The sequence below is a fragment of the Pelodiscus sinensis genome, chromosome 1 (genome assembly GCF_052426305.1).
Source record: "Pelodiscus sinensis isolate ZL-2025 chromosome 1, ASM5242630v1, whole genome shotgun sequence".
Lineage (NCBI taxonomy): Eukaryota > Metazoa > Chordata > Testudines > Trionychidae > Pelodiscus > Pelodiscus sinensis.
Genome location: NC_143052.1, coordinates 310,702,648 through 310,774,736, shown reverse-complemented (window position 1 = coordinate 310,774,736; position 72,089 = coordinate 310,702,648). Strand labels below are relative to the sequence as shown.

General features: G+C 45.9%; 1 protein-coding gene across 1 annotated transcript; it reads right to left on the bottom strand.

Moving 5' to 3' along the window:
* Window positions 1-58,841: 58,841 nt before the first annotated feature.
* On the bottom strand, window positions 58,842-64,919 carry LOC149525818 (protein maestro-like). The gene is made up of 4 exons (XM_089775566.1): window positions 64,579-64,919; window positions 63,397-63,579; window positions 61,190-62,512; window positions 58,842-58,979 (listed from the first exon to the last, which is right to left on the bottom strand). The coding sequence occupies exons 1-3, from the start codon at window positions 64,765-64,767 to the stop codon at window positions 62,336-62,338; spliced, it is 549 nt and encodes a 182-aa protein (XP_089631692.1). The 5' UTR covers window positions 64,768-64,919; the 3' UTR covers window positions 58,842-58,979; window positions 61,190-62,335.
* Window positions 64,920-72,089: the final 7,170 nt, after the last annotated feature.

Sequence of the window (72,089 nt, the reverse complement as noted above, 5' to 3'; positions counted from 1 at the left end):
TAGACTACAATACGCGGATCGAAAAATCGATCCGCTTTTTCGAAAAAGAGCATCCAGACTGCTGGACGCTCTTTCGAAATTGAAAGCCACCCGGAACTGCTTCTGCCAGGGCATGGGGGCAGCATTTCCTTCCGGGTGCTGCCTGCCTGCCCTTTGCAGAGACGCGTGGTGAGAGGGACACTCCTGAACACCCGTTGCTCTGCTCCTGCAGCTGCCTTTGCTGTCCCTCGAGAAAGTAAGCAAGGCATTGCAGTGCTGGTTTGGAGTGCTCAGCTTCCTGGGACACCCTAGCAGCTTTTTTCTTTTGAGGTTTTTCGCTTTGAAACCCTTTTTTTTGGCATGGAGCCAGAGCTGCCCCTGGGCAGGCGATGGCCCCACACCACCATACTGCAGCTGTTGCTGCATCTGCATGACACTGTCATGAGGCTACTTCCCGAGCTGGACCCAGACCAGAGGTACGAGGGGCTCCTCCGTCAAGCAGCCGCACTGCCTTTGCCTCCAAACTTTTTCGTGGACAGGCGTGTTTGGAGGTTTGACACCAGCTCTGACTGGTGGGACCGGCTCGTGATGGAGATCTGGAATGACCAAGACTGGCTACGCAACTTCCGGATGCGAAAGACCACTTTCCAAGAGCTGTGTACCTGGCTCGCCCCTGCTCTGCAACGGCAAGACACCCACCTGCGGCCCGCCATCCCCCTGGAAAAGAGGGTCGCCATTGCCCTCTGGAAGCTGGCAACCCCTGACAGCTACCGCTCTGTGGGACACCAATTTGGCGTGGGCAGGTCTACCGTAGGATCCATCCTGATGGAGGTAAGTCATTGTCTGGGGACAGTCACAGTTTGGGGTGGGGGGAAGGGAGACTGTCAGGAAGGGCCAAGTGGAGTGGGAGTGGGAGGGAGCTCCTCCACTCACCCTGAATTGTTGGGGGGGGGGTTCTGAGGAGGGGATTCCCGGGGTGTTTGAGAGGGAAGGTGGGCGGTGGGTTCTCCTCCTAAGAGATAAGGCACCCCTTCTAACATTTTGTTGTCTGTCTCGTTCTGCAGGTGGTGAGGGTCATCAATTCAGAGCTGCTCAACAGGCTCGTCTGTCTACCAGATCTGGACAGCGTCATGGCCGGCTTTGCTGCCCTCGGCTTCCCGAATTGCGGAGGAGCACTCGATGGGACACACATTGCAATCCGTGCACCGCCCCATCGAGCAGCCCAATTCATCAACAGAAAGGGCTACTTTTCTATGGTCCTCCAGGCCCTGGTCGACCATCGTGGCCAGTTTTCGGACATTTGTGTTGGGTGGTCAGGGCGGGCACACGATGCCCGGATCTTCAGGAACTCGTACCTCTACCGGAGGCTTCAGGCAGGAACATTTTTCCCGCATCGTGAGTTTGCGGTTGGGGATGTGCACATGCCAGTGTGCATAGTGGCTGATGCCGCCTATCCCCTGATGCCGTGGCTGATGAAGCCCTACACCGGCCACCTGGATGCGAGCAAGGAGCAGTTTAATGCTCACCTTAACCGGGTTCGCAACCAGGTGGAATGTGCGTTCGGACGTTTAAAAGGCAGATTCCGGTGCTTGCTCACACGCCTCGACATGGGGGAGAGCAACATCCCTGAGGTGGTGGCCGTGTGTTGCGTTCTCCATAACCTGGTGGAGAGGAAAGGGGATGCCTTCCTACCAGGGTGGGGTAGAGGTGCTGATGGCCAGGAGAGGCACTTTGCCCAGCCCCGGACAGCTGCCATCCTCCAGGCTCACCGGTCTGCTGTTGGCATCCGGGAGGCCCTCCGGGAGCAATTCTCCAGTGGAGGCCACTGACTCTACTGAGGGGCTTCTGCCTGGGGACTGGGCCCTGGCCCAATAGAAGCTTCCCTCCACAACCCATCTCCTGACCCTGTTTGGACACATCAGTAACACCAAGGTGTGTTGCAAAATAAAATGTTATGTTTAATTTTTGTACATATTCTCAAACAATAGTATAAATGTAGCAAACATAACAAATTTATTTTTCATTTTTGTTGTTGAAAACACTATTTACAATAAAGAAACATTTTGTTGAACCCTTTGTTTGTGCTTTAACTGGGGTGATGGGGGTACTTGAAACCTGGAGGGGGGAAGGGGACTGGAAACCTGGAGGGGGGAAGGGGATCAGGTTGCACGTTGCTTGCCAGATTTCCCTCTCCTGCCTGGGCCTCGTGTTTGGGGTGCTCCACGGCTACGGGATCGGGTGGTGCACCTGTCGGTTGGCTGGCTGGGGTGCTCTTGGGACGTGGAAGCCTGGGGGAGAGGAGGGCCAGGGGGAGAGAGGGGCTGGGGAACTGGGGGGGCTGGGGGAGAGGAAGGTCCAAGGAGGGAAAGGGATGCTGTTGTGAAAGGGGGGTTTGGTGGGGTGGGGTCATGGGGTGCTGGAGGAGCAGGACCAGGCACAGGAGCAGGCAAGCCGCAGACCTCCCTGAGAGTGGCACACAGGGACGTGCGCTGCAGGACCAGCTCGTCCATGAGCCGGTCACGCCAGCGATCCTCTGCCTCCGCCCTCTCTCTGAGGATGGAGTTCAGCTCCTGCACAGCCTCCACGTGCTGCCTGAGGATGTCCGCATAGACACGCCTGTGTCTGCGACTCCCATGTCCCCGAGATGGAGATGCAGGTGGGGCTGGGGTGCTGCGGCCCTCTTCCACGGCTGGTCCGGCTGTGGAGGAAAAGAAGAACACACAATCAGTCCTAAAAACTGGACTCTGTAGCACTTAAAATACTAACAGGATGGTTTATTAGGGGATGAGCTTTCCTGGGCCAGACCCACTTCCTCAGATCAGAGTAACACGGCTACATTTCTATCACAATCAGTCATGTGTGCAACAGCTGTCCAAAAGGGCATGCCCTCTCCCTTGAGACAGGGGAATCAGACATTCTGAAGGTTACACTGTGTGTGTGTGACCTGGGCATCAGCCTGAGCATGACAGGTTTCCCTTGTGCATCACCCAATGTGCACCCACCTACCTCCCTCCCCCCCCCCCGGGTGTTACACAACCTCACTGCACTCACCTGCTGCTTCCTCTCCTGCTCCAGATGATGCCTGGAAGGCCTCTGGGGTCTGGGTGACTGGCTCCAGGGTGAGGGTCGCCGTCTCCTCACTGTCCTCCTCCTCTGGGACTATGTCCCCGTCTCCAGACTGCTCTGGGTCCTGCTCGGGAGCGTCCACCATGGGGTCTGCCAATCCAGACTGTACGAACCGCCGTGGTGTGCGTGCTTCTCCACTGCCACCCAGGATCTGGTTCAGCTCGGGGTAGTAGGGGCAGTAGTGGGGGGCTGCCCCAGAACGGGAGCTCTCCTCCCTGGCTTTGACGTACCCCTGGCGCAGCTCTTTTACTTTGGACCGCACCTGGTCCTGGGTGCGGGGGTAGTGGCCCGTCTGGGCCAGGGCTTCAGCCATGCGGCCATAAATATCTGCGTTTCGCCGCCGGCTTTTAGGGCCTGTAAGGCCTCCTCCTCTCCCCAGAGCTCCAGCAGGCTCTTGATCTCTGCGCCAGACCAGGATGGTGCCCAGCGTTTGGAGCCCTTGGCTGGGTCCCCAGAAGGCTCTCTGGAAGGGCCAGGACGGTCTTGGGGCTGGGAAATGCTGCAGCAAAGTAGCCGTGTGCTCTGGCTCCTTCTCTGCAACAAGTGGCTGTGAGGGTGCCTGTCCCTTTAAGGAATGGCTGCAGCCAGGAACCACAGACATGCAACCCATGGCCCAGATTGTCCACCAGGGCTTCTTCCTGGAGGCCAATACTTTCGAAAAAAAGGGCTCCCCCCGTCCACACTCACTTACTTTCGACGGATCTCCCTCGAAAAAGGCGTTCTTCCTCGTAGAATTAGGTGTACCGCCGTCGAAAGAAAAGCCGCATTCTTTCGATTTACTTTCGAAAGAACGCGGCTTGAGTCTGGACGCAGGGGAAGTTCTTTCGAAAAAAGGCTACTTTTTTCGAAAAAACCCCTGAGTCTGGACACAGCTCTTGTGAAGAGCTATTGGCGAGTGCTGGACTGTGATGGGACTTTGAAATAAAGCCCTGAGGTAAGGGCAAAAATGCTGTATTTTGGTGGGGTAGCTCTGGGGACACCACTCTCTTTGAGTGGGGAACAAACTTGAAAGGACATAAGAGAGCTAACCAAGATAGGCTCCGATTAGATGTGTACCCTGGAAGGGGTTTTGATGAGCACACACAATGAGTGAGACTCGGCCAGAGACTGTGTCACCGAAGTCAGACAAGAGAGTGCAGGCACATGTGCTTAGCCAGAAGGGGTACTCAAGAGAGGTGAATGCTGCTCTGTTCCAGAGAGCAGTCCAATATTGTCATTAATTCCTGTTCATGGCTTGTTCCTTCATTAAAACCAGTTGTGTCTCTGCATATGATGTCCTCTGTGGACCCCGGGTGAGGTGAAGGGACAGGGCTTCGCGCATAAGGGGTGTGGCACTTCCTCCCTCCGAGCTACCCAAAGTGTGTGGTGCTCCAGCAGCAATTTATAGGGTCTTGGGCTCTGGCTGCTGCTGCATTAGCAGCAGCCCTTATTGGAAAACTTGAGAGCCCCAAGCCCTCTCTATCCCTTCCCCCAAATCCCACTCCTGCTTCACCCCACTGGGTACTGAGACTAGGGCCAGGACACTCTGCTTCCCGGCCACCACCATAGTGAAGTAGAGCAACCCAGCTGGGAGATGGTGGAGCACAGTAGGCTGTTGGTTGTTCCAGGTCCCACCACTGTGGCGTGTGCTTGGGGGCATGACCCCCTCTGACTGCCCTGTGCTAGATTTTCCCAGATAATTCCCTGGGCACCATGGGTCCCATCCATCAGATGGTTGAGGCATCCACTGTGGGGCCTGGACAGCTCGGAGAGGCCTATATAACCGTGTCTCTCATGGGCCAATACAAACTGCCTCCTGTGTTGCATCATTTAATGAAGCATCTCTTGTACACAGGCAAGACTAGGAAGAGCCGACATACCTGTGCCCATCAAGAATGGCTTCTTTGTCGGCGCGGCGCGTCCAGACTGCCCCGATCTGCCGACAAACAGCTGATCGGCAGAGCTGGGCAGCCATTTAAATTTAAATGAAGCCGTGATTATTTTAATCACGGCTTCATTTCCCTCTGCCGATCTGGCTAATCTACATGCCTCCGTCGACGGAGGCATGTAGTTTAGACGTACCCTTAGTGTCATCAACTTCCACAGATGTCAGTGGGAGCTCCAGATACTGAGAGCTTCTCAGCACAATATGATTATCTATGTGTGTGGCCAACTTTAGCAGGATTTTGTTTGGTTAGTTTTGTTTTTCCTCCAAGCCCTAGCTCTTGGATTCATGATTATGTACAACTCAGTTTTTGCCTTCAAAAAGTAAGTTTCTATCCGTCATGATTACAGAGAAGTTTAAAATATGACATGAGTTCACCCAAATGACTCAAAATCCAGAAAACAGTCCAAAAATAATATTTTTAAAAAAATCCCTCATGATTTTTAAGCCAAATGAATGACTTTTTTCAGGCCTGACCTGAGATATTTGTTATGCTTGGGTTTAGAAATATTAATAACACGTTAGAAGCAATTTATATGCTGGGCTCTTGCAGTGCATTAGAAAGCCTGATGAGTGCTATCCCACGAGAAGTACTGTTTTCCAACTGAACAGGGGAGAGGATCTGTGGGATCACGTGAGGGTTACTTGTATTCCCTCCCTCTGGGGTATCTGGTGTTGGCCACTGTTGGCAGACAAGATACTGGGTTAGATGCACCTTTGCTCTGACCCAGTCTGGCCATTCTTATGTTCGTATCAAGCTCCCATGCTGAGTGAGAATGTGAATGGAGCAGACAGGGTATGTCTACTAGGGATGTTAAAAGTTGATTAAATAGGTAACTATGTGACCACTGAAAATCTCATGGGCAACATGCTGCATGCTCTTAAATAAGCATTATATTGCTGAGCCCACAGCGATGCCTCCCTGAGAGCAGGCCTGTCAGCCCCTGCTGGCCTGGCTCCCAGGGAAGTGGTTTCCCTGCAACAGTGAAGCTACATCCCTGGGAACTGCCTAAGTTTAACCGACAAGCGTCAACTTATCCGTTAAACGGTTAGCTGGTTACACTCTAACATCCCTAATGTCTTCACCAGTGGCCACCAACCTTTTTATGCACAAGAACATTTTTTAAGTATTAGGGCAACTCGGGATTTACCCACCCTACCCCTGAGGCTCCACAGACTTCATTCCCTGCTCTCTCCATCACTTGCTCTCCCCACACACACACTTTCATTAGGCTGGGACAGGGGGTGCAGGCTCCAGGCTGGAACCAAGAGTTCTGGGAGCAGGAGGGGGTAAGAGATGCAAGCTCTGGGAGGGAAACTGGGTGCAGGAAAGGGGCGCTAGGCTGGAGCACAGTGTTAGGGTGCAGGTGAGGTATAGGGTACTGAGCAAACACCCAGGCCAAGGAGAAAGTCTCGGAGGGTATGTCTACACTAAGCCTAGTTCGAACTTACTAGTTCGAATTAAGGGGTATGTAGCTCCTTAATTCGAACTAGTGGGAGGCTAGCCCTTCCCAGGTTTCCCTGGTGGCCACTCTGGCCAACACCAGGGAAACTCGTCTGCCCCCCTCCCGGCCCCGCACCCCTTAAAGGGGCACGGGCTGGCTACAGTGCCCGTGCCAGGTGCAAGCCTGCCAGCACCCAGCCAGCAGACCCTGCACCTGGCACGGCTCGAGCCACTCACCCGATGCCCCCAGCCCTCCGCCTCTTCCCGGGAACAGGCTGGCGGCTCCTGGGAGCTTGCCCGGGACCGCAAGAGGCGGGCACCCACCTGGGCTAGTGCGGACATCGTGGACCTCATCCATGACCTCCACACTAGGCACAGGAAAGTGGCCGTCTAGGGCACGAGAGCTGCCAGCCTGGCCACCCGGGAGCAGGTGTGCATAAAAATCGAGGTGGTCCACAGAGACCCCCGACCCTGAGCCCTGAGCTTACAATGGCCGTACTGGCTCAGACCAAAGGTCCATCTAGCCCAGTAGCCTGTCTGCCGACAGTGGCCAACCCTAGGGACCCTGGAGGGGATGGACCGAAGACAGTGATCAAGCCATTTGTCTCGTGCCATCCCTCTCCAGCCATCCACAAACTTGGGGCAGGGACACCACTTCTACCCCCTGGCTAAAAGCACTCCATGGACCCAACCTCCATCACTTTATCTCACTTTTCTTTAAACTCTGTTCTAGGTCTAGCCTTCACAGCCTCCTGCAGCAAGGAGTTCCACAGGTTGACTCTTTGCTTTGTGAAGAACAACTTTCTGTTACTAGTTTGAAGCCTGCTACCCATTCCTTTCCTTTGGTGTCCTCTAGTCCTTCTAGTATGGGAACTAATGAAGAACTTTTCTGTATGCACCCTCTCCACCCCACTCCTGCTTTTAGAGACCTCTATCCTGTCCCCCCTCCGTCTCCTCTTTTCTAAGCTGAAAAGTCCCAGTCTCTTTAGCCTCTCTTCATATGGGACCTGTTCCGAACCCCTGATCATTTTAGTTGCCCTCCCCTCTTCCACCCTCTCTCTTTCCCTCTCCCACCTCCTTTTCCCAGTCTCCCCCAGTTTTGTTCAATAAAGACAGATTCCATTTTGGAAGACACTTGTCCTTTATTTTGTACATCAAGAAGAGGGGCTAAGGAGGGATAAGTGGAAGGAGGTGAGGGAGGAATGGGGTACGAGCCCCCGATGGGGAGGACTGGGCTGACTCTGCGGGCTTCTGGGGGTGGAAGCTCTCCTGCAGCCCCCCAATTGCCCCCTCTCCCCAGATGGCAGCCTGCGGCAAGTGCAGCCGGGCTGATGGCCGAGTGGTGTGATGTGCCCAGTGTGGGTACTCCGGGCAATCCAAGCCAGGACTGCTCTGCAAGCGGGGAACCCCTGAGAACTGTCTGTCCGGGGTGCGGGTCGGGACCCTTTAAGCACAGCCCTCGGCTAGCCTGAGAAAGCGTCTCTATGCTCTAAGTTCTTCTCTGATGCCCTGCCGGCACTGCTTCCGGCCATCCTTAACCCCGGTTTAGGGTCCACTTAATGTGGACATGCTAGTTTGAATTAGCAAAATGCTAATTCGAACTAGTTTTTTTGTCTGGATGCGTTAGTTCGAATTAGCTTAGTTCGAATTAACTTTGTAGTGTAGACGTACCCTAAGAGTGTAAAATGGGACAGTTGTAATGGGTTGGATCACAGGGGTCCACTTGGGATTGTAACATGGTGAGCTGAACTAGCCACTGATGCCCACCTCTGGAGTCCCCACCACCTTGTCCCGCAGGATCATCAGCTCTGGTCTCCCCCAGCCAGGCATAGACTTGGAGTTACTGTACCCCTGCAGAGCAACACAGATGCTGAACCAGTTTAGTTCTGAAAGGATTCAGCTATAACACTGTTGACAGCACCTAGGGACTCAACCCACAAGGGACCAAAACCCCAAATAAATCGATCTTACTCTGTAAAACATTTTCATAAAAAAAGGTCATAAAGATATTCCTCCCCTTAATCAATGAAAGAAAGATGAACGTTGATTGCTCTGCCCAGTTAACAGTTATTTACAGTAGGCTCATTGAGAAACAAAAGTGCTTTTTGCTAAGTATTAAAAGTAGTTGCAAGTGAAAAAGAAAGGTCAAAGTAAGTTACTAAGGTAAAATAAATAAAACATGTCACCTAATTCAAATAGAATAAGAAACTTGTTCCATGCAAATTCTTACCCTATACAGCTGTTCTTATCTCAAGCCAAAGTTGATCTTTTTCTGACCTTGGCCTAGCAGCTTTGTTTTTACCCTTTTGCTACAGTTCTTTGTTTCCAGGTTTCTTCATGTGTATCCTCTTAGGATGGGGAGGCAGTTTTCAAGCCACTGAAGACAAATGCCTGATTGTTTTTCATTCCTTCCATAGACTTTTCCCTGCGGCAGGGACCCTTTATTCAGTCTCCCCATCCCTATTAAAAAGTACCAAATTCAAAATGGATTCTAGTGCCAGGTCTTTCTAGGACCAATCACAGTTTGGGCTTCCATGACAAACATGACCATTCACAAGTCATTGGTTTGAGTTCCTACAGTATCGCTAATGGCGCTCATTAGCACATTTAGAATTAAAAACAGATCCACATACAATAATGATACATACACAAAAATAGGATATACAGACCCAGCAGGTTATGAATTTAAAAATGATATGTTACATGACCTGTTTCACATAAAACATCTGTGAATTATGCATATTCATGTTCATAAGTCAATTTTCATACACCATGGGGTGTGATAGGGGGAATACCAGGAGAGATACTCCTAGAAATAAGGTTCAGATAAATTGGGCAATGTATGCAGCTGCATAAAATTTCATGGCATTTTATTCATAGGACCACTAGGTGGCACAATATACATCATTCTAATCTAAGCAATCCTGAAGAAATCAAAAGAAGTCACTGAAATGGAGATATGCAGTATTCTGCAAACTTGTAAAACAATTAGTGCTATACAATGCAATAGGTGATGGTGAACTCTTCAATGGGGAGCGGAATAACAAAGTTGACTCTGCAATAGAATACACTGTAGCAAAAATTAAATGTGATCCTTTAAATTCTAACGTGAGCTTTATTATAATAGGAATTTTCAAGAGAGGTGCTATTCATTCTTTTGCTTTTGGGCAGAGCCTCAGTTCACAAACTGCGATGTTTTTAGCATGTACTGACAGCTTTTTAAGATTATTCCATGATGTTTGACAATTCTGACATCACTCACCCATGACTTCCAAGTTTTCATGACAATCCTCCAGCTTTCATGACAACCCTATAGCTATTACACACTGGAGCCAGTAGATGCCAGCAACCACACGCTGAAAGAGGTTCCAAAGACAAGGTGATTAAATACAAGTGTTGATTGCAAGTATAGACAGGATAAGCAGTAAGCAGTTAGCAGATGAGTTAGATTTAATACGCAAAAAGTCATGTGGACTCATAAAAGAAAATTTCATACAAATGAAAGTCAAGAATTTATAGTGTGATTGTTTATCTTTTCTGAAAAATTTCACCAACATGATCCATTAACCCATGTAAGATCTTTGGGTCAAGGACCATCTCTTTTGTTCTATGTTAGTAGAGTATCTAATACAAGACTGTCAAGTCCATGACTAGGGCTCCTTGTCTCTATGCCAATACAAATAATAAAAAAAAATAGATGGATGTTACCCTAAGAAAAGATAAAATACGAGTAAACGCCATTTAAAAGAAATTTAAAAGCTTGAAACCTTGCCTCTTTCCCTAGCAGGTAAATCCAGTAAAAGATATTACGTCCTTCAACTTGTCTCTCATTTAAAAGACATGTAATTTGACCAAATCTGACTCCCTATATTGCCAAACGTGTAAATAATTTTTTTTTTAAACAGGGCAAATAGCCACATACTCTCAGCCTAACATTCACAACAAACAATGTAGAGCTGGGACTGAGTCATAAATATTTTCATAGAATTATAGAATACTAGGACCGTAAGGGACCTCGACAGGTCATCGAGTCTAGTCCCCTGCCCTCATGGCAGGACCAAATACTGTCTAGACCATCCCTGATAGACGTTTATCTAACCTACTCTTAAATATCTCCACAGATGGGAATTCCACAATCTCCCTGGGCAATTTATTCCAGTGTTTGACTACCCTGACATTTTGCTACATTTACATTGAAGTGTTATGGCAAATTAAAAAAAAAATAGTACTAAGAATATGCAATGTCATACAGGGCATCCCCGTTATACATCCATGATATGTTAAAAAAAAAAGCGGGCATATAGTGAAAGGACATAACGTAGGGAATTTTTTTCCTATATCTGACTTCTAATTCCTTAAATTGGTCTTTTTTTTTTTGCAATGGAAGAGCGGAAAATGGGGAGACTTAAAACAGAACAGTTCCCACAAGCGTCTACGACACTAGTGCAGAACCAACATACACCAGGGCAATTTGTAGTAGGGGTGCTCTGTACCACTGTTATTATTGTGGAATATTCATATTGGTGTTTCACATCTTTTTATGAGTTTATCTATGCAAACTTGCTGCTGTATGGAAAGATTTTTTAATATAAATATCTTAGTTTAGCAAACAAAATAAGTTGTCCATGCTTAATAATGCTGACATTAGTATGGTACAAAAAGTTTATGGCTTATTGTGGTGATTTGGGTGGGGAAAAATTGAGTTCTCACCAACTCAGGCTATTGTTTGGCTGAAATAAATATATGGTGAGACTGGATAAACAGGGTAGCAGTACACAGATTTACAAAGTGAAGCTGTATCTTTTAAATGGAAAAATGGAAAGTTTGCTTTTAAATTCTTGACCTTTTTCTCGGTGAACAGTACAGCCCCACGCAGTCATTCCAACTTTATTACTCCTATGATGTAGCAAATTACACATCCAGTCTTAGTCATGCAGACCTCTATCAAGCAGTAAAGATGGGGTTAAAAGCATTGAGTAATGAAGCCCCATTAAAATTCATCAGAACAAGCACAGGGGAAACAGATCTGATCTGAAAGTGGAGATAAATATTCAAATCAGAACCACCATAAATAAGATCAAACATGTCTCTGTAATATTGTTAAAGGATAACACCTCTTACACCTTGAGATAAAATGGGCAAAACTGTGAAAATTAGTTGTTTGCTCAGAAAGTACAAAATATTTTATTTTGCACTAGACCCATAACGTAATCCTATTTTCTGACACCGTTTTAACTCTTATACTGTGTAGTCTAGGTGAACCTGTAGCTATGCATAGTATTGCATTGAAGGGGGGTTGAGAAATGTTCCTAGTCTGGATGAGTTCATTCTCCTACCTGCATGCAGCTAATTCATCCCCATGGACCCACATCACTCCAAGCCTAATCCGGGTCAACCTATTTTAAGGACAATGAAGCCATCAAAAGCAGATGGAAGGAGAGTTTTGAAGAGTCTCAGAGGGATAGCCATGTTAGTCTGTAACTTTAAAAACAATGAGTAGTCCTGTGGCACCGTAGGCTAAGACTACACTGCAGCACTATTTCGGGATACCTCTGATATCCCAAAATAGCTATTCCACATCTTTTGACCGTGCCTGTTATTTCAAAATATCCTGACAATGCACAGTTACAATGCACAAAACCTCATTCCACAAGGAGTAAGGGATGTGATTTATTTTGAAATAAGCTCTGCCTGGACAGCACTAAATTTGAAAATAAGCTATTTCAAAATTGACTTGAAATAAGCTACTCAAAAATAGTAGCATCCTGAGCTTTTGTGGGCAAAACCCACTTCTTCAGATGAGTTTGAGTGGAGGAAAAAAGGGGGACCCTCAGACCGAACCTTGAGTCAACTTTTTCTGGTGCCACTATTGAATTGATACTTCAACTATGTGAAAGAATCTCTTGCTGACATCCCCCTGCTTAAAGAAGTAACAAGTCATTATGAAACGAGAGCCACAAGGCATCAGGCCAGATAGCACGCCAGCTGAAGTCTGCAAGAATTGGTTAGGAAGTTCCACGCACTTTTTCCTTCATGTCTGGATAATGAGATGATTACAGAAGACCTGAGTAATGTTAACATTGTTATAGTCTTTAAGAAAGAAGATAAGTCTGAGTGCAAAAACTATCAAAGCATTTCTGTGCTATCTATAGCAGAAAATTTTTTGCCTATATCCTCTTAAATTGATTATTTTCCCTGCCAGAGGAAATATTGCCAGAAGCCTGTACATGGCCTTCATCGATTTGAGAAAAGCCTTTGATTCTGTCAATAGTGAAGCCCTGTGGAAGGTGCTGGCCAGATTTGTCTACCCTCCAACATTTATTAAGGTCTTAAGTCTTTTCCATGATCATATAACTGCCACACTTCTCTGCAATGGCCTTGAAACAGAACTTTTCGACATCAGAAATTGGGTTAAGCAAAGATGAGTTATTGCCCCAACCCCGTTCTCCTTTTATCACTCTATTTAGTAGTCTTTTTGGTCCTTGTTAATGCTGCTGATCTCTGACATTCAATTCAGAATGGATGGGTCACTCTTTAATCTTCAACATTTTTGCTCAACATCTAAAGTCTTAAGGTTGTCCATTATTGATCTCCAGTATGCCGATGACTGTGTCCTCAGGCACAATAAGCACGACATCCATACTGGATTTTCTTGCACAAGCTTACCAAAGACTAGGACTCTTTCTCAATATTGATAAGACTAAAGTGCACTATTATTGTGCTTCAGGACTTGGACATGACTCATCAAAGAAGCACCTTTGAGGGTCAGACTTGGAGACAATTGAGACTTTTTGCTACCTCAATAGCCAGCTTTCTCAAAATGCAAAAATGGACAGATCACAGTACACAAGTGCTTCCTTTGTGGTGGTCAAAAGAATTGCTACAAAGACACACTTAAGAATACTGACATGGACATCATAAACTGGAAAGAACAAGCTACCAACTGACCCCAATGGCACCACATCCTCCAGCTTCAAGGAGAAGCACTTTGCCCTGAAGCTGAAAAAAGAGAGAAGGAAGAGGTACTTTCTCCCAGAAGGCAGCTGGCCCACCATAAATGTCTGTGCCTACAGCAGGCAGATTTGTGGGTCAAGGTTTGGACTCCCGAGTCATCTCAAATCCATGCTAGAGATCATCCTCTAATAAAGGGATCACCAATTAATGAATTTGTCCCCATTCAAAGATGTCTTTTAGTCCTTGTTCATACATGTACTTGTACAAAGGGACATTCTGTCCTTGAAATGGCCCTTTAGTAGATATAAGATGGGAGATTTGTTTTGAGTTTTCATTTCCCGAGGAAAGGTACCAGCTTACAGTGATTTTCTTTCCTTGTGTGCAATTTTTTTCATTTGGGCAATGGTTATGAGATTTACGTGGACATAGGACTGGGAGGGATCTTCTTCATCACTGAATCCAGTTCCTTGCTATCACAAACAATCCCATCACATAACCCTGTTCATAAATGGATCAACACACACACACACACACACACACACACACACACACACACACACACACACACACACACACTATTTATTTTGGAAGGTTGTTCCACAATATCAGTCCTCTGATAGCTAGAATTCTTCATCCAAAAACCACCTTTAATTTCTTTGTGTCCAGTTTATATCCATTGTTTTTGTGCTGACATTGCCCTTCAGTGTAAGGAACTCTTCTCCTTCCTTGGTGTTTACCCCTCAGGGCTGTGTCTACACTAGCATGAATTTCCGGAAATGCTTAAAACGGAATACTATTCTGTTTTCAGTTTTTCCGGAAAAGGAGCGTCTACATTGGCAGGCTGCAGAATAGCGGGAGCAGAATAGTTTTTCCGGAATAGCGGCTGATTTTGTACAGTAGAGCATCGTTGCTTTTCCGGAAATTCAAGGGCCAGCGTAGACAGCTCGCAGCTAATTCCGGAAAAGCGGCTGATTTTCCGGAATAAGTGGCCCAGTGTAGACACAGCCGAAGTGTTTAGAGACAGTGATTATATACCCTTTTGGCCTTAATTCTGATAGGCTAAAGAAACCAAGCTCGTTAATTAGTTTAATGTCTTCTAGTTTCATCTCCTAAGATTTGATCGCCATTCCTCTGTGATTTTCCAAGACTGGATTGGCTGGCTCCACAGTTGATTTGTGCAAAGCCTGTGGAAGTTGGGACGAATACATACTTTTCCTGGCTGAGTTTGAACCTGTTTTGATCACTGAGACTCTGGTGGCATGAGGGGAGCTTTGGGCTCCAAATGTTATCTGAATCCATTCCAAATTTACTATGAGACTGGTAAAATTCAGGTTGATAGAACCCTAACTTTTCCCAGAAGCTCTGAGTTTTATTGTTCTGGGCATCTTGGCTGTGCAAGCTCAGGGCCTGAGTAATTATGCCTGGGACTTACATCCTCCACACCTCTTCTGTGTTGCTCTTAACCCAGACCACTTTGCTTTTCATTTCTTCTTTTCCTAGAATAACTTGCGAAATGCCCAGCCTGACACAAAGCCATTTCTATTTTCAATTACTGTAAATAGCTTGCGAGTCATATGCCTTTTCTGTACCAGGAGATGTTTGAAACATGCCTCACAACTCATAAGGCTATGTCTACACTACTGAGGGGTTTTTTTGGAAAAATGGCTATTTTTCCAAAAAAACTTCATTTATGTCATCACTGCAATCACATTCTTTTGGGGAAAAAATCAAAAGAACAGAGGGGTTAAAATTGTTAAACCTCTTTCTACAAGGAAGAAGCCTATTCCTGAAAGAGCTCTTTCAGAAAAAGGCATGTGTGGGTGGGGAAGAGGGAGTTCTTTCGAAAGAAAAGGAAAGAGGAAAAAGTACAGGTGCCCTGGTGGTCACTCTGTCCATAGTAATTGTAGTTTCAATGTGAGATAGTATCCATTCAGTGTGGACACTATCTTTCAAAAAAGCAGATCACCTTTTCGATGCATTTTGGCAGTGTGGACGCTCCCTTTCGAAAAAAGTTTTTTGAAAGATCTCTTCTGGAAAAGCATCTTCCGAAGGAAGCCTGCAGTCCTGACATAGCCTAACAAACATCTGCTTGCAGCAAAAAAGAGGGGAAATGTCATGCTCAGGGAAAGCCTAACAATATGTTTTGGGGAGAGCTGTGTTCATGTGACACTCCTAGGGTGTGTCTAGACTACATGCCTCCTTCGACGGAGGCATGTAGATTAGCCAGATCGGAAGAGGGAAATGAAGCCGCGATTAAAATAATCGCGGCTTCATTTAAATTTAAATGGCTGCCCCGATCTGCCGATCAGCTGTTTGTCGGCAGATCGGGGCAGTCTGGACGCGACGCGCCGACAAAGAAGCCTTTCTTCATAGGCACAGGTAAGCCTCGTGAAACCAGGCTTACCTGTGCCGATGAAGAAAGGCTTCTTTGTCGGCGCGTCGCGTCCAGACTGCCCCGATCTGCCGACAAACAGCTGATCGGCAGATCGGGGCAGCCATTTAAATTTAAATGAAGCCGCGATTATTTTAATCGCGGCTTCATTTCCCTCTTCCGATCTGGCTAATCTACATGCCTCCGTCGAAGGAGGCATGTAGTCTAGACACACCCCTAGAGTATGTCTACACTACAGCACTAGTTCGAACTAACTTAATTCGAATTAGTGAACTCGAACTAAGCTAATTCAAACTAGTGCATGTAGACCTAAAAACTAGTTTGAACTGGCATTTTGCTAATTCAAACTAGCATGTCCACATTGAGTGGACCCTGAACCGAGGTTAAGGATGGCCGGAAGCAGTGCCGGCAGGGCATCAGATTAGGACTTAGAGCATGGAGCTGCTGTCTCTGGCTAGCTGAGGGCTGTGCTTAAAGGGACCCGACCCCTACCCCGGACAGACAGTTCTCAGGGGTTCCCCGCTTGCTTGTCCTACTCGATGAGGGACAGCAAAGCAGTCCTGGCTCGAAGTGCCCTGAATGCCCACACTCGGCACATCACAGCAATCGGCCATCAGCCCGGCTGCACTTGCTGCAGGCTGCCATCCCGGGGGGAGGTCAATCGGGGGGCTGCAGGAGAGCTTGCACCCCGAGGAGCCTGCAGAGCCACCCCAGTCCTCCCCATCGTCGGCTTGTACCCCATTCCTCCCTCACCTCCTTCCACTTACCCTTCCCTAGCCCCCCTTCCTGATGTACAAAATAAAGGACACGTGTGTTCAAAAGTAGAAACTCTCTTTATTGAACAAATCTCGGGGAGATTGGGAAAAGGAGGTGGGAGAGGGGAAGAGAGAGGGTGGGAGAGGGGAGGGCAACTAAAATGATCAGGGGTTTGGAACAGGCCCCATATGAAGAGAGGCTAAAGAGACTGGGACTTTTCAGCTTAGAAAAGAGGAGACTGAGGGGGGATATGATAGAGGTCTATAAAAGCATGAGTGGTGTGGAGAGGGTGCATAAAGAAAATTTCTTCATTAGTTCCCATAATAGATGGACTAGAGGACACCAAATGAAATGAATAGGTAGCAGTCTTCAAACTAACAACAGAAAGTTCTTCTTCACAAAGCAAATAGTCAACCTGTAGAACTCCTTGCTGCAGGAGGCGGTGAAGGCTAGAACAATAACAGAGTTTAAAGAGAAGTTAGATAAATTCATGGAGGTTGGGTCCATGGAGTGCTATTAACCAGGGGGTAGAAATGGTGTCCCTGGCCTCCGTTTGTGGAAGGCTGGAGATGGGTGGCACGAGACAAATGGCTTGGTCATTGTCTTCGGTCCATCCCCTCTGGGGTAGCTGGTGTTGGCCGCTGTCGGTAGACAGGCTACTGGGCTAGATGGACCTTTGGTCTGACCCAGTACGGCCGTTCTTATGTTCTTATGTTCTAAGCTCAGGGCTCAGGGTCGGGGGTCTCACTGGACCACCCTGATTTTCATGCAAACCTGCTTCTGGATGGCCAGGCTGGCAGCTATCCTGCCCTAGACGGCCACTTTCCTGTGCCTAGTGCGGAGGTCGTGGATGAGGTCCACGATCTCCGCACTACACCAGGCGGGCGCCCGCCTCTTGCGGTCCCGGGCAAGCTCCCGGGAGCCGCCAGCCTGGTTCCGGGAAGAGGCGGAGGGCTGGGTGGCAGCGGGTGGCTGGTTCGTGCTGTGCCAGGTGCAGGGTCTGCTGGCTGGGTGCTGGCAGGCTTGCACCTGGCACGGGCACTGTAGCCAGCCCGTGCCCCTTTAAGGGGTGCGGGGCCGGGAGGGGGGCAGAAGAATTTCCCTGGGGGTGCCCAGAGTGGCCACCAGGGAAAGCTGGGGAGGGCTAGCCTCCCTCTAGTTCAAATTAAGTGGCTACACAGCCCTTAATTCGAACTACTTAATTCAAACTAGGCGTTAGTCCTCGTAGAATGAGGTTTACCTAGTTCGAATTAAGCGCTCCGCTAGTTCGAACTAAGTTTGAACTAGCAGTTTACCTGTGTAGCACCTATTAAAGTTAATTCGAACTAACGTCTGTTAGTTCAAATTAACTTTGTAGTGTAGACATACCCCTATAGAGGCAAAATCGTCTCTTGACGTCATACCAGACCAAAACCTTACAATAGTATCTGGCTGTTCTGCTGAGGCCCATTGGATTGGGCAGTATTTTTGGCAACCATACAGACTAGGAGAATTAAGCACCCAAATATCAGAATTTGGTGCCTGAGTCTCTTGGGCTCCTTTGCAATCCCTTCCACAAGCATGGGTAGGGTAGCATCCTGTTGGAGTGCAGAGGCAGACCACTTTCTCCCCCTTCCTGCCTATCTTCTTCTTTTTAATTCCTTCCTTTGGTTTCATTACCTGCCTTCTTTGGAGGATTTAAGATTTCAAGGAAAAATTGGAACTCCTCTGACAAGGAGGCAAGGAAGGAGCTAGTTTACAAGAAGCCATAAAACTACCAGGAAGAAAAGAGGAACTTAAAATGAAGAAAATCACTTGAATCATAGAATCATAGAATACTAGAACTGGAAGGGACCTCGAGAGCTCATCGAGTCCAGTCCCCGCCCTCATGGCAGGACCAAATACTGTCTAGACCATCCCTGATAGACATTTATCTAACCTACTCTTAAATATCTCCACAGATGGAGATTCCACAACCTCCCTGGGCAATTTATTCCAGTGTTTGGCTATCCTGACAGTTAGGAACTTTTTCCTAATGTCTAACCTAAACCTCTCTTGCTGCAGTTTAAGCCCATTGCTTCTTGTTCTACCCTCAGAGGCCAAGATGAACAAGTTTTCTTCCTCCTCCTTAGGACACCCTTTTAGATACCTGAAAACTGCTATCATGTTCCCCCTCAATCTTCTCTTTTCTAAACTAAACAAACCTAATTCCTTCAGCCTTTCCTCATAGGTCATGTTCTCTAAACCTTTAATCATTCTTGTTGCTCTTCTCTGGACCCTCTCCAATTTCTCCACAGCTTTCTTGAAATGCGGTGCCCAGAACTGAACACAATACTCCAATTGAGGCCTAACCAGCACAGAGTAGAGCAGATGAATGACTTCTCGTGTCTTGCTCACAACACGTCTGTTAATGCATCCCAGAATCATGGTTACTTTTTTTGCAACAGCATCACACTGTAGTTGAGCGTGGCGGTTGCCCATTTGAGAAACATGTACAAGACTTAGCTTAGGACTGGGACACCTTTAGCTCTCCCTGACAAAAGAGGTTGATCCAAGCAGCAGTGAGATACACACACACACACACACACACACACACACACACACACACACACACACACACCCCTCTAATTTCTTATTAAAGATAAAACTTTCATAAGAATAATCCCTACTCATTAGATACATTGCTTCCTCTTCCTATTCTCCCCAGTGTTGCCTGTGGGTGAGGCTAAGACAGAGACTAAAGGATAGAGAATTGGTTGTAGTGAATACAAAGAAGATTTTCCGTTGAAGCCACTGGCCACACACGCAACCTGCAGTTTTCCCTGGCTTTCTATCTGAGAGACTCATGCTGGATCCATCAAAGCACTTCAGTAAGTCCCAATAAAGACACTTGCATGCCTAAAGTTAACCATGAGCTCAAGAAATTTGCTGTATCATGGCCTAACTAAATGCAGCCTGTGATGTCCCCAGTCACCATGCAGGGTTTCCCAAAGTCTTAGCCTGAACATGAAGAGCAGAATCTGTAGCATGGACAGGACACTGGCATGCTCCATTCCCGCTCACAGCATGTTTATATGGGGCTGTGTAAATAATATAAAGAGTCCATATTTTCAACATCTACAAGTCAAACATTTCACTGTGGTATCTGGATATAAGATGATCCTTTTAAGACCTTGAAATACATTTGAGGAGGTGACCCAGGAGAAAGCTGGAACAAGATTTAATTTCTAAGATATATATGATTGTGATTGGAACAGATGTTGACAGGGCCACCAACAGGGAGGAGCAAAGGGGGAAGTTGCACCAGGGCCTGGTAATTTCAAAGGGCCCAGGGATTTGAGCTACTACTGCAGCAGCAACAGCAGCCATAGCCCTGGGCCCTTTAAATCACCACCAGAGCCCTATGTATTGAGATTCAGGTGGCACTGAGGCCTGGCCAAAAAAGGCTAGCCCCAAGTGCCACCCCTTTCACAAAGCCCCACCAGGGCCTGGAGTTGAGCCCCACCCGCATTGCCCAGATCTGGGCAAAGTCTGTGGCCAGTCCTGGATGCAGAAAAGAAAACACAGATGGAAAGATGAGAGGAATTTGTACAAAATGATTGATTTGAATGATGGGTCTTTATTTGGGAGAAGAATCTATGTATTTGATTTGTAGAGCTCAAAGAATATTTTTAAAATGTCTGTATCAAAGGTAATCAACTCCAGTTAGGGTCCATTATATATTTGCTGTGAGGAAGATGCTGTATTGGAGGGCTTGCACGAAAAGGAGAACATACTTGCAGAGGCGATGGTTTTGTCCGGGAAATATTTGTGTCCTGGGGATTCCCAACCTTCTTACTTAATGTTGCAGTAATGAAGCTGCATTTTAAACAGAACAAATTCATTTCTTAGCATCAGGAACTGATATTTCATGTTACAGGAAATATGCAACTTCTCCTATGTTTTTTTGGTACTCTCTAGTCCGGAACTCTTGGGACCTGACCAATTCTGAAGGAGAGAATTTTTTGGACCACAGGATGTCAATATTGTCTAGCAGCATTACCAACACTTCTACAGCTTACTGTGCTGCTAGAGGGCACTTAGGGGTAAATTAGAACTAAATAATAACACAGAACACTAAGAGATAGGACAGGTGGATGTAAACAAACTTTATGGGACCACAGGAAACTTGGCCACACACATGAAATGATGGATGAGAGAGTTCTGGATTAGAGAGGTTCAACCTGTATAGTAAATTATGTGCTGCCCTTGTAATGGAAAAACTTTCACATCAAGTAGGTACAAAGAGAGGTGCCTAAAATAACAAGTATCTACTAATTTGCTCACCTGTTTTAGCATACTCAGAGGTGGGCTCCCCAGCCAGCAAGCCAGTCTTTAGTCAGGTTCTTTGCATATTAGCCTGATCCTCAATAAGTAATGTAGGATGTAGCGTTGTGACTTGTCTCAGTAAAATGTTTTTAAAAACCCACAGTGACTTGCATGGTGACAAATGTCAGAAGGGTAGCCATTTTTGTCTGTCTATACAAAAGCAATGAGAAGTCCTGCAGTACCTTAAAAACTAACAGATTTATTTGGGCATAAGCTTTTGTAGTTGAAAAGCTCCTCGTTGTTTAATAAAAAAAATAGTGCCCCATCAGTGGTAGAGTAGGAGCAGGTTTCTTGACAATTGACAGAACTTTAGAAGCCAGAGCTGGAGAGCGAGCAACCTGTTTATAACAGTCCTGGAAGACCAGACTGAGACAGCAGCCACAACATTTAGGAGAGGGGCTCAATTTTGTTTGAAAATGTTTGTTTCTTAAACTTCTGGAGGATCTTTTCTTCCACGAGAAATTATGAAAATTCTACTTGTCATTCCAAAAATGGATTATTTTTCAGAATTTTGGAATTTTTTATAGAATGGAAACTTCTAATCTCTAATCAACCCCCATATTCACCAGAACAGAGTTTTAGATTTTGCAGAGCACCATACACTGTACAAGTCCTGTCTTTGGCACCAAACAAGGCCCAAAAGAAAAATCTATAGGCAAGAAAACCCTTGACTGCAAAATTCCCAGGTCAGATAATATAAAGGAAGACACTCAAACTTTATTTAAAGACTTCAAATGTTGGAAAAGTTTCCACGCACACTGATGACGTGTTTTAGTCATTAATTAGCCTCATTTAAAAATGTTAACAGCAAACTAAAAATTATTAATGAGAGCACAGTTTTGTCCCCCTTATTTTTTAGATTTAAATTATGATAAAGGAAGACATGCCAACAGCTCTAGGCACCCTGACACAGCATTATAAATATATACTACCCCATTATTAAAATGAGCATTTCAACAGGCACTCAGCCAGACACATTACCCTAAGCCCAATTAAACAGGTTTCTATTGAAGCTTGGCTGGAAGATCACCATGTTTGGACTGTCTTGGACCATGGAGGTAAGTTTGTCAACCCTCCAAGAATTAAAGATCAATCTTTAATAAAGATGATGTCATAAGAGCTCCAGGAACAAGTCCAACTGAAATTAGCAACCCAACAAGGAGGGGAGCAAGTTCTGCGTTGTCGAGCCCTTTTACACAGAAAAGAGCAGTTCTGGTCCCAGGCCTCTCGGGGCTTTTTTTTGTATTAACCCAGACTTAATACCCCATCTGGAGACCAAAGTGTAGTGAATGCAAAAGCTGGAGTGCTGGTGTCATATGCTCCCAGCAAGACACCCCGCTCAGTGAGTCACTGCATTGTGCACTGGCTTCAGCCTGACTCATGCTGAGAGATCGCCCTGGGATTGTTTCAGACAGTTAGGATGGAAGAACTGGGCCCCCAGTTAGTTTCAGAGAAACCAACAACCCCTGTATAGCATATGTCATGTTTCACAGGGCCACGTTAGAGGGCAACCTGAGGGTTTCAACTGCAGCATCAACTGCAGGGGCTTTTGTGAAAACATGCAGCACACTGATGCAGCTCTTAAAACAAACTCTTCTTTACGGGAGATGAATGTTACAGGTGCATTCATTACTGCCTTTCTTTTTAGGAAATCTTTCCCTAGCTACAATGTTTTATTCTGTAGAATGAAAAAGGAGGTTGCTAAGTAGATTGCGAAGTCTGGGGTAAAGGGAATTCCACTCCCATAGGTTAAAGCCTGGGGAGGATAGCTAAGCAGTATCTGATACTTGAACACAGATACAAATCAGGAAAAGGCCTTTAATACACCTCAGGCCAACATTGCTACTGGTTTGAAAAATCACTAGTTTACAGTTAAAATTAGAACTGGTCAAAAATGTTTTGTCAAAAAAGGGACATCTTTCCATTTTCTCAATTAAAAATGATAACTAAAAAATTGATTTTCAGTCTCTCAGTGTTCCCCTTCCCCTCCTTTCTATATGCATCTTTTCTCATTTGCCACTGAAAAATCATGGGGGAATTAAAAAAAGATTAAGAGTTATTTTTTCCCCTCAAAAATGAATCCGATTTTTTTAAAATCTATGCACATTTTAATTTTCTAAATAAAAAAGGCATTTTGTCAGAATGATTGTTTACCAGATTTCAATCAGACCTACTTTAAAAATAGCAGTCTACACTTGACAAGCATTCTGTAAACTACGATACCCACATGAGGAAATGAGGAGACAGATTAACAGGGCCAAGCGTGTACCCAGAAGCCTCCTGCTACAGGACAAGCCCAAGAAAGAAACCAACAGACCACCACTGGCCATCACCTACAGTCCTCAGCTAAAACCTCTTCAACATATCATTAGTGATCTACAACCCATCCTGGACAATGATCCCTCGCTTTCACAGGCCTTGGGAGTCAGGCCAGTCCTCGCCCACAGACAACCCGCCAACCTGAAGCATATTCTCACCAGCAACTATACACCGCACCATAATAACTCTAACTCAGGAACCAATCCATGCAACAAACCTCAGTGCCAACTCTGCCCACATATATACGCCAGCAACACCATCACAGGACCTAACCAGATCAGCCATACTGTCACTGGTTCATTCTCCTGCACATCTACTAACGTAATAAACGTCATCATGTGCCAACAATGCCCCTCTGCTATATACATTGGCCAAACTGGACAGTCCCTACGTAAAAGAATAAATGGACACAAATCAGATATTAGGAATGGCAATATACAAAACCCTGTAGGGTTTTTTCAATCTCCCTGAACACACAATTGCAGATCTAAAGGTAGCCATCCTGCAGCAAAAATAATTCAAGACCAGACTTCAAAGAGAAACTTCTGAGCTACAGTTCATCTTCAAGTTTGACACAATCATCTCAGGATTAAACAAAGACTGTGAATGGCTAGCTAACTACAAAAGCAGCTTCTCCTCTCTTGGTATTCACACCTCCAGATAAGCTACTAGAAGTGGGCCTCATACTCCCTGATTGGATCCACCTCGTCATGTCTAGCCTGATTCTGGCCTGCATATTTATACCTCCCTCTGGAAATTTCCACAACATGCATCTGACGAAGTGGGTCTTTGCCCATGAAAGCTTATGCTCCGACACTTCAGTTAGTCTATAAGGTGCCACAGGATTCCTCACCACTTTTGCAGATTCAGACTAACACAGCTACCCCTCTGATACTCATGCACTTTACTAGCAGACAATATTGGAAGGTGGCAAGATGATAGGGAACAGCCAGCGTGGATTTGTAAAGAACAACTCATGTCAAACCAATTTGAAAGCTTTCTTTGATAGGATGAGTCTTGTGGATAAGAGAGAAGTGGTAGATGTGGTATACCTAGACTTTAGTAAGGCATTTGATACGGTCTCGCATGATATTCTTATCAATAAATTAGGCAAATACAACTTAGATGGGGCTACTATAAGGTGGGTACATAACTGGCTGGATAACCGTACTCAGAGAGTAGTTATTAATGGTTCACAATCCTGCTGGAAAGGCATAACAAGTGGGGTTCCACAGGGATCTGTATTGGTGCCGGCTCTCTTCAATACCTTCATCAACGATTTAGATATTGGCATAGAAAGTACGCTTATTAAGTTTGCAGATGATTCCAAGCTGGGAGGGGTTGCGACTGCTCTAGAGGATAGGGTCATAATTCAAAATGATCTGGACAAATTGGAGAAATGGTCTGAGGTAAACAGGATGAAGTTTAATAAAGACAAATGCAAAGTGCTCCACTTAGGAAGGAACAATCAGTTTCACGCATACAGAATGGGAAGCGACTGTCTAGGAAGGAGTACGGCAGAAGGGTATCTAGGGGTTATAGTGGACCACAAGCTGAACATGAGCCAGCAGTGTGATGCTGTTGCAAAGAAAGGAAACATGATTCTGGGATGCATGAACAGATGTGTTGTGAGCAATACACGAGAAGTCATTCTTCCACTCTACTCTGCACTGTTTAGGCCTCAGTTGGAGTATTGTGTCCAGTTCTCGGCACCGCATTTCAAAAAGGATGTGGAGAAATTAGAGAGGGTCCAGAGAAGAGCAACAAGAATGATGAAAGGTCTAGAGAACATGACCTATGAGGGAAGGCTGAAAGAATTGGGTTTGTTTAGTTTGGAAAAGAGAAGATTGAGGGGGGACATGATAGCAGTTTTCAGGTATCTAAAAGGGTGTCCTAAGGAGGAGGAAGAAAACGTGTTCATCTTGGCCTCTGAGGATAAAACAAGAAGCAATGGGCTTAAACTGCAGCAAGGGAGGTTTAGATTGGACATTAGGAAAAAGTTCCTAACTGTCAGGGTAGTCAAACACTGGAATAAATTGCCCAGGGAGGTTGTGGAATCTCCATCTGTGGAGATATTTAAGAGTAGGTTAGATAAATGTGTATCAGGGATGGTCTAGATAGTATTTGGTCCTGCCATGAGGGCAGGGGACTGGACTCGATGACCTCTCGAGGTCCCTTCCAGTCCTAGTAATCTATGATTCTATATAAAGTATGCTGAATGGATGTAATATTATTACAGTTGCTCAAACCAGTGAGCAAACACATTGCTTCATTCTGAACAAACTGCATGTACCAAAGCTGTTCATCTGAAAGCCACGTGAAGATATTAGACTGTGCAGCCAGAAGTACGTGTCTATTTTGCAAGGTCATGAACCATAGATTAAATAAATGCTGCATTGGAAAATCATGCAAGTGAAAAGCAATGACATATAACTGGTGTTTTGGTTGCCATGGTTGAGAATGGTCAAAATTGACACCAAAAACTTCTAGCCTAACTACCCCTCATTGCTGTGAGACTAAAGTATGGATCTGAAGGACACTGATAGTTGTTCCTGACATATTTTTTCCACCAATCCTAATCAATTTTCAGTTGACCTCAAACACACCTGCTAGCTCAGCAGCAAGGCTGTGTTCCCCTGAATATTTGTTGTCCTTCTCAATTTGTTCTTACTAGAAAGCTTGAGCTAAAGGAAGGTGTAAATTTGACTCTGACCCATAGGAGAAAATGTGGTATTAATCAGTTCCTCCTGAGGAGGTCCTTTTACAGGCCTTCTCAGCCCCTTTTGGTCAAGTAGTTTCTTAGCCCTACTTATTATTTTTTCTAGTGTGCCTTTGTTCAAATGTTTCATATGTATAATTATTCTTCACAGTCCATCTCACAGCACTATATGGAACGTTTTACTGCAATCTACATACTGTGATACATTAGCAGCATTCCAGTTCACCACTCAGGGCAAGATTGTACCTACTCCAACACAGCTGCATAGGGGAAAGGTAAAGATTTCTGCACGCTCACTAAGTGTTAGAACAGGAATGGGCAACCAGGAATGAGGGATGGGTCACAGGAGTGGCCCTCCTTCACCTCAGTGGTCTGCAGCAGCCTATGGCCCACTGGGGCTCCACCTCTGGCCCTGTGGACCCCCTGTATTTGTCCATCGCCCCCCCCCATGCACCTCTCTCAAACACTGGGGTACCAGAGCCCTGCACTTACCTGCTCCTCACCATCCCTCCCAGCACTTTTGGCCTGTGTCTAGACTGGCATGATTTTGCACAAAATCTTGCCGCCTCTCTACACTGGCCACGAGTATTTGCGCAAGAACACTGACTTTGTAATGTACAAAATCAGTGGTTCTTGTGCAAATACTCTGATGCTCCCACTCAGGGATAAGCCCTCTTGTGGAAGTATTCTTGCACAGGAGGGCCAGTGTAGACAGGTAACATCCATTTCTTGCATAAGAAAGCCCGATGGCTAAAACGGCCATCTGAGCTTTCTTGTGCAAGAGAGCGTCTACACTGGCATAGATGCTTTTGCACAAAAGCAAATCTTTTGCGCAAAGGCACATGCCAGTATAGATGTTTTCTTGCACAAATACTTTTAATGGAAAAACTTTTCTGTTGAAAGTATTGTGCAAAATCATACCAGTCTAGACGCAGCCTTGGAGTATGCAAACTGCCTGATTCATGCTTCATCCCCTCGCCTACTCCCCCCCATTTACCAGAACTAGAATGCTGTGAACAGCTGATTCGTGATATTCCATATCTGGGAGAGAGGGGTAGGAGCGGGGATGGAACATGAATCAGATGATTCACATGCTCCAAAAGTGCTGGGAAGGAAGTGCAGGGCTCTGGTGCCCTGGTGCAGCAGAGGTGTGTAGAGAAGGCCGGGGGGGGGGGGGCGGGAAGGGGGAGGGGCAGCCAGGAGGTTTGTGGGCTGCATGTGGAGCCCAGTAGATCCACTGCGTTAGAGTTACTAGGGTCTTAGTCCCAACTGCTGAGGGAAGCTCAAGAATTGCACTCCAGATGTTTTCCAATAGATACTTCAGTTGGAAAATGGCAGGAACTGGGCAAAGTTTTAGCCCCAAATCTTCCCTTAAACTAGTCTCTGGAGTTGGCTAGCTATAGTGTGTGTGTGTTTGGGAGGGCAGTAAGTAACACCTTGAAAAGGGCTGTTAGCAAGCTCCTTTGTCCCCGTGCACCTTAGATGCCCCCATACTCTAGTTTTTGCATAAAATACACCAGCTAGTTTTCAATCAGTAACTACGCTGAAGAATGATTACTGTTCCAAGGATATTTTTATGTTACAAATAGAGACCTTGGCATAGGCCTATTCATGATAATGTCTTTATTAATTATATGATATTCCAAACTGATAGTCTCTTCTCCCAAAGCTATAGTGAGGAAAAAGAAAGATGGAAAAAGACTTTTCAAAGAGCGCTGGGTGAGGAGTCTGCAGGGATTAGAGGCAAAGGAGATGCAGCAACAGAAGTGAGTAGATAGTATTATACACACACATATGTAACAGTCCTAACACTCATGAACATTCGTGGGAGGAAGGCATGTAAGTAATAGACCCATTGTCATTCTCTATAAACAAATGGGTATTTTTTAAATAATACTGGATGATACCTTCAGCTGGTTTGAATTTACTTAGCTCTGTAGAGAGCTACTACAGTAGATGGGTTGCATGGGACTATTATATTGCCATACTAATTTCAACCCCCAATATTTGATATTAATTTTAACTAGCCTTTTTCAGATTTACTTTTTAAATGTTCTGAAATCCTCCAATTTTCTGTTGAAAAAAACCTGCAAAATGCAAGAACTGAGTTCCCAGTTAAGAAAAATTCTTAATTTTCATCATTGTTTATGGGAAATGTTAATCCTCCTTGAACACACAGAGAAAAATAAACTATTCTTCTATCCATAAATGAATTGAAGACCTTCTACATATCACATATATAGTAGGGAAGCTCCAACGCCAAAATATCAATTAAGTTCAGCTTAATGTTAGAGTACACGTAATGCAAGCAAGTGACCGGTTCACATTGAGAATAGCCTGATACTGCTCTTAGCCAAAGTACTTGCTCCATCAGCTTAAGTGGTAACGGCCAACATTTTAGAGCAGAAGGTTTTGTGTTTAATAACCATTATAAAGGTCCAATGAATAAGCAACCCCTTGTCAATAGAAGAAACCTAGCCATAAAAGTAACTAAACATTTAAAATGTCTTATCTTCAGAATGTAATTTCCAAATATAAATTTGCTTATGTAAAAATTATGAAACCAAGAGTGCAGAGTTAAAAACATGATAAACATTATTTATACTAAGACAGATAACAATAACAATGAAAGCGCATCCAATAGGTTTTTACACTTTCAAAATCGGGACTCTCTGCTCCGGCAACATCCATGGTCCGGCAGAGCCGCAGATGTTGCTGGACCAGAGAGTCCCAGAGGCAAAGAGCTGAAGCCAGCCAGGAGAATGCAGGGCTGGGAAGCTCTGGCTGGGCCAGCAGTGGCTGGGCCAGGTGGTGCCTGGGGAGCCCTGGTCCGGCCAGAGAACCCCCGGCCTCAGCAGGACCATGTGGTGAACAGGGAGCCCCCGCCCCGGGCAGGGAACCCCTGGTGTCAGCCAGGCCAAGCAGCAAATAGGGAGTCCCTGCCCCGCCTGGGGAACCCCTTGCAGCAGCAGGGCCAGGCGGCAGCACAGGCAGCCCCAGGGAAGCCAGGTCGGAGCAGGACTGGCCCCCGCAGCGGAGCTGGTGGCAGCCAGGCAGCACCAGCCAGGGAATCCCGGGAAACACCCAGTGGCAGCTGGCTGGGCAGCTGGGTGGCCCCAGCCAGAGAACTCCCCGATGTTGTCAGGGGCAGGTGGCCAGGGAGCCCCAGCCAGGGAACCCCTGGAATTCCCAGTGCAGTGAGGTTGGGGTGGCCAGGTAGCCCTGGCCAGAGAACCCCCAGCAGCAGCGAGGCAGGCAGCAGTAGGTGAGCCTTGGTCAGGGAGCCCTGGGGAATCCCAAACGGTAGCGAGGCTGTGGCATCTGAACAGGCTGGTGGTATCTAGGTGGCCCCGGCAGCAGAACCTGGGGAACTCCGGGTAGCAGCAAGAAGGAGCCCCAGTTTTGGAAGCCTGGGAGTGGGACAGCCAACATGGGAACACTGACCTCCCCTGGTCTGGCAAGCCGCCTGGTTTGGGACTGCTCAGGTCCTGACAGTGCCGGACCAAGAAGGTCCAACCTGTAGTTGCATGTTACATTTTCAGGAGTTGTGCGTGTGTTCCAGTCAACACCAAACAAACAGACTGGCAGACCACTGTTTCCATTGGACCAGAACAAATTGTGGCAGTATCAAGAAAATGCATCTGGGAGTTATGTCTACTGACTACTGTGAAATCCTTCTTCACAACTCAATAAGAAAATGAGCTAGTGGTATTGCCGCTGGGCTTTTTAGCCTGAAGATACCAGGAGAGGCATTCTAGGGGCAGAATTGGCAGAGCTCTACTTCATCACAGCAACCCTCAACTGACCATTAAGGCCCTCGTATCAGAGGAATAAATTAAAGCTTCATGAGACGTTGTCTAAGGGTATGGCTACATTAGCAACCCTAGTTCGAACTAGGGTGGCTAGTGCAGCCATACCCTAAGTTACATCAAGGCCCATGCCTGCCCTTAGTAATTGGCTCCCTGGTGCTTCCCATCACAAGAAGAAGGTGATCAGAGAGGGTGTGCAGTCCCTAATGGATGAAGGAGGTAAGCTAGTGACAGAGGATGTGGGGAAAGCTGAAGTACTCAATTCTTTCTTTGCCTCTGTATTCACGGACAAGGTCGGCTCCTGGACTTCTGTGCTAAGTGACGCAAGATGGGAAGAAGATGGACAGCCCTTGGTGGGTAAAGAACAGGTTAGGAACTATTTAGAAAAGCGAAACGTACACAAATCCATGGGTCCAGACTTAATGCACCCGAGGGTACTGAGGGAGTTGGCAAATGTCATTGAGGAGCCTTTGGCCATTATCTTTGAAAAGTCGTGGAGATCGGGAGAAATCCCAGATGACTGGAAAAAGGCAAATGTAGTGCCCATCTTCAAAAAAGGGAAGAAGGACGATCCAGGGAACTATAGGCCGGTCAGTCTTACCTCGGTTCCCGGAAAAATCATGGAAGGGATCCTAAAGGAATCCATTTTGAGACACTTGGATGAGAGGAAAGTGATCAGGAATAGTCAGCATGGATTCACAAAGGGCAAGTCGTGCCTGACCAATCTGATTAGCTTCTATGATGAGGTAACTGGCTCGGTGGACATGGGAAAGTCAGTGGATGTTATATACCTTGACTTTAGCAAGGCTTTTGATACCGTCTCCCACAATATTCTTGCCAGCAAGTTAAGAGAATGTGGATTGGATAAATGGACGGTAAGATGGATAGAAAGATGGCTAGAAGGCCGGGCCCAGCGGGTAGTGATCAACGGTTCGATGTCAGGATGGCGGTCGGTTTCTAGTGGAGTGCCCCAAGGTTCGGTTCTAGGACCAGTTTTGTTCAATATCTTTATTAATGACCTGGATGAGGGGATAGATTGCACCCTCAGCAAGTTTGCAGATGACACTAAGCTGGGGGGAGAGGTAGATACGCTTAAGGGCAGAGATAGGATCCAGAGTGACTTAGACAAATTGGAGGATTGGGCCACTAGAAATCTCATGAGATTCAACAAAGACAAATGTAGAGTCCTGCACTTGGGACGGAAGAATCCCAAGCATAGTTACAGGCTGGGGACCAGCCAGTTCAGTTGTAGTTCTGCAGAAAAGGACCTGGGGGTTACAGTGGATGAGAAGCTAGATATGAGTCAACAGTGTGCCCTTGTAGCCAAGAAGGCTAATGGCATATTAGGATGCATTAAGAGGAGCATTGCCAGCAGATCCAGAGATGTCATTATTCCCCTTTATTCGGCTTTGGTGAGGCCACATCTGGAGTATTGTGTCCAGTTCTGGGCCCCCCACTACAAAAAGGATGCGGAAGCATTGGAGAGGGTCCAGCGGAGGGCAACCAAAATGATTAGGGGGCCGGAGCATATGACCTCCGAGGAGATGCTGAGGGACTTGGGTCTGTTTAGTCTGCAGAAGCGAAGAGTGAGGGGGGATTTGATAGCAGCCTTCAACTTCCTGAAGGGAGGTTCCAAAGAGGCTGGAGAGAGGCTGTTCTCAGTAGTGACAGATGGCAGAACAAGGAGCAATGGTCTCAAGTTGTGGTGGGAGAGGTCCAGATTGGATATTAGGAAAAACTATTTTACTAGAAGGGTAGTGAAGCATTGGAATGGGTTACCTAGGGAAGTAGTGGAGTCTCCATCCCTAGAGGTATTTAAGTCTCGGCTTGACAAAGCCCTGGCCGGGTTGATTTAGATGGGATTGGTCCTGCCTACAGCGGGGGGCTGGACTTGACGACCTTCTGGGGTCTCTTCCAGTTCTAGGATTCTATAAGGGGATGGTTGGATGAAATAACATGATCTTGGTAACTAATTGACCATTCATTATCAGTTGGAAATAGGTCAATGGAGGGATGATAGGAGTTGCTCTAGGGAACTTTCTGGGTGTCTGGCTGGTGAGTCTTGCCCACATGCTCAGGGTTTAGCTGATCGCCATATTTGGGGTCGGGAAGGAATTTTCCTCCAGGGTAGATTGGCAGAGGCCCTGGAGGTTTTTCGCCTTACTCTGTAGCATTGGGCACAGATTACAGCTGAAGGACTCTCTGCATGTTGGGTCCTTCAAAGTATTTGAATGCTTCAATATCTTTGATATAGGTGAGAGGATTATTCTAAGAGGGGTGGTTGAGATTCTGTGGCCTGCACTGTGCAGGGGGTCAGACTAGATGATCATAATGGACCCTTCTGACCTTAAAGTCTATGAGTCTATGAGAATCCTCACCCCTTTCTTACTCATTGGCAGAGGAGACAATCACACCCTCTATATTTATATAGCCCTTAGTGCAATGGGGACCAAATCCTAAGTAGGAACTCTGGCACTATTATACAGACAAATGGAATACAGCTTGAACTTGACACTCTAAGCTTAGAGGCAGCAAAGGCCAAAGGAATCAGTAGCTGATGGATCATCATTTCATGACTACTGCTATAATTCTTCACTAAAGAAAGAGAAATACTGAATTCAGCTCTAGGGAGATTAAGTCTGCGTAATTTCTTATGCCTATGCTAATATGTAGCTCCAAAATTCTAATGGGCAATAAGAAAGAAAGAAAGACACAGAATATCTATCTGTTTTCAGCAAGCCAAACATTCTGCAAGCTCTCTGCACATGTAAATACAAAATATTGTGATAGAGCCCTTACAAGAAGTTAGTTTCTGCAATCAGCCTTTCCTCTTTTTATTTTAGGAAGCATTTTTTTCTTTCCTGGCCCTAAAAGCCCATACATTTGATAGGGATGAAAGATGTGGTTAGTGCTGTGACATCCGGTCCTTAGGTTGATTGCTAAAATGAAACTTGTATTAGATCATCAAATGCATCTGGTGAGAACTGAAAACTGGAGCACAAGGCCCAGAATACAGAATATCCCCTTTCTGTCATTTTCCCTTTCACTGGTCATTTTGCAAAGTCATTGTTATCACTCAATTCAGAAAACACAAGACTGTTAAAACACAGTCTCTAATCTGTAGTCAGAAAGAGAGGAGGGGAGAGGACAAACCATGGGCCAGAGCAGACAAACAACCGCATACAAAGGAATCCAATGCATCAGGGAAGGGCAGACAAATAAGCAGTGGCAAATTTTTAAAGTGCTTGTACACAAATGCTAGGAGTCTGATTACTAAGATGGGTGAACTAGAGTATCTCGTATTAAATGAGGAGACTGACATAATAGACATCACTGAAACCTGGTGGAATGAGGAAAATCTGTGGGACACAATCATACTGGGATATAAAATAGATAGAAAGGATAGAGCAGGCTGAGTGGGTGGCGGAGTGGTACTGTATGTGAAAGATAATGTAGAATCAAACGAAATAAAAATATTAAGTGAATCAACATGTTCAATAGAATCGCTATGGATAGTAATTCCATGCTCCAATAATAAGAAATTAGCAGTAGGGATATATTACCGACCACCTGACCAGGACAGCGATACTGACATTGAAATGCTAAGGGAGATTAGAGAGGCTACCAAAATAAAGAACTCTATAATAATGGGGGATTTTAATTACCCCCATATTGACTGGATACATGTCACCTCAGGAAGAGAGGTGGAGATAAAATTTCTCAATGGCTTAAATGACTGCTTCTTGGAGCAGCTGGTGCAGGAACACACAAGGGGAGAGGCAATTCTCAGTTTAGTCCTGAGTGGAGTGCAGGATCAGGTCCAGGATATAACCGTTACCGGACCGCTTGGGAATAGTGACCATAATATAATAACATTCAACATTCCTGTGGTGGAAAGAACACCTCAGCAGTCCAGCATCCTGGCATTTAATTTCAAAAAGGGGAATTACACAAAAATGAGGAGGTTAGTGAAACAGAAATTAAAAGGCACAGAGACTAGAGCCAAATCCCTGAAAGCTGCATGGAAACTTTTTAAAGACACCATAATAGAGGCCCAACTTAAATGTATACCCCAAATTAAAAAACATAGCAAGAGACCTAAAAAAGAGTCACTGCGGCTTAACCACCATGTAAAAGAAGCAGTGAGGGACAAAAAGGTATCTTTTAAGAAGTGGAAGTCCAGTCCTAGTGAGATAAATAGAAGAGAACATAAACACTGTCAAATCAAGTGTAAAAATGTAATAAGAAAAGCAAAAAAAGATTTTGAGGAACAGCTAGCCAAAAACTCAAAAAGAAATAACAAAATGTTTTTTAAGTACATTAGAAGCAGGAAGCCTGTTAAAAAACCTGAGGGTCCCCTACATGATCGAGCTATAAAAGGATCAATCAAGGACGATAAAGTCATTGCGAAGAAACTAAATGATTTCTTTGCTTCAGTCTTTACAGCTGAGGACGTTGGGGAGATTCCTGAATCTGCACTGTCCTTTGTGGGTGATGAATCTGAGGAACTGTCCCGGATTGCAGTGTCTTTAGAGGAGGTTTTGGAACAAATAGAAAAACTTAATGTTAACAAATCTCCGGGACCGGATGCCATTCATCCAAGGGTTCTAAAAGAACTCAAATGGGAAATTGCTGAGCTATTATCTGTGGTTTGTAACCTATCCTTTAAATCGGCTTCCGTACCTAATGTCTGGAAGGTAGCCAACATGACACCAATATTTAAAAAGGGCTCTAGAGGCGAACCTGACAATTACAGACCGGTAAGTCTAACTTCAGTACCGGGCAAATTAGTAGAAACAATAGTAAAGAATAAAATTGAGAAGCATGTAGAAGAACATAATTTGTTGGACAAAAGTCAACATGGCTTCTGTAAAGGGAAATCCTGTCTTACTAATCTGTTAGGGTATGTCTACACTACAACGTTAATTCAAACTAAGCTAATTCGAACTAACGGATCCAGACTAAAAAACTAGTTCGAATTAGCATTTTGCTAATTTGAACTAGCATGTCCACATTAAGTGGACCCTGAACCGGGCTTAAGGATGGCCGGAAGCAGTGCTGGCAGGGCATCAGAGGAGGAATTAGAGTGTGGAGATGCTTTCTCAGGCTAGCCGAGGGCTGTGCTTAAAGGGTCCCTACCCTCACCCCGGACAGACAGTTCTCAGGAGTGCCCCGCTTGCAGAGCAGTCCTGGCTTGGATTGCGTGGACTACCCACACTGGGCACATCACAGCACTCGGCCATCAGCCCGGCTGCACTTGCCGCAGGCTGCCATCTGGGGAGAGGGGGCAATTGGGGGGCTGCAGGAGAGCTTCTACCCCCAGAAGCCCGCAGAGCCAGCCCAGTCCTCCCCATCGGGGGCTCGTGCCCCATTCCTCCCTCACCTCCTTCCACTTACCCCTCCCTAGCCCCTCTTCTTGATGTACAAAATAAAGGACACGTGTCTTCCAAAATGGAATCTGTCTTTATTGAACAAAAGTGGGGGAGACCAGGAAAAGGAGGTGGGAGAGGGGAAGAGAGAGGGTGGGAGAGGGGAGGGCAACTACAATGATGAGGGGTTTGGAACAAGTCCCATATGAAAAGAAGCTAAAGAGACTGGGACTTTTCAGCTTAGAAAAGAGGAGAAGGAGGGGGGACAGGATAGAGGTCTCTAAAAGCAGGAGTGGGGTGGAGAGGGTGCATACAGAAAAGTTCTTCATTAGTTCCCATACTAGAAGGACTAGAGGACACCAAAGGAAAGGAATGGGTAGCAGGCTTCAAACTAGTAACACAAAGTTGTTCTTCACAAAGCAGAGTCAACCTGTGGAACTCCTTGCTCCAGGAGGCTGTGAAGGCTAGAACTAGAACAGAGTTTAAAGAGAAGTGAGATAAGTGTCTTTCTGCCTGTTCTCCAAGGCTACAAGTGAGCTCTTGTTTGTATGGATGGATGTTTTTAAGTCAGATGTTTATAACTCAGGGATTGCCTGAACACAGCCTGGTGACATCAGGTAACAGTCTGTCATGGATTACATCCATACACACAGTGATGAAAAATATATTCATTACAAATGTAAAGGAAAATTAATGTATAGGAAAACTTGAGTATTGAAATTTCTCTGGTATTTTGCCATTCATTGATCTTTCTAGTCAAACAGGGCTTGTTCCCTAATAGTTATGGAAGAATGCAAATAATGAAGTCACAGGGAAACAAAATGGGCCATGTTGCAAAGGCTGGGGAAAAGCTGGGGATGATCGGCGAATATCCTGCTTCCTGTATTAAACATTAATGCAGAGATCCAAACATAACTAAAGTGCAGTTGTTCCTGGTTTGTGGTCAGGGAAAAATAATGGTGAATCATCTTCAGAACCAACAGATGACATAAAGATGGCCCATGGTGAGTAGATTACAAGCCAGCACAGCCGCGCAGCGCGGTCTGCACATGCGCAGTGTGCCGAACCGCACAGCTGGCGAGCGGGACTCGCTGCCACTTGGTGAGTCCCTGATTATGGGCCTCACTGTAACATTCATTTTCCTCACAGACACAGTACAGGAGCAGAAGCTCAATAGAATGTGTCATATAGCAACATGCCTTACCTTACCTGGTGCCTTCTATGGGTACGTCTAAACTACATGCCTCCGTCGACGGAGGCATGTAGATTAGCCAGATCGGCAGAGGGAAATGAAGCCGCGATTAAAATAATCGCGGCTTCATTTTAATTTAAATGGCTGCCCCGCTCTGCCGATCAGCTGTTTGTCGGCAGATAGGGGCAGTCTAGACGCGCCGCGCCGACAAAGAAGCCTTTGTTAAGTCCGGTGCGGAGGGTGTCGAATTTTAGCATGAATGCCAGTTCAGAGGATTCCCTTTCAAGTGCAGATTTGAATGTCTTCTGAAGTAGGATGCAGGTTAGCAGGTCATTGAGACTGTGTCCTTTCTGGTTGAAATGACAAGAAACTGTTTTCTCTTTGTGATCTTGTCTGATATCTGTTTTGTGGGCATTAATCCTTTGGCGAAGTGTCTGAGATGTTTGTCCAATGTACATAGCAGACGGACACTTTCGGCACATGATAGCATAGATTATATTTCTGGATGCGCAGGAATATGTGTTCTTGATCTTATAACTCACTTGGTTAGGTCCAATAATGGTATCAGCAGAATGAATATGTGGACAAAGCTGGCAACGGGGTTTGTTGCAAGGGAAGGTACCAGGGTTGGTATTAGTGTGGTATGTCCTGTGGTGGTTGGTAAGAATCATCTTGAGGTTAGGTGGTTGTCTATAGGAGACTATGGGTCTGTCTCCCAGAGCCTCTTTGAGTATGGTATCCTGTTCCAATATAGGCTGTAGTTTATTGATAATGTGTTGGACAGGTTTAAGTTGGCATTCAAATCTGCACTTGAAAGGGAATCCTCTGAACTGGCATTCATGCTAAAATTCGCCACCCTCCGCACCGGACTTAACAAAGACCCCAACTATCTTACACATTACAAAGATAGCTTCCCCAATTATCACCTCTAATACTATTAACTCACAGACATTTCCCCTTCCCCACCTCTAATATCATTAACTCACTGGCATTCACCTTCCTTCCCCCCCCCCCCCACATCCCCCTTCTGTTCTGTAATGTGATTTGTCCTTTTCATGTGTGTTCATTTTCTTAAATTGTATCCTTTGGTATATATGGTTGTGACTGTTTTCTTCCATTATTTGATCTGAGGAAGTGGGTCTGGCCCACGAAAGCTCATCATCTAATAAACCATCTTGTTAGTCTTTAAAGTGCTACATTGTCCTATAAAGACTAAGAAAATGCTTGCAACTTTTAAAATATGCCAGTTACTTGCTGTTTGATGCACAAAGCTATTTTTAAAAAATTCCAGTATGTAATAGGTACTTTCCAGGCAGAAAAGAAAGAATCATCCCTGCTCCAAACAGCTAACAGTCTAAGCTTAGGTTGGTGGACAAATAGACATTGAATTATAGATTCTTTACCATTCCTGCCAATCCTTTTTTGTGTGGCTATTCTTTCTGCTTCCAAATCAAATTTAATACAACAAAAATTGCTTTCCAGAAAAAAAAAATCTTATATAACGCTGGTATGGGTCTGTCACCATGAAATAAAGAGATTAGATGTCCATGTAGATCAGGGTCTTGCCTTGATCTGGCCCCAAGGCTCAGGGTTCCCATCTTCCTTTTTTTTTTTTTTTTTTTTTTTTTTTTGCTTCTCTCTTGTGTGTAGTTCCCAGCTGGCTTTTCTGTGGGTCTGGGAATGGAGATTATAGCTGAAATATTCGTACTACTGAACAAAACAATATGGTTGTTCTTTCCAAAATGTACAACTGAGCACAGACCAGTGTAACTTTGAAAATTTACTAGACAGAAGAAAAATGCTGCTTTTAATCATCTTAATGCACATGAACAAGCACAGAAACAATTTCCTTGCCTTCTCATTTTCTTAAATTTTTCCCCTTTATTGTTTTAGTCCTAAACATTTTTCATGGCACTAGACTGTATTTTTTTTGGGGGGGGGGGATTTGGGGTTTTTTTTTGTCCCTTTTGCTGCCTGATTGGTCAGTTTCAGTTCCAAATGAGGTCTGGGGTTTGACTGGTAAGTTTGTAATTCTGGTGTTTGTAACTCTGAGGTTCTACTGTATTTCTAATTGTTAGATAGCTAGAAATGGGCATATCTGCTGAAAGAATGTGAGTTTGAGAAGACAGCTGTCTGAAAGCAGCAGTCCTTTCCCTCCCTGAGAATCCTTTGGTGTACAGTGAAAGTCAGTGTTAAGTTAATTTTTTTCCCCAACATTACTATGAGGTGGTTTACACTAGAATATTAGATCAGTTTCACTACTTCAGACAGAGGTGTGAAGAATCCACACTTCTGAGTGGAGTGAGGTGACAGAACTAGCTACTGCCTCATGGGAGGGCGGATCACCTACTTTGGCACGGTAATCCCTTTGGTTGGCATAAGTAGTATCTACACTTACCTGCTACAACGGGTCTCCTGCAGTGGTGCCACTATAGTTTAAATGTAGACAAACGATTTAAAAGTGCCTCCACACTCATCTGTTCTGTCAATCTGTCCAGTCAAAGCAATATTCACTTCCTTACTTCCCAAAATACATTTTTACCATCTTTAACACCAGTTACCACTGCAAAACCAATGCAGATATGGGAGAGTCTAATGTGGCTGCCCTGGCTCATCCACTTCTAATGGAGCAGTTAATTAAGTTTCCTGTGCATGTGCTTAGCTTTTCCTTCCCAGCTCCAATAAAGACAATGAGCTTCTGTGGGTGTAACTGAACACACATATTGAAAACAATGGTATTGAATAAGTGTAGCAGAGTTATCATCAGACCTGCAAAGTCTTTATTACTGGAGACAATGAACAAACTAGAAAGAACATAACCTGAGTTCCTATTCCAGGATAGAATTTGTATGGATGGCAATTAGGAAATAATATATGTACTCATAATTGGCATAAAACCGACATGAAAAACTTTTATTATTAACAACAGCATCCCAGTAATGCCTAGAGACCCCAGATAAGATCAGAGACTCATTCAAATAGGAATTGTGCAAGTATGGAAACTACACCTCGCCTGAGGAACTTTCAATCTAAATAGATCAGCGGAAGTGAGGGAGAAAGAAGCAATCTGATCCCTATTTTACAAATGAGGAACTGAGGCAGAGTCATTTAAGTAACTTAGTCTAGGTCACACAGGAACTTTGTAGCAAACCCAGGCATCAAACCCGGAAGGCCAGGAACAATGATTTAACCACATGCTCAGACTTCTTAGGTAGATTCACCATACTGAAAAAATGACCCCTCCCACGTCATTTATTTTAAACATAGATTTTGTTCAGTTCCATAAAATCTATGTGGGTTCTTGAAAGTCATGAGCTTCCAAAGGCTACTTCTACACTGTTCGTTTTTTGCAGAAAAGGAAATGCAAGTGAAGTGCTCATTAGTAAATCTTGCACTCTCATTTGCACATTCTCTTCCGATCCTTTTTGTGGAAGAGGTTTTTGAAAAAAAACAAAAAACCCCACAGTGAATAGGAATAAGGGTTCTTGCGCAAAAGGTTTTTTTTTTTTTCCAAAAAATGGCCCCATTTACACTGCATTTTTTCCATAAAAACCTCTTCCGCATATGCAAATGAGAGCGTAAGATTTGCTAATGCACACTTCATTTGCATTTCCACTTCTGCAAAAAACAAATAGTGTAGACGTAGCCAAAAGGAAGCTTAAAAACCTGTTAAAAAGGGAAGAATCCTATGCACTGGGGTTATAATAGTGGAGATGTTTGCAACAAAGGGAGACAGTTTACATAGAAGCTGAAGTTAACCTATGGAATTCACTCTTGCAAGAAATAAGTCTGATCACAGACTTCTCCCCACTTGCAGCAAGAAATGCAAACTCATTTATTTGACTGAGCTGCTTGTGACAGATGCAATAATCACAAACAACAAAAAACCCATAAGCCAACTAAACATTTTCTCCTAAAAAAAAGAAAGAAACATTTTGCATACTGTGATAAGGATTAGAAAAACAAACAGAGTAATGAATAAGTGGCACCCAGTGTGAAGTTAATGCATGGGAAATCTTGTGGGGGTTGCCTCTGCTGAAATAAACTTGGTTAAGAATAGTTAGAGAGCACAAAAGCAAAAGTGAGTAAAAAAATTAACAGAATAAGTTCTTCATTTCAGCCTATGGAGGAAGTTCTGAAAATGAGTCACTTTAAACAGGACTCTTGAGTTAAACAGTACTTCAGCCTCTGTTTCAAATATTGCCAGCGCCTGCCTTTAAATATGGGACATTTGAGCCTACCGTAGGTGTTAAAGTAAAGTTCCTGCACCAGGGTTTTTCTAACTAACCTGACAGGTGTAAAAGGCGTGGTCAGGTAGAAAGTACTACCACTCCTTTCCTAAACTATCACTACACAAATCCCAACTGCAGGAATCAAATTTTCCCCCTTTAACATGGAAACTCAGGTCATTCAAGTAGCAGACTGGCAACCGTCCTCCACAGCACCTCAGAGCTATTCAGAGCACACAGGCAGGCGTAAGGGCAGGCAGCCCAGAATGAAGCACTAATAGAGCCAATAGCAGCCTCTGTCCTCATCAGGTCTGGGGTACAGGTTGGAGGAAGTGTCTTACAATCACCTGTATGTAACTGCCTCTCTGTCCATGCCTGCGTACTAACCAGACAAGTGGATCTCTCCTGGTGGTGCAGAGGTGAGCCCTTCCTCTTCAGTTTTCACAGCCAGAGAATGCACTCTCCTGGTCAACGAGAGGACCACATGTACTTTGTCCCCGGGGGCTGTGGAGCAAGTTCTTCAGCTGTCACCTAGGACTTTGTGTGGAAATGCTGGGGGAGAAGGACCCACTAGCAGTCCTTCTGGGATTTGGCTTCACATTGTGCTTTTCACAAGGAACCCATTCTGGAAACCATTCAGCATCTAGTTTAAAGCTAGTTTTTGCCCTCCTCTTATGAGGCCGTGCAAGAGACAGTAAGACCCTGTCTACTCTCAAATGGCCATGGAAAGGGCCACACAGAATGGCAGCCTCTATGCTGAGGGAAGTGCAAGGGCTAATGCAAAGATGATTTCCCCACAAACCTCAGGGAAAAATTCAGCAGAGGTGGGATAGGGAGAAAGTGAACTCATGCTTCCCTCCTCCCTGCATGTACCAGCAAATAAAGCCTACAGTACAGGGCAAAGAGGCTGCACCCTTTAAAGGGAACGGTGCATCAGTGCTGCGTCTGAAGTAGTGCAGCTTCATTTGGCACCTAGTGTGTATAAGACCTGCTCCAAAGCTTACTGAAGACAATGGAAGTTTTTCTGTTTACTTCAGTGAACTTTGGAGCAGGCCTATAAAATGGACGAGCCTCATTTCAGGAAAGATCATAAGCATTCAATGAGTCTACTCTACCATTACTTAATCGTACGGGGTCCTAACTTACCACTTACCAGGCCCAAAGATGGAATGAAGACCAAACTGAGGGACACAAAAATATTATTCATGTAGAACACTTACAATGTTGTGAGATTACTGTAATCAGCTCTACATCTAATCTCCCTCTTATGACTCTGCATTTGTAATCTTCGTCATCTCCAGCAATAAAAGTGGAAGGACAGAAAATTTGCCATTTGATGGGTATAAAGGCGAGATTGGAAGGTGAATGACAATTTGGCTCCGTGTAAAACTTCCAGCAGGCTCAGAATGTAGGAGCAGACTCTGAATATAATCTTCATAAATGGTCAATTTTTCATAAATAAAAATGTGAACTGTAGCTTTTCCTGGTGAATTTAATAAATGCAGATATGAAAAATATATTTGTCAGACTGAATACTCAGACAGCATAGCAAAAAGGATTGAACGTCTTAGCTATCAAAAGTCTTGTAATAACAGATGTACAGTATAATAAAGTTCACAAGTGGGTTAACAGAAACGTTTCTCATGATTTCATGACTTTTTATGGTAATTCTTTCTTCTGAGCATCAGCCAATACACTTGAGTCACTCTTGAACTCTTCATTAAGGACAGGGTCAAGTGTTGCCTAAAATACATGTATTCAGAACTTGTCTCAGTTCTCTCATCCAACACAATGACCAGTGAATATTCAACAGTGAATCACTAGATTCTACTTCACTTTTTCACATATCTGAAGAAGATTAAAAACACTGAATGACAAAATATAGAATGTATTGTATCAGAAATTATACATAGTTCCTAGTGCAATGGGGAAATGCTGATAGGCACTTTTGCCTACAGCACTAAAATTCCCTGCTCAGTCAGTGGGACTATTCAACAAGCATTGTTTCTCATAGAATGATTACTTACCAGCATAAAGATCCTAGGTATGAAGCTTTAGATGGCAAGGTCATGAGCTTTTTTTATATAGTATTAAGATGCTTCATTGTGTGGAAAATAAATATTACAAAATAAATATTACAGAACAGCTCTTAGTCTAACATGCTATCGCTTTCAATAACTTTCATCTCCGAGGTTGAAATTTCCCAATTTGGGGCCAGGCTTTCTACTGCCCTCAGTTTCCATTAAGTACAGCAGAGTGAGGGGTGCTAGTGAGCTGGTTGTGGCTCCCTGATTCTCTGGTTCAGCTTTGGCCCTTGCCCCTGTAAGAGAATCCTAGATGCTGCTCTAATTAGTGTGGGCTAGTCATGGGCTTCATTGACCTTGGCATTTTTCTGATTTGTATGAGGAACAAGATCATTTCCCTGAATGACATTTCCTCAGAATGACAGAGCACAACGTGGCTTACATCTGTCTTTTAAGTATCACCCATTTTCAGCTGTGCCAAAGCACAGCTCAGCCACAGGCATCTTTGTATTAGCTTCAGTCAGAATAAAATGGGGCCCTAGGGGCCCTCTTCTGCAGTTAAATACACGCTTAACTTTATGCATGTGAGTAGTTCCATGGTGAAATACAACAGATACCTCTTACGCAGTCACAGTGCCGGATACTGCTGGGAGGAGGGCTATTTCTCCTTGTGCTGCAGCTTAGCTCCATTGTCACTAAGCTGTGCACCCAAAATGCAACAGTACGCTGATATTTGGCTGAAGTACCCTATGAAAGAAATTCATCCATTGCTTGCTGTAGCATTCCATGGAGCGCAAATGAGGCCTGCTGCTCACTGAAATCCACCATAACTGAGTACGGCTCCTTACTCTTCCGTAGAAGCATCTGGGATTTTTTTCCACATAGGATCATTCTAGCTCCTTTATTTTATACTAAATAATCCTTTTTAAAGACTGATTCATCAGAGCTCATCAGATTTGAGGTCAAAAAACTTTAAGGGACTCCATAATCTTTCCACATATAGAAGTGGCCAGATTCAGAGCTTAGTTAAATCTGGACAAACCTTATTAGCATCACTAAGGGTGTGTCTAGACTACATGCCTCCTTCGACGGAGGCATGTAGATTAGCCAGATCGGAAGAGGGAAATGAAGCCGCGATTAAAATAATCGCGGCTTCATTTAAATTTAAATGGCTGCCCCGATCTGCCGATCAGCTGTTTGTCGGCAGATCGGGGGAGTCTGGACGCGATGCCCCGACAAAGAAGCCTTTCTTCATCGACACAGGTAAGCCTCGTGAAACCAGGCTTACCTGTGTCGATGAAGAAAGGCTTCTTTGTCGGGGCATCGCGTCCAGACTCCCCCGATCTGCCGACAAACAGCTGATCGGCAGATCGGGGCAGCCATTTAAATTTAAATGAAGCCGCGATTATTTTAATCGCGGCTTCATTTCCCTCTTCCGATCTGGCTAATCTACATGCCTCCGTCGAAGGAGGCATGTAGTCTAGACACACCCTTAATTTCCTCTGGATTTTCAGAATTTGCACTAGAATGCTTAAATAGAAACTTTCACACGGGCAGGTATTACAAAGCATGTAGTTTTAAGTGATTTCTCTCGCACGGCACTTACACTTATGTAGTCACGTCCTCTGCAGTCAATCAACACATGTAGACTAGATATCAAGCCAGAAGGGTGCTGCAATGTGCATTAATGGCACCAAGGTAATGTTGGAAAGCTGAGATTGGTCAGCAAGCAAATGTGTTGACTGAGGTTAAGAAAACTAACATCCCTCTGCCCCTGTGGTTTTTGCACCTGAATCATATGAAAGGAAGATAAAGAAAGTTGGCTGCTCTTAAATATCTCCAGAGATGGAGATTCCACAACCTCCCTAGGCAATTTATTCCAGTGTTTAACCACCCTGACAGTTAGGAAGTTTTCCTAATGTCTAACCTAAACTTTCCTTGCTGCAGTTTAAGCCCATTGTGTCTTCTCCTAGGCTACGTCTACACTGGCCCCTTTTCCGAAAGGGGCATGGTAATTTCAGAGATCATAATAGGGAAATCCGCGGGGGATTTAAATATCCCCCGCGGCATTTAAATAAAAATGTCCGCCGCTTTTTTCCGGCTTTTTTTGCCTCATTAGAGACAAACACAAATACAACAGAGCTTCTTTCCACTGTAGTCCAACGCAAGGGGGACTATTTTGGATTACAGTTTTATTTTAGGCTTCCAAGAAGTCTGAAAGGGGGAGAATGTGTGTGTATACGCACACATGCACATACTTTAGTTCCTCTCTCACTACAACTACAGGGCACCCCTCTTTCACAAAAGCCTATGCAACTGAAGCACCGATTAGCATATTGTCATGCTTCATTTGCATAATTCATTAGAGGCCATTTTTGCGCAAGAGTCTTTGTGCAAAAAAGAGCCATCTACACAGCTCCTTTTTGCACAAAAACACCCTCTTGCGCAAGAGCTATTCTTTCTGAAAAAATTGAGAAGAATGGCTCTTGTGAAAGAGGGTGTTTTTGCCCAAAAAGGAGCTGTGTAGAGGGCTACTTTTTGTGCAAAAGCCTCTTGTGCAAAAATGTCCCCTGATTAATTATGCAAATGAAGCAGGGAAATATGCTAATCTGCACTTTGTTTGCATAGGCTTTTGTGCTAAAGAGATGCAGTGTAGACATACAAGTGTTAGTCCTCCTCTTAAGTGCTGTTTACACTAGATTTTTATTTTGATAAAGCTATGTCCCTCGGTCGGTCGGCTGTGTGAAAAATCCTGACCCTTGAGAGTCATCTATACTAGCCAGTGTAGACTAGTGCTAGGTCAAGAGGAGACTTCTCCCATTGACCTAGCTACCCCTTCTTGGGGAGGTGATGTACCTCCACCAAGGAGAGAACTCCTATTACTGTGGGCACTACTTATGCTGAAGTGCTACAGTGGTGCAGCTGTAGCATTCTGAGTGTAGCCAAACCCTTAAAGATTCATCCCCAAACATCCAATAGTACAATAATGTTGTACTGTCTTCCTGGGTTATGAATTTTTGACAACTGTCCTGCAAATCCTTGAATTCCAGCAAGAAATTGTAGCCCTTCTTATAGGCAGAAGAGGAGAGTCAACCTTTTCCATCCAACCTCCAGCTGAAGATCCAGACACCTCAGCCACTCTTACGGGAGATTCTAACAGAAGACACATTAAATTAGTTTACCAAATGAGAGGCTCAGTTTTTCAAAGCAGTGGTTCCCTAAAATCAATCACTTGAAGTAGTACAGGTAGTGCAGGTAGCATAATCTATCCTTATTATTGCCCAATGCTGTCAATTCTAGGACCTTGCCTTCAGATGCTTATAACTTTGCAAAACTTAAGCCAGACATTTTCTCACTTGGTTTCAGCCTCAGGCTGAAATTTTGGAAAGTTTCAGAGAAGATGATTCAGCCATTACTGAGAAAATGCCCTCCATAAGACAGAAGTCCATGGGAAAAAAAAAATAGTTTGCAATCATGGAATTAAAAACTGGACCATAATGTGCACACACATGGGAGCTGAGTTCATTGAACAGGCAATCTTAAGTGTGACATTTCCTACCTTTTGAATGTTTGACTTTGCAACCTTAACATCATTTTAGTCTCATTTTAATATATTATTATCTACAATGAATAAAAGCAAATTCTAAACTTCAAGATATGTAACTGTGTTTAAAATGAATCATTGTGTTAATTGATGACATATTAATTTCCTTTCCTATGCAGCACACGGCGACCAGTCTCCCTTTGATGGAAGGGGGGGAGTACTGGCTCATGCCTTTGCACCAAGCCCAGGGATAGGAGGAGATACTCATTTTGATGAAGCTGAGAAATGGTCACAAAATCATATAGGTAAAGTATTTCCTGTGCCCTTCGCAACAAATTCAGCTCCTTCTACACAAAGCCCTGGCGTTTTCTTCCTATAACTGTTCGTCCCTCTCTCTTATATATAATGTAACATACTTACCTTTGCCTGCCATAGCATATATATAAGGTCTGTATTCTGTGGAGCTTAAATCACTTTACAAAAGTGGGAGAGCAATATTATCCTGGTGTTTTTGTAAGTTAGACACAACTTTAAGTGATTTGCCTATGGTCAAAAGGTGGGCCATTAACAAAAGGAGAGTCAGGAATAGATTGCAGGTTTCCTGACTTCCCATTCATGGCCTCTGAAAAATTCTTACTAAAACATGGGAGAGCAGATAAACTTAAATTAAACCTATAGGATTTCATCACAATGAAAAGATGTGAATTCTCCTGCTTGTGATTCTCTGTTCCATTGTATGTTAACAATTCTTTTCCGCTTTTTTATATATGAAAATTTTAGGAACAAATTTGTTCCTTGTTGCTGCTCATGAATTTGGCCATTCTTTGGGACTGGGTCATTCAAATGTTCAAGGTGCTCTGACGTACCCTATTTATCGCTACTGGGATCCAAACACCTTCGTCCTTCCAGATGACGACAGACAAGGAATTCAGCGATTATATGGTAATTTCAGTGTCAGATGTTAATTTTGATATAAAAAATACCAAAAAGGGATAGATTTTGTCATACTTTAAGTCCCTTACTCAGACAGCCAAACTGGTTTGAATGGTCTACTCTCTGAGCAAGGTACTACTCAGTGAGAGTACCTAAATTTAGACCAAGCCAACATGATATACTTTATCCCTTCCGCCTATTCTTTCTGGAGTCTAAGAGTAAGCTGTCCATATCGCAAAACCACCTAATGGAGTTATAGACCGGGACTGACAAAGGGTCCCCTACACACCAGTGCTTTGCAGAAATCAATGATGGCATGCTGCTAACCTAACTGCCAGTGAGTAGTACCTTGCTCTACCAAAGAGGATATTGAAAGCAGTATGGCTGCTTGCTGAATGTGAGATTGTGTAATGTGGCTGTGTCTAGACTGGCCAGTTTTTCCGCAAAATCAGCTGCTTTTGCGGAAAAACTTGCTAGCTGTCCACACTGGCTGCTTGAATTTCTGCAAGAACACTGACGATCTCATGTAAGATTGTCATTGTTCTTGCGGAAATACTATGCTGCTCCAGTTTGGGCAAAAGCCCTCTTTCGCAAATCATTTGCGCAAGAGGGCCAGTGTAGACAGCACAGTACTGTTTTGCACAAAAAAGCCCTGATGGCTAAAATGGCGATCGGGGCTTTTTTGCGCAAAAGCGCGTCTAGATTGGCACAGATGCTTTTCCGCAAAAAGTGCTTTTGCGGAAAAGCGTCCATGCCAATCTAGATGCTCTTTTCTGAAAATGCTTTTAACAGAAAACTTTTCCATTAAAAGCATTTCCAGAAATCATGCCAGTCTAGACGTAGCCTGTAAGTATGGCAGAATCTGGCCCTCACATCACTGTTCTCGGGGTCAGGACCTACTCATTCTAGGTTACAGTGGCAAAACTGTTCTCTAAAACTATGGCACTTGTGTGTGAACATTTGCTTCCATCAGACACTTCACAAAGGGACAGCAATCATGGTACATATTTCTCTGCATTTTGTCTCAAACAAATACCTTATTGTTTCCGTATTTCTATTCCACAGGCAGAAAAAGAGAAAACTTCTAAAGAACCATGGTGTTTTTAAAGAGAATGAAGAAGTCAGCAAGTGTACTTTTCTTTCACACCAGAAATGTTTCATTTTATTTCTTTAAATGGCAAATGTTTGAAGATCAATTTCTGCTCCTATACATTTAGGCTACATCTAGACAGCAGTGCTATTTTGGGATATCCAAAGTATCCACAAATAGCTATTTCGCATCTTTAAATGCACCCATGACTTCGAAATATATTCCGGTGTCCCTGTAGCCCTCGTTCCATGAAAGTTAAGGGACTTGCTGGAATAGCGCTTTATTTTGAAATTTTAAAATAATCTATTTCAAAATTAGATTGAAATAAGATATGCAATTTGCGTAGCTCAAATTGCGTAGCTTATTTTGACCTACTGGTGCAGTGGAGATGCACCTTTCCTGAGATTTGAAAACCTCTTTAAATGTATTCAATAGTTTCTATGAAAATAAAAATTCTCCCAGCACTATTCTGCCATCCTACATTCCTGTCTGTCAAACGCTGGTGGTTTGCATTTCACTGGGGGGCTCGGTGACTACTATATGGTCAATGCATGCAGGACAAAAATTGTCAGGTGGGTGCTTGAAGTTTTGCATCTAACATCACGATTTAGGCTCTCTGTTCCCAGCCCATCCCCTTCTCCTCCTTACTGCATATACATACCCAGACTCTGAGTACCCTCCACAAGGCCCAGAGAAAGCATGTAAGGCAGTGAGTGGTTCACAAAGTGTGGGCTGCAACCATCTTGCAGGTAAGCTGCAGGCTCTGGGTTCACACACCCCTATACTGGGGAACCTACACTGGTGCTCCAGCTCTGCAGCTCCCCTCTTGGGGGAGGATCCTCATGGGCCAGATCTAGCTCATGGGGACAGGAAGCAGCTCCATGCACTCCCACTCCTCCTCCTCTGAGCTGGGGGATTGGCAGTCCAAGAAACTGTTCACCTGAAAGCTTTCCCTGCTGCTTCCATTGGCCAGATTCATGGTGCCTGAGAGCGACAGGAGGTACAGAGCCAGGTAAGTGTCGTCCCCTCCGCCCCACCTTCATATCCAAACTTCACACTCCCATTCCCGTCAGGCACCATTCCTTTTTACCCTGCAAGGTAAAGTAAGGGCTGGCAGAGCCTTGAGAAGATTGGATGGGTGGCTCACGGACTGGTGGTGTTATCGAGTTAACATCAAGTCAACTCAGGGATGGTCTAGACAGTATTTGGTCCTGCCATGAGGGCAGGGGACTGGACTCGATGACCTCTCAAGGTCCCTTCCAGTGCTAGTATTCTGTGATTCTATGATTCAAGCCTGAGAAATTCTTCCTCTTGCTGAAGGGGTAACAAGATGAGTCAGAGCCCTAGGCACTCCAAGAAAATGACATACATACCCCTGTAAGCTCCTTTTCCTCCTCCGTGTCTTGGCCAAACCCACATACGGCCAGACCTTCAAATATGTTCAAACCATGTTCATATATGTTATGGACTGTTATAAAGAGAATGTGATCAACTGTTCTCCATGTGGACTGAAAGTAGGAGAAGTAGCAATCAGCTTAATCTGCAGCAAGGGAGATTTAGGTTCAATATTAGGAGAAACTTTCTAAGTAACTATAAAAACAGTTAAGCTACGGAGTAGGCTTCAAAGGGAGGTTCTGGAATCTCCATCACTGCAGGTTTTTAAGAACCAGTTAGACAAAAGTGTGTAGGAATACTTGGTCCTGCCTCAGCACAGGGAGCTGGACTAGGGGGTCTTTCTAGGTCACTTCCACCCTGCATTTCTATGATTCTCTGTAGAGCTTAACTGGTGATCATCACAGCGAAACTGACCCTCCAGCCTTCACCCAGCTCCCGTCCAATGTGAATTATTAACAAATGAGCTGGTCCCTGATATAGAGAAGTCATAAGACCAGTGAGCCTAGCAGCCCTGTCAGTGATATCTCAGGACAGCCATTCCCTCATAGAACAGTGGGGGAAGCTAGGGGATCCAATCGTTCCTCCCTGATAAAGGTCTGCAAAGCACAAACAGGGACTTAGCTTAAAAAAGCAGAGATGCCTTCCCTCAATCACTATTACAGGCACCTATCCTAAGTCTGTAAGTAAACACATGGGCTACGTCTACATTGGCCCCTTTTCTGGAAGGGGCATGTTAATTTCAGAGGTCGTAATAGGGAAATCCGCGGGGGATTTAAATATCCCCCGCGGCATTTAAATAAAAATGTCCGCTGCTTTTTTCCAGCTTTTAGAAAAGACGGAAAAGAGCGTCTACACTGGCCCCGAACCTCCAGAAAAAACACCCTTTTCCGGAGGATCTTATTCCTACTTATTCAAAGTAGCATCTACACAGCCAAACTGCTATTTCGAAATTAATTTGAAATAGCGGAGCACTTATTCCAAATTTGGTAAACCTCATTCCATGAGGAATAAAGCCAAATTCAAAATAGCTATTTCGAAATAAGTGCTGTGTAAACACATCAAAATAGGGGGCCCTGGTGGCCACTCCAGCCTCAACCAAGATCACTCCTCTCCTTCCTCCCTCCCCGGAGCCTTTAGGGGTTGACTCTGGCCACAGTGTCTGTGCCAGTTCCAAGCCTGCCAGGCCAGAGCCAGCAGTCACTACCCCTGACCCATTGGCCCCCAAACATGAGCCAGCAAAGACTGGCAGCCAGCCCTCCACCACTCGCCAGGAGCAGTCTGCCAGCTCCCAGGAGCCTGACAGGGGCTGGAGAAGGCGGGCGCCTTCCTGGTCCAGGGTGGAGATCATGGACCTTATTCTGGTTTGGGGGGATTGCCCCCAATGTCCATGATCTCTGCGCTAGAGAGAGGAATGCGGCCATCAATGGCAGGATAGCTGCCAGCGTGGCACTAAAGGCCACATGTGAACCCAGGAGCAAGTTTGCGTGAAAATCAAGTTGGTCTGGAGAGCCCCCCCAACCCTGAGCCTTGACCTTCCCCTTCCCTTTCTTCCCCTTGCTTCCTCCCCCCAAGTTTTCACCCTCCCCTCTCCCCCCCTCTTCTCCCCTCTCCCGCCTCCTTTCCCCAGTCTCACCAGAGTTTCATTCTCCCCCCTCTCCCCCGGGGTTTTGTTAAATAAAGATAGTTTGTGTTCATGAAAATACGTGTATTTTATTTGACATCAGGAAGGGGGGTTAGGGAGAGGTCAGTGGAAGGACGTGAGGGAGGAATGAGGCACAAGCCCCCAGTGGGGCAGACCAGAGAGGCTCTGAGGGCTCCTCAGGATGGAAGCTCGCCCGCAGGGCCTCCTGGATACTGACAGCCCCCTGATGGACCTCTCAGATGGCAGCCTGCAGAAAGTTCAGACAGGTCCGCAGCAACGCGTCCATGAAAAGCACCAGAGTGCCCAGAGGCAGCTCTGGCTTCATGTTGCAGAGTGCTGTGATGTCCCGAGTGAAGGCAACCAGAGCACACAGAGACAAAATGGTTTCCTGTCCCTCATGGAGGTAGGCAAGCAAGCAGGGAAACCTGAGAACTGGCTGTCCAGGGGGGTGCCTTTAAGCACAGGCCTCAGACAGCCTCAGGCAGCAGCCACACGAAGTAACTCCTGACCTGATGCCCTGCCGGACCTGGTTCTGTCCGGCCTTAAATGCGATTCACCGTCCACTCAGTGTGGACGCTCTATTTCAAAATAGCAAAAGGCTATTTCACAATGCATTTCGAAATAAGATATTTTGAAATAATGCTGTAGTGTAGACATACTCTGAAAGAAGAAATCAGGCCCCTGAGTAATTGAAACAGATACTTCAAAGAGTTTAATTGGAAACATGTGCACAGTAAATACAAACACTATATTATTTACAGGGGAGGGTTATTTACAGGTGACTGTTTGTGACACACAGCATGGCCAACACCTGAGAAATAAACTTAAAGAGTCATCAGCATTTGTACAATGCCCCTTAATAAATATAATAACATGGGTTGGGATTAAGCTGCTGGATATGGAATGGAAAACAATCTCCAAAACAGGAAACACCACAAGATTAGGGGAACTCCTATTACCTAATATAGTGAATTATCAGAAAGTGTCAATTCAACAGGGGAAAACACTGATCCCCTTCCCATATTCAGCCATCACAGGAAGATTCTCTCCCCACTGAGAACCACAGACAATGATATCCCAGACCCCCTCAGCCTTTTACCCTCCTTTGCTAACTGTTGTCTGGTGACTCCTCATAGGCCCAGAACCCAGGAGGGCAAGAGTAAAGTGCTGAGAGAGACTAGAAACCTAACTATTCAGGAAACTTTTTCTATAAGGTGGAGGATCATAGCCTCTAAATTTGGAGGACGAATGATATGTGCACAGTAAAAACAAACACTATATTATTTACAGGGGAGGGTTATTTACAGGTGACTGTTTGTGACACACAGCATGGCCAGCACCTGAGAAATAAACTTAAAGAGTCATCAGCATTTGTACAATGCCCCTTAATAAATATAATAACATGGGTTGGGATTAAGCTGTTGGATATGGAATGGAAAACAATCTCCAAAACAGGAAACACCACAAGATTAGGGGAACTCCTATTACCTAATATAGTGAATTATCAGAAAGTGTCAATTCAACAGGGGAAAACACTGATCCCCTTCCCATATTCAGCCATCACAGGAAGATTCTCTCCCCATTGAGAACCACAGACAATGATATCCCAGACCCCCTCAGCCTTTTACCCTCCTTTGCTTACTGTTGTCTGGTGACTCCTCATAGGCCCAGAACCCAGGAGGGCAAGAGTAAAGTGCTGAGAGAGACTAGAAACCTAACTATTCAGGAAACTTTTTCTATGAGGTGGAGGATCATAGCCTCTAAATTTGGAGGACGAATGATATCTGCTGAGTACCTTCTTTGAAGGGCAGAGTGTTCTGAACTCCCAATAACATCAGAGGGAGTTTGAGGACACTCAGCAACTTATGGGACTGGACAATACAAGCACAGTTAAAGGCCCTGGATATCTAAAGGAAATCACCAAAATCCACAGTTAGATGTTTAAATGCCAATTAAAGCCACCCTTAGTGAATTCCTCCCGCATGTGTAATCCCCTAAGTAGTATAAGGGCCCTACCATCAATCAAACGTTAGCCCTGCCCCCTGCCCCCGGAAGTCCCGCCCCCTGACCGCCAGAATTCCCTTCTCCCCTGTCACCGGAAGTCCGGCCACTGGATGGTAGTACATCCGGGTCAAGAGGGACAGCTGACCGGGTGTCATGTGACCCCCGTTAGGCCCGTCCCCTGTCACCGGAAGTCCCGCCCTTGGGGGTAATACATCCGGGGTCAAGAGGGGCAGGTGAGCGGAAGTAAGGAGTGTCATGTGACCCCTCTAAGGACTTGCCCCACCTCCCTCTACCAATCAGGAAGGGTTTTTCCCCTGTAGGACCGCCCCGCGAACCGCTTTGACCAATCGGGGGGGCAGTTCTGGGATCCGATGACTCGCCGAGCAGTGGGTCGTGTGACCCCTCTAAGAACTTGCCCCGCCGCCCTCTACGAATCAGGAGGGGGTTTTTCCCTGTAGGACCGCCCTGCGAACTCCTTTGACCAATTGGGGGGCAGTTTTGGGACCAGATGACCCGCCCAGCAGTGGGTTGTGTGACCCCTCTAAGAACTCGCCCCGCCTCCCTCTACCAATCAGGAGGGTTTTTTCCCTGTAGGACCGCCCCACGAATTGCTTTGACCAATCCGGAGAGTGCAGTTCCGGGACCCGTTGACCAGACCGGAGGCGGGTCGTGTGACCCCTCTAAGAGCTTCCCGTGACACCCTTTGCCAATCAGAGCATAGAACTTCCCCGTAAGTTCTAGCACCACACAAAAGAGGCCCTCTTGTTCCAAGAGCGCGTGTTTCAGAGAGCGTGCAAACGCTGAGCGGAAACATGGCTTCTTTCACCAACTTTGTTTTGGTGCCGAGAAGAAAGCGCTACATCAGCGACAGTTCCGAGGAGGAAGGAGAAGTTGAAGGGAGCCCTTTGGCCCAGCCGCTGATGGATACACCAATATCTGACGCCGAAACCCAACCGCTCACGATGCAGCCAGACAAGCTAGATGGCCTGGAGGAAGAAGGTGCCCATGGCTCCCAGGAGTCGGACAAGACGCATGGAAAAGAAGCCAAATAGGTAAATGAAAGATCGAAGTTGGGGCATCATGGGGTTAGGAAACCGGGATTTTGAAAACTTAAAAAAAAAAATGACCAGAGCGTCTTACATTATTTCTTTCTGGCAATCTTTTGACAGCTTGATGATGCCTTTCTAGCTGACCTTCAGACCCGGGACAGCATTGCATCGGACGAGGAAGACGAACCGGGCCCACCTTGTTTTTGCTCAATACTGATACAAAGCATTGAAGAGAACGCCAAGGATGATACTGGTGTATCCAATAGCAGAGGGGGCAAAGGGCCCCTTTTCGCCTCTCCCTTGTCCTCGGAACTGTTGCTGATGTGGCGCTTTCTTCTCATGTGGTGGAAGGCCCTCGTCACCAAAACAAACTCCAAACTTCTGGTGGGGGTGGTGAAGGAGTCCATGTTTCCGCTCAGCGTTTGCACGCTCTCTGAAACACGCGCTCTTGGAACAAGATGGCCTCTTTTGTGTGGCGCTAGAACTTATGGGGAAGTGCTCTGATTGACAGAGGGTGTCACGGGAAGCTCTTAGAGGGGTCACACGACCAGCTTCCGGTCTGGTCAACGGGTCCCAGAACTGCACCCCCCGAATGGTGAAAGCGATTTGTGGGGCGGTCCTACAGGGAAAAAAACCTTCCTGATTGGTAGAGGGAGGGAGGGTGAGTTCTTAGAGGGGTCACACAACCCACTGCTGGGCGGGTCATCCGGTCCCGGAACTGCCCCCCGATTGGTCAAAGCAGTTCACGAGGCGGTCCTACAGGGAAAAAACCCCTCCTGATTGGTGGAGGGAGGTGGGGCGAGTTCTTAGAGGGGTCACATGACCCACTTCTGGGCGGGTCATCCGGTCCCGGAATTGCCCCCCCATTGGTCAAAGCGGTTCGCGGGGCGGTCCTACGGGGAAAGCCCTTCCTGATTGGTAGAGGGAGGTGGGGCAAGTCCTTAGAGGGGTCACATGACACCCCTTACTTCCGGTCACCTGCCCCTCTTGACCCCGGATGTATTACCCCCAAGGGCGGGACTTCCGGTGACAGGGGACGGGCCTAACGGGGGTCACATGACATCCTTTTTACTTCCGGTCACCTGTCCCTCTCGACCCGGATGTACTACCCTCCAGGGGCGGGACTGCCGGTGACAAGGGAGAAGGGACTTCCGGGGAGTCGGGGGGGGGGGGACTTCCGGATTCAGGGGGCGGAGCTAATGTTTGATTGATGGTAGGGCCCTTATACTACTCCCTTACCCCATAGAGAGCTAGCAGATATATCGTTCAGTCACTGTAGCTGGCCGCATACCACCAAGCTGAAACAGAAGCTGGCACAGACAGAGCACATTGTTCTCCAGAAATCCCCACTGAAGCAATGGATGTGACAAGGTAGCAGGAGCTCTTCGTTCTATTTGTCTGTGCTTCATTCCCCGAGCACTCATCCAGGTCAGATGTCTCTTAGGACCTGAGTTGCCACCAGCTGGACAATGGGACTTGGGTCATTCTGTAGGACCTGGAGAGCTGGAATTACAGAGAATATGACTCACTTTTCATATAGTCACCTATGCCTGCAGTAGCTGGAGATTTAGTACCAGTGAGTACCAAGCTACAGCAGCTCTCTGTCCAAACAAAGCTTTAGGTTCCTCCATTGGGATCCTTCCAAGCTCCAAACTGAGATGGAGGAGGGGGGAGAGGGGAGACCCTGACCCTACCAGAAACTCATCCAATTGGAAGGTGCTCCATTGACTCAATAGCTTCTGCTTTTAAGTTATTTTACATCTCCTGACAGAAATAAATCTGATGGTGTGGAGTTTGGGGTAGCAAAAAGTGGCTCCCAGGGAGCCGATGGAGCCCAAAGAGTGGATCACACAGGTTGGGAAGAGGCATTGCCAGGATAGCCAGGAGATGCACTGACTTATATCACACTGGCTGCAGTTTCCTCCAGGTACGTCTACACCACAAAGTTAATTCAAAATAACAGCTGTTATTTTGAATTAACTTTAATAGCATCTATACATGCAAACCGCTATTTCGAAATTAATTCGAAATAGCAGAGCGCTTAATTCAAATTTGGTAAACCTCATTCTACGAGGAGTAACACCAAATTTGAAATAGCTATTTCAAATTAAGTGCTGTGTAGACAATTAATTCAAAATAGGGGGCCTCCAGCCCTTCCCAGGGAGCCCTGGTGGCCACTCTGGGCACAACCAGGAAAACTTCCTCTCCTCTCCCCCTGGCCCCAGAGCCATTAAAGGAATAGACCCTGGCCCGTGCCAGATCCAAGCCTACCAGCCAAGAGCCAGCAGTGGCCACCGGGGCCCCTGAGCCAGTAGCCACAAAACGTGAGCCAGCAAGGCACTGGCAGCCAACCCTCCACTGCTCCTCAGGAGCAGTCTGCCAGCACCCAGGAGCCTGACAGGGGCTGGAGAAGGCGGGTGCCTTCCTGGTCCAGGGTGGAGATCATGGACCTTATTCAGGTTTGGGAGGGATGCCCCAGCATCCATGATCTCCGCACTAGACAGAGGAACACGGCCGTCAATGGCAGGATAGCTGCCAGCCTGGCCACCAAAGGCCACATGCGAACCCAGGAGCAGGTTTGCATGACAATCAAGTTGGTGCGGTGAGACCCCCAACCTTGGGCCCTGATCTTCCCTTCTCCTTTCTTCCCTTTGCTTCTCCCTTCCAACTTCCTCCTCCCAGGTTTCACCCTCCCCTCTCCCACCCACTCTATTCCTCTCTCCCACCTCCTTTTCCCAGTCTCCCCAGAGGTTCACCCTGTTGTTCAATAAACCCAGTTTCTATTTTTGAACATACATGTCTTTTATTTGACATCAGGAAGGGAGGCTAGGGAGGAGTAAGTAGATGGACGTGAGGGAGGAATGGGGCACGAGCCCACGGTGGGGAGGACCGGGGTGGCTCTGAGGGCTCCTCGGGGTGGACACTCTCCTGCAGGGCCTCCTGGATCCTGACAGCCCCCCGATGGACTCCCCGGACGGTAGCCTGCAGCAAGTGCAGCTGGGCTGATGGCAACAACCCTACGAGACGCACCGGTGTGCCCAGGGGCAGCTCTGGCTCCATGTGGCCGAGCGCTGTGGTGTCCCGAGTGCAGGCACTCAGGGCACTCCAAGACAGGACTGCTTTGCTGTCCCTCATCGGGGTAGACAAGCGAGCGGGGAACCCAAGAACTGTCTGTTCGGGGTGGGGGTAGGGTCCCGTGAAGCACGGAGCTCAGTTAGCCTGAGGCAGCAGCCCCACACACTATGTCCTAACCTGATGCCCTGCCAGCACTGGTTCCGGCCAGCCTGAACTTCGGTTCAGGGTCCACTCAGTGTGGACGCGCTATTTCAAAATAACAAAATGCTATTTTGAAATAGGTTTTGTGTATAGATGCATAATTCGAATTAGCTTATTTCAAATTAACTATTTCGAATTAAGTTAACTTGAATTAACGCTGTAGTGTAGACGTACCTCTTTCAGAGCAGACTAAAGCTGAATCTGTCCTTTGATGTGTGGCTGATGCACTTCACACCTGTGGTATCAGTTACTGCTTGCTTGTCAGCTAAATTTCTTTATAACTCACTAATGAATAGGATTTCACCTGTATTTGTTACTTACAGGTCAACAGATGTTCCATGTCCAGCCATTTCATATTCTTGGTGTCCGTATGTTCCAGGATGATGCCTAAATAAGCAGTGTAAAATAAACATCAATAAAAAACCTTCTCTTGTTAAGTGCAAGGTGATAACATTGGCCCTTTGGCTTCTATTGTGAGTCTAAGGTGAGCTGTAGGCAAGACAATACTAGAAAAGTTTAGCGTCCACACTGAAGAGAATAAGAGAAAAAAATTAAGAATGTTTACATAAAATCTCATTTGCTTTAAACAATCTATGTTCCTCTTGCCACTGCTGTCAGTTATTGGAGATATACTAGGATAGTGTATTAATCTAGTGGTGTGAACAAAGGGGCTGGGGCCAGGAATAAGTGCGTACTAAGCAAGGATCTCACCTGGATAAATTAATTAGGCCACAATGCTTGCCTGGCTTGCATGGGTGTGCTAAGGAAAGGATGGCACAGGGCCAAAGGGGAGGAATCTAGTGCTTCCTGGGCAAGGCAATCAGGAACCTGCAACAGCAGGCACTGTGTGGCGGTGGGCTGCCTACCTCCCAGTGATGAAGCACCAGTAAGGAACAGTGAACAACACTGAGCTTAGGTCTATAGTTTGAGTCCACACTAACTCTGACTACTAAAAATAGAGTGCAGGTAAGATGACAGAAGCAGTCGGAGGAGCTAGCCACCTTGAGAACAGACTTTTGGGTTTGGATGGGATCATCCTTGGAATAGTTAACCCCTCCTGCTACTCCTGCCACAGCTACTCTATTTTTAGCACACTAGTTTGATCGGAGAATAAACATACCCTACGTGACAGTGTGCCAGCCTCTGCTACTAAATGACTGCGCCATCTCAAAGCATTCTATTGCAAATTACAAATTCCTCCTAACACCACACTGGAGAAGTAGGAGAACATTAACATCTCCATTTATGCATGAGAAGTCACAGCACGGAGAGATTAATAGTAGCTCAGTGCTGCACACAGGGACTTTTTCTGTCTACCTCAAAGGGAATACCAAAAGGGACACGGCACACTTTCTCTCACCAGCTAACTTGGCTGCAGCTGCCCGGATCTCTTCCCAGCTGCTGCGGAAGTATCTGATGGTGCTTTTGTAAAAGTTCTCCAGTAGCTCAGCCTTCTCTTTGGCCTAGAGAAAATCAGGGACACATGAGCTCTCTCTGGCTAGAAATGCCCTTTGACTGCCAACACATGCCTTTACAAACCACAAGTAAACAGTCTGTGTTCCTCTTGCCACTGCTGTCAGTTATTGGATTCACTCAGACTTTTTTTTTAATTTAAACAAGTAAATAGAAGAAAGGACAGGAGGCTGTGTAGAAGTGGGGAAAGTGGGAATCTATGGCAGATTTACATTCCTCTCACCCTCAGTCCTGTATCCCACTCTAATAGGGTACGTCTACACTACAACGTTAATTCGAACTAACTTAGTTCGAATTACTTAATTCGAACTAAGCTAATTCAAACTAACGGATCTAGACTAAAAAACTAGTTCGAATTAGCATTTTACTAATTCGAACTAGCATGTCCACATTAAGTGGACCCTGAACCGGGCTTAAGGATGGCCGGAAGCACTGCCGGCAGGGCATCAGAGGAGGACTTAGAGCGTGGAGATGCTCTCTCAGGCTAGCCGAGGGCTGTGTTTAAAGGGTCCCAACCCCCACCCCGGACAGACAGTTCTCAGGGGTGCCCCGCTTGCAAAGCAGTCTTGGCTTGGAGTGCCCGGAGTACCCACACTGGGCACATCACAGCACTTGGCCATCAGACCGGCTGCACTTGCCGCAGCCTGCCATCTGGGGAGATGGGGCAATTGGGGGGCTGCAGGAGAGCTTCCACCCCAAAAGCCCGCAGAGCCAGCCCAGTCCTCCCCATCGGGGGCGCGTACCCCATTCCTCCCTCAACTCCTTCCCCTTACCCTTCCCTAGCCCCTCTTCTTGATGTACAAAATAAAGGACAATTGTGTTCAAAAATGGAATCTGTCTTTATTGAACAAAACTGGGGGAGACTGGGAAAAGCGGGTGGGAGAGGGGAAGAGAGAGGGTGGCAGAGGGGAGGGCAACTAAAATGATCAGGGGTTGGGAACAGGTCTCATATGAAGAGAGGCTAAAGAGACTGGGACTGTTCAGCTTAGAAAAGAGGAGACGGAGGGGGGACAGGATAGAGGTCTCTAAAACCAGGAGTTGGGTGGAGAGGGTGCATACAGAAAAGTTCTTCATTAGTTCCCATAAAGAAGGACTAGAGGACACCAAAGGAAAGGAATGGGTAACAGGCTTCAAACTAGTAACAGAAAGTTGTTCTTCACAAAGCACAGAGTCAACCTGTGGAACTCCTTGCTGCAGGAGGCTGTGAAGGCTACAACTAGAACAGAGTTTAAAGGGAAGTGAGATCAAGCCATGGAGGTTGGGTCCATGGAGTGGTATTAGCCAGGGGGTAGGAGAGGTGTCCCTGCCCAAAGTTTGTGGAAGGCTGGAGAGGGATGGCACGAGACAAATGGCTTGGTCACTGTCTTCGGTCCATCCCCTCCAGGGTCCCTAGGGTTGGCCGCTGTCGGCAGACAGGCTACGGGATAGATGAACCTTTGGTCTGACCCAGGATGGCCATTGTATGCTCAGGGTCGTGGGGTCTCAGTGGACCACCTTGATTTTCATGCACTCCTGCTCCTGGGTGGCCAGGCTGGCAGCTCTCCTGCCCTAGCCGGCCACCTTCCTGTGCCTAGTGCGGAGATCGTGGACGAGGTCCACGATGTCCGCACTAGCCCAGGAGGGAGCCCGCCTTTTGCGGTCCCGGGCAAGCTCCCAGGACCCGCCAGCCTGGTCCCGGGAAGAGGGGGAGGGCTGGGGGGCATCGGGTGGGTGGCTCGATCCGCACCAGGTGCAGGGTCTGCTGGCTGGGTGCTGGCAGGCTTGCACCTGGCACGGGCACCGTAGCCATCCCGTGCCCCTTTAAGGGGTCCGGGGCCGGGAGGGGGGCATAGAGTTTCCCTGGTGTTGGCCGGAGTGGCCACCAGGGAAACCTGGGGAGGGCTAGCCTCCCACTAGTTCGCATTAAGGGGCTACACAGCCCTTAATTCGAACTAGTAAGTTTGAATTAGGCTTAATCCTCGTGGAATGAGGATTACCTAGTTCGAACTAAGCGCTCCGCTAGTTCGAATTAAATTCAAACTAACGGAGCGCTAGTGTAGCGCCTATGAAAGTTAGTTCGAACTAACGTCCGTTAGTTCAAACTAACTTTGTAGCGTAGACATACCCATAGATACTTACATTGCCCATCACACATTCCCCCTGCTTCTACATCACAAGCCTATGCTGTCAATAATCTCATATAATTCTATAGGTCACTCACAAGGTGTCTGCAGATATCCATCTGGAGCTCCTCAGGGTTCAGCTCGGTTCTCCAACTAAGATGCTCATTAAGTATAGTTTGGAGCCTCTTCAGTCCCAAAAATGGGGCACAGAGATGAAATGTAGCTCTGCACTCCTGAAAAAGAGGGTTGCACCAGTGAATTGTTCCATAACACGTATTGTGCTCATTCAAATGGAACTCATGTCCTTGACTGCTCATCTACCCCAAGAATAAAAGGGATTCCCCTGAAGTAATAGACAGAAAATATGCCAGCATGACTTTAATAGGGGGAAAGGGATTCTACTTCTGGAGTATTGCATCCAATTCTGGGCACCCCATTACTTAAAAAATGTTGATACATTGGAGAAAGTCCAATGGAGGGCAACAAAAATGATTAGGAGGCTGGAACACATGATTTCCAAGGAGAGGCTGAGGGATTTGGGATTATTTAGTCTTCAGAAGAGAAGAGTGAGGGGAGCTTTGATAGAAGGCTTTAACTACCTGAAGGGGGATTTCAAAGAGGATGGAGAGAGGTTGTTCTCAGTGGTACTAGATGACTGAATGAGGAGCAATGGTCTCAAGTTACAGTGGGGGAGGTCTAGGTTGGATATTCGGAAAAACTATTTTACTAGGAAGGTGGTGAAGCACTGGAATGGGTTACCTAGGGAGGCAACGGAACCTCTAAATCTAGAGTTTTCAAGTCCTAGCTTGACAAAGCGCTGGCTGGGATTGTTTAGTTGTGGCTGGTCCTGTTTTGGGCAGGAGGTTGGACTCAGTGACCTCCTGAGGTCTCCTCCAAACCTATGGTTCTATGATTTTATAATACTGAAAACTGGAGATAGCAGCAATGTTTTTTCAGAACAGATGTAGCTATGAAAGCTGCTTCACTAGGCATAGCTGTGATCTTTCCTCTGTTGTGGGGAGGCAGGAACGTGGGGTGCAGAGATAGGCAGGAATGAACTCTTGGGATCAGACCCATGACCTATCCTGAACTCCAGTGAGACAACCCTGGCTGCTAAGGACCAGCCTGTCTGGGATTGACTCAAAAGGAGGGCAATGAACTGAGGGAAGAATTTAGGTCTCCACTGCAGGAAGGAATAGCAGAGCTCCCCTGGCAACAGGAGGAAGATTCTTTTTGCTTAGTATTTAAGTCACTGTCATTCTTACCATTGAAACTTCAGGGCTTGGATCTTGCAGGTGCAGCAGAAGTGTGACCCAGCTCTGTCTAACCTGCTTGGCAAAATAGTCCTTCCATTTTCTCTTTGCAGAGCCGGCCAGGATACCAAACAGGACAAAGGCCAATGCACGAAGAGTGTTGTCCTTCTATAGCCAAGAAAGCCACACAGGTTGGTAACGAAGAGATAACCACATCATGTATCTAGCACAGCTGTCTCTTCTACATTAGAGTAGAGTGATTCCAACTACAGAAGTTTAGAAGAACTGGAATTAATCAAGTTTGGGCCAAATGTGTTGATTCTTCAAAATACTTTGAAGACAGTTCAATTTTGACAAAATTCTTCCAGAAGCCAAGTAGGGGTACTTGGTCAGCTTCTTGGTGACCCATCTAGCAGGCTAACTGAGATCTTGGGCTTCCTGGCCCTCACCTTCAGAACAGCCTGTTTGGCAGGCTGACAAGGAGCCAGGAAATGTGTACCCTGGCACCTCTAATTCCCAGTGCTTCCAGGTTCCCTGTCTCCAGCATAGTCTGCCAGTAGACTGCCCTCAGGCAAGGCTCCCAGTAGAGCTGGGTTGAGAATAGTATTACTGTTTCACAAAGAGATTTGAAATTTGGGCTGGGGGGTGTGTCCCTCAAATAGGAACAAAACCAAAATTTGAAATCTCAAACTTCTCTGCAAAATGGAATAATTTCAACCAGGTGACATAAAAATCGTATGGAGCAGGCCCAAAACAGTCCATTACACCCTGTATGCCCATTTTCCTTGTTATGCAGCTACCTAATCTAGTATTCATACTTCCTTTGCCATTCTCATTGGAAATAAAGATGAACAGAAGGGTGAGACTGAAGGAGCAGGGATGGCATCCTCATTTTCTTAATTCTCTGCTCCGCCATAAAACACATCTCTTCCCTAAGGCCTAAAATCACTTCATTCTGACATGAACAATGCCCAGTGAGGACACATCATGCATTGTAAATGGAGCCTCATCAATGTCAGCTGAACTGGGGTTGAAGGCTTCTGTTCACGTACATTATCGAAGTACTTCCGGATCTGTATGGTGAGGTCTCTGAAGGAAGAACCTATGTCCTTCCCTTTCAGCTCCTTCAGGACTTTGGCCAGTGCCTTCATGCATTCGATAATGATTTCAAAACTGAAAGTCTCTTCTAAAGTCCTGATCAGTGTCTCCAGAAGAAACTTCTTGTACTTTTTCACCTGTTCAGACATATGACATTAAAAAACACTTTCCACTAACCACATTTCTAATATGTTTTTTTAGCAATTATGAAGCAGTGGGAATTTCATCTGCCCCCTAGTGACCTATAGCTATATTTTACATCAGGTACTAGCTACAATAAGCCAAACTCTGTGCCATATTACACCTATGTAATCCTATTAGATTTCTAATTACTTAGATTTGAAGGCCAAAAGGGACCATTGTGACCTCCTTCACAACACAGAACCTCCCCAAAATAATGTCTGTTTGACTAGAGCACCTCTTTTAGAAAAACAGCCCATCTTGTTTTTAAAGTTGCTACTGATAGAGAACCCACCACAACCCTTGGTAAATGGTTCCAATGATTAAAATTACCATTAAAATGTATGCCTTACTATCAGTCTGAATTAGTTTAGCTTCATTCCTCCCCCCCCCCCCCCCCATTGAATCTAAAGGCACATTTTCTAGCCCTTTGAAAATTCTTGTGACTCTTCTCCAATTTATCAGCATCCTTCTTGAATTGCAGGCATGATCCTGACATAGTATTCTAACAGTTCTCACACCAGTGCCATAAGCAGAGGTAAAATAACTTCTTTATTCTTATTCAGAATCCCTCTGTCTATGCCTCCGAGGATCACCTCAGCTCTTTTGGTCACAGCTTTGTACTGGGCGCTTACGTTCAGCTGATTATCTATCATGATTTGAGTTTTTTAGTGTCTCTGTTTCCTGGAATAGAATCTCTCATCTTGGAAGTATGGCCTACACTCTTCATTCCTAGGAGTATACATTTACATATGATCATATTAAGTACATATTGTTTCCTTATGCCCAGCTTACCAAGGGAACCAACCTGCTGTGTATTGACTGCAAAGAGGTTACAGGGGTATGAGAGAGCAGAAGTTGGCCTAGTGCATTGTGCATGGCCTCTGTAAATCCTGAGCAATTGTTTCCTTTAGTTTCTCTAGTTATGCTGCATTGTATTCAGTATTCTATCTTACCTTCTCAGGTGCCCCATAGACTACATTTCCCAGGCCTCTTACAGCCATTCGACGGACAATCCAGTAGTTGTCCTCTAACCTTTCTTCTAAGATGTGTAAGACACACTTAAGCAACTTCTTCTCCCTGAGTATGGGATCAGTCATTAGCTGAAATAAAATCAACATGTCCATTAGCTCTAATATGTTCATTAAGATAGCGAATATAATTTGAGGAGACACGTAATACACTGTAATTTATTATTCTATATGAATGAGTACTGTGTTAAAAACATGGATTTTTCCTTTTAGGCACTATAATGGGTGATTGCTCATCCCTTGAGAGCCTCTCAGTGACTGCATTTGATACCACAGTCCTTTTCTCGCCCAGGTGCATCCTGCCAGTCGATCTTAGTGAGTCTTCCATGGCTCAGCCCTCTGGCCAAGTCCCAAAGTCCAAACAAATGCCTTTTAGGTCCTGTTGCCCTCACTAGGGTCTTCAGCCCCAACTCTGGACCCTTTATATTCTGTTCTTTGTTCAACCTCTCCATAAGCCCTGTCCCCTTCATCGGGTTTATGCCACTGGGGAACCTGGGCCTGCCCACTACTCTTGGTTCCAACCTAGAAATAGCAGCGAGTCATTGCTTCATTTCAGTTCATTGCTACTTTTTCCTTGGGTTCTTCCTATGGGGCCACTTTCAGTTTCTCCCTCAAATTATATGTTTAAGGCTCGTAAGGACTCTCTCGCTGCAAATTCAGCTTCAGAAAATGCTGCCTGAAATAAACCCCTGTGAATTGGTTTGGCCAGAGAATAGCATCCTTTCTTGGCCCTCCACTTCCTGAAAGAAACTGACCTAATAAAGCCCTGTAGCTCCATATATCTGAGCCAGCTGGCAGCTTTCATGAGGCCTCTCTAGGCAGACCTTGAAAACCCACGTTTGTGACTCCTTTCCTAGGTGGGGTGTAGAAAGATTTTGGGGCACAAACAGATTCCTAGAACCACCAGATGAGCCTCTAAAATAGCGACTTAGCGTAAATGTGAAATATGACACAGACGTTATAGCAAGGCTGTGGAGAGGGAGGATGCTCCAGTAGTTAGCAGCCTAGGACTTAGGAGGTTCCAGTTCAATTTCCTGCACCCTCAAAGACTTCCTAGATGATGTTGGGCAAGTCACTTAGGCCTTCTGTGCATCAGTTTCCTCTTTGCAAAATGGGACTAATAGTGTTTCCCTGCCTCACAGGGGTATTGTAGGGATACATACTTTTAAAGAGTTTTGAGGCACTCAGATACTACATTATCATTTTGAAGTACTCAGATAATACAAGTTTCTAAAAGGATGTTTTAAGGAAGATGGAGAAAAATTGTTCTCCTTGGCCTCTAAGGATAGGATAAGAAGCAATGAGCTTAAATTACATCAAGGGAGGTTTAGGTTGGACAGCAGGAAAAACGTCCTGCCTGTCAGGGTGGTTAAACCCTGCAATAAATTGCCTCAGGAGGTTGTGGAATCTGCATCACTAGAAATATTTAAGAGCAGGTTAGACAAACACCTGTCAGGGATGATCTAGACTGTGCTTGGTCCTGCCGTGATGGCTGGGGATTGGACTCGAAGACCTCTCAAGATCCCTTCCAGTTCGAATGTTCTATGAATCTATTATTCTACATTAATGAGAATCTAAGATAGATGTTAATGTATTTGTATGTTGCTTATTTTATAGTATTAGGACACTAGATTCATTTAGAAGATTTGCTGAGCTAGACCAAAATCAGGAGCTGTTGGTTAGTATTAGCCCTAGGAATTGTCAGAAAAGGTCTAGTAACTCAAATTCTATGGCTACATCTACATTGGCATGATTTTGCGCAAAAGCAGCTGCCTGTCTACACTGGCGGGGAGTTCTTGCGCAAGAACACTGACATTCTAATGTCTAAAATCAGTGCTTCTTGCACAAAAACTATGATGCTCCCGCTCAGGAAAAAGCCCTCCTGTGCAACTGTTCTTGCGCAAGAGGCCAGTGTAGACAGGCCACATTAATTTCTTGTGCAAGAAAGCCCAATGGCTAAAATGGCCATCGGAGCTTTCTTGCGCAAGAGAGCGTCTACACTGGCACGGATGATTTTGCACAAAAGCGCCTCTTAGCGCAACAGCACATGCCAGTGTAGACGCTCTGTTGCGCAAATATTCTAACGCAAAAACTCTCACGTTAAAAGTATGGGTATGTCTACACTACAAAGTTAATTCGAACTAACAGCCGTTAGTTCGAATTAACTTTAATAGCGGCTATACATACAAACTGCTAGTTCGAATTTCAATCGAACTAGCGGAGCGCTTAATTCGAACTAGGTAAACCTCATTCTACGAGGAGTAACGCCTCGTTCGAATTAAGTAGTTCAAATTAAGGGCTGTGTAGCCACTTAATTCGAACTAGTTGGAGGCTAACCCTAATCAGGTTGCCCTGATGGCCACTCTGGGCCAAACCAGGGAAACTTTTCTGCCCCTCTCTCAGCCCCAGAGCCCTTAAAGGGGCACGGTTTGGCTACAGTGCCTGTGCCAGTTGCAAGCCTGCCAGCACCCAGCCAGCAGACCCTGCACCTGGCATGGCATGAGCCAGCCACCCGCTGCCACCCAGCCCTCCGCCTCTTCCCAGGACCAGGTTGGCGGCTCCTAGGAGCCTGCCCAGGGCCACAAGAGGCAGGCGCCCGCGTGGTCTAGTGCGGAGATCGTGGACATTATCGAGGTTTGGGGGGGAGGCCTCCAGCGTCCACGACCTCCACACTAGGCACAGGAATGCAGCCGTCTAGGGCAGGATAGCTGCCAGCCTGGCCACCAAAGGCCACATCCAAATCCAGGAGCAGGTTTGCATGAAAATCAAGTTGTTCCAGTGAGACCCCCGACCCTGAGCCCTGCGCTTAGAACATAAGAACATAAGAATGGCCGTACTGGGTCAGACCAAAGGTCCATCTAGTCCAGTAGCCTGTCTGCCGACAGCGGCCAACACCAGGTACCCCAGAGGGGATGGACCGAAGACAATGACCAAGCGATTTGTCTCGTGCCATCCATCTTCAGCCTTCCACAAACAGAGGCCAGGGACACCATTCCTACCCCCTGGCTAATAGCACTACACGGACCCAACCTCCATGAATTTATCTAACTTCTCTTTAAACTCTGTTATAGTTCTAGGCTTCACAGCCTCCTGTGGCAAGGAGTTCCACAGGTTGACTATAAGAAGAACTTTGTGTGAAGAAGAACTTTCTTTTATTAGTTTTAAACCTGATGTCCATTCATTTCATTTGGTGTCCTCTAGTCCTTATATTATGGGAACTAATGAAGAACTTTTCTTTATGCACCCTCTCCACACCACTCATGATTTTATAGACCTCTATCATATCCCCCCTCAGTCTCCTCTTTTCTAAGCTGAAAAGTCCCAGTCTCTTTAGCCTCTCTTCATATGGGACCTGTTCCAAACCCCTAATCATTGTACTTGCCCTTTTCTGAACCCTTTCCAAGGCCATATCTTTTTTGAGGTGAGAAGACCACATCTGTACACAGTTCTGAAGATATGGCGTACCATAGTTTTATACTTCCCCTCCTCCTTCTTCCCCTGGCTTCCCCCTTCCAGCTCCCTCCTCCCAGGTTTCCACCTCCCCTCTCCCACCCTCTTTCTTCCCCTCTCCCACCTCCTTTTCCCAGTCCCCCAGAGGTTAACTCACCCCCCCCCCCACCCCCAGTTTTGTTAAATAAAGAGAGTTTCTATTTTTGAACACGTGTCCTTTATTTTTTACATCAGGAAGAGGGGGCTCGGGAAGGGTAAGTGGAAGGAGGTGAGGGAGGAATGGGGCACGAGCCCCCGATGGGGAGGACTGGGGTGGCTCTGCGGGCTCCTCGGGGTGGAAGCTTTCCTGTAGGGCCTCCTGGATCCTGACAGCCCCCTGATTGACCTCCCCCAGATGGCAGCCTGCGGCAAGTGCAGCCGGGCTGATGGTCGAGTGCTGTAATGTGCCGAGGGCATTCAGGGCACTCCAAGACAGGACTGCTTTGCTGTCCCCATCGAGTTAGAAAAGCAAGCGGGGAATCCTGAGAACTGTCTGTCCGGGGTGGGGGTCGGGTCCTTTTAAGCACAGCCCTCGGCTAGCCTGAGGAAGCAGCTCCACACCTTAAGTCCTAACCTGATGCCCTGACGGCACTGGTTCTGGCCAGCCTTAACTTCGGTTCAGGGTCCACTCAATGTGGACATGCTATTTCGAATTAGCAAAATGCTAATTCGAATTAGTTTTTAGGTCTAGATGCACTCATTTGAATTAGCTTATTTCGAATTAACTAATTCGAATTAAGTTAAATTGAATTAGTGCTGTAGGTTAGACATACCTTATGTGTGCAAAATCTTGCCAATGTAGACGTAGCCTATCTATATCTTTCTCACTCTCTCTTAACCAGCAACTAGAATAGGCAGCTAGGCCAGGCTAGTATAGACCCCAAAAATAACAAAGAGAAAATGATTAAGAAAGGTGTAATGAAGTTCCTTGTGAGATTTCCTTACAAAGGACACATTCTACTATCTAAAATGAATTCCTATGAAGTGAACTGTACAACTCCTCAGAGAAAGGTAAACAACAGATAACAGCCTAATGGTGGAACTGCTCATACCTGAGCAAAGAAAGCTGTGCTGGTGCCTCGCTGATTTTCTGATGGGGAATTTACCCAGGGGAGGAGGCTCTGTATGATCTCCACTGTTATTAGTCCAGATCTTTGCAGAACACTGGAAGACAAAAGGAACCACTTATGGGGCAGACTGTGCACTTCAAAAGCTTAGCTGCTATGACCATACAACTCTAAAACCTACGCATGGAAGCTCTGTGTTTCTCACCCAGGACACCCCACACAAAGCTATACCTGAAAGTTCCCTGTCAGTCACTCTATTTGTTGCCGATCCCTGAGGATGAAATGCTGTCTCCTAGATCTCTTACCTCACCAGCAAACACACCCCCTCGTGGTGAGTCTGCGGATTTTCAAGAAGCATCCAAGTTCTCTGCTTCCAGAGTGTTCTTATCAGCTTCTCATTCACAGCCTTGAAAAGCACAGCCTCTAATGCTTCAATAGAAAGCCTGGGGGAAAAGAGGCACAGAACTGTAGTAACCAATAGAAAGGCACAGCCTAAGCAGTCAGGAAACCCCAGTTACTTGTCAGGTCTGTTGTTCATTGACAGTTCATCCATTGACAGTATCCTGGGGACCACTGTTTTTGGAAGGACTTAATTCCAGGAGGTATTTCAGTCTCATACATCTCATATTACTAGTGTTGCTATGGACAACATTTTGCAGTCACTTTCTCCTATCTGCAAGGCGTATGGGCACTAGCACAGTACAGTAATATGGAAAAAATTCACAATCAGACCCCAAAAGCTGGGACACAGAGAGATTAGTGATCACTAATGGATATTTTGGGGCCCTATGTCCAGCGAGATGTGACAGGGTGCTGAGAGCTTGTACTTGGGGTCAGCACTCTGGTAACTACTAGTACTAATTAGCTTCCCCAGAGAAAGCCTAATTGGATAGAAATGTACCTGATTGCCTGGCTAGAGTGGGGCTATAGAATCAACAAACCTATTATCCCATTAATAAGGAATCTGCCTAAAGGGACACACAGAGGAGTGTTTGAGGGAAACAGAGAGCAAAAGAGACAAATGCTAGGAGAGCCTTTCAAAGGGAGTTCTGTGAATGGAAACACTTTCCCTCCATCTGGAGGAGGGACTAGAAAGCTGAGATATAATGTAACGGTGCTATGCATGGACAGGCGGATTAAAACACTGCACATAGTCTACACATCGGTATGTACAGACAAGAAAGTCTCAACACGGGCAACGACTCCTCCGAAGTTTGGAGAGTTTTATGACAGGAAATGGAAACCAGCCACAGAAGGTAGCGTTCTGCAAAGTGGGGCCTGAAAATAACCCTGATGTAGTTTTGGCTACCCTTAAAAGAGCAGCAGGTGGACCTGCGAGACACAGAGCAATGTGTGCCCTTCAACTGACACCACACAGCAGTGCGGATGGGAGGAGCTGCTGGTGCAGGACACTGGTTCCCAGGCATGACAGGGCCATGCGCCTCTCTGTTGGTCACAATGGCTCTTGGGAGCAGAGCCCTGTGGATGTGCAGAACCCAATGTCTATCTGCAGATCTCCGTGTCCAGGGGTAGATGTTTGTATTCGCGCAGGGCTCTAACCATTTTTTGCCTGTATTCTAACTCATTATCACTGACATCTCTGTTCTTTGATAATATACCAGTTCTTGTTTTCCCTATAAATACATCTAAGTGTTGTATGTTTTCCAGAGCTGAGTTCTAAAGTATAAGTGTAAGCAGGGCAGTGTGTGCTGAGCTTGTGTTTCTCTGTTTGGTTTAGTTTGGTGTTTGTTTGTTTGTTTGTTTGTTTGTTTGAAGGAGCTTCTAAAAGGTTTGAAATCTAGAAGCCTATGTTAATTGGCTGAGCCTCAGTGGGGGGAGGGGCTACCAGAGCTATATAAGCCTGTGAGTCCGCGAACAGGGAGCTTGGAGAGGGACTTTGGAGTGGGAGTTTAGAGGGCACTAGTGACTTCTGATCTTCTTTAAACCTAACTTTTATAATAATCTATATTCCAGAGATTTAATAAGCCCAGTTTTTACTTAAATTTATTCATAAAAAAATGGAGACAGAAGCCCAGCAGCAGAGTGGGGGCTATCCTGTTTATTACGTCGAGTGTAACATGTATGATTACCTGCCCTGTGGGCGAGTGGCGTATGTGTGCACCTGTTGCAAGGAGCTCCTGGCCCTCAGAGACCGAGTTCGGGCTTTGGAGGCCAGGGTGGCTGAACTGGAGGAGCTAACAGAGGTAGAGAGCTATGTTGATGAGACTTTCCAGGGCACTGTAGTACTGTCCCACCTCCAGTCTGAGAGTCCCAGTGCTCTTAAGGAGGATGAAAGTCTCAAGGGAACAGAGAATTCAATGGGAGCAGAGGGAAACCATCCCGTAGTTGGGACCCTCCTTCCCGAGGATGTTGCGGTATCCTCTCGCACCAACGATACCTCTGAGGGGGAGGGAATGCCAGATGTTAGGAAGAGGCAGGTGTTAGTAGTGGGTGATTCGATCGTTAGAAACATAGATAGTTGGGTTTGTGATGACCAGGAGAACTGTATGGTCACTTGACTGCCTGGTGCAAAGGTTGTGGATCTCTCGAGGTATCTAGATAGACTTATGTCTAGTGCTGGGGAGGAGCCGGTGGTCATGGTACATGTAGGTATCAATGACATAGGGAAGGGTAGGAGAGATGTCTTGGAGGCCAAATTTAGGTTGCTAGGAAAGAGACTGAAATCCAGGACCTCTATGGTGGCATTCTTGGAAATGCTTCCAGTTCCACGCGCAGGACCAGGTAGGCAGGCAAAGCTTCAGAGTCTCAATGCGTGGATGAGACGATGGTGTAGGGAAGAGGGGTTTGGATCTATCAGGAACTGGGGACACTTTTGGGAGAGGGGGAGCCTATACAGGAAGGATGGGCTCCACCTAAACC

Excerpts from the sequence above, each read along its gene's own strand:
- LOC149525818 (XM_089775566.1), bottom strand. The coding sequence starts at position 64,767 with ATGAACATATTAGAGCTAATGGACATGTTGATTTTATTTCAGCTAATG. Across the intron at positions 63,580-64,578 it reads TCTATGGGGCACCTGAGAAG|GTGAAAAAGTACAAGAAGTT; the intron begins GTAAGATAGAAT and ends ATGTCTGAACAG. Across the intron at positions 62,513-63,396 it reads TCCGGAAGTACTTCGATAAT|AAGGACAACACTCTTCGTGC; the intron begins GTACGTGAACAG and ends TCTTGGCTATAG.